This window comes from Dipodomys spectabilis, unplaced genomic scaffold (genome assembly GCF_019054845.1).
Source record: "Dipodomys spectabilis isolate Male_0828 unplaced genomic scaffold, ASM1905484v1 ptg000417l, whole genome shotgun sequence".
In the NCBI taxonomy this organism is placed as follows: domain Eukaryota; kingdom Metazoa; phylum Chordata; class Mammalia; order Rodentia; family Heteromyidae; genus Dipodomys; species Dipodomys spectabilis.
The window spans coordinates 261,459-333,547 of record NW_024871094.1 but is presented as its reverse complement, the minus strand read 5'-3'; positions in this window follow the sequence as shown (position 1 = coordinate 333,547).

The window sequence follows — 72,089 nt, the reverse complement described above, 5'->3', positions numbered from 1 at the left end:
GACTCAGCTCCATCCAGGGAAAAGTCACCCAGCTCAGGCACCAGCCATTGGAGTGGCTTTCCTCACTGGGTAACCAGACCCAGAGGCTGCCCCTCCCTCTAGCAGCCTCCACAATCAATTGAAAAACAGAAACCCTGAGAATGGCTCCAGGGTGGGCTCTGTGAATTGTTCACAAAATAGACCCAGGGAAAAGCTACTGTTTGTTGAAAGGCCTCAACTCTACCAGAACCTAGCTTCATCACCCCTCTTTTGTGATTCTCAAAGCAGATCACCCTCCCATTAAACTAACCTGGGAGGGGGATCTCAAAATCTTGGGTAAAGCAGAGCATTTTTCTGCCTGTTCGAACAAACTGACTTAAGAAACCAATCAAGCCACAGGACCTCAAGCTGACCAGAGACTCCAACAAGAGGCTGGTTACAGACAAAAGGGAGATACAGGATTCTTCCCACCCCTCCCAAAAAAAATTTAAAAAAAAATCAAAGAACGTTTTTTTCTTCTTCTCCTTTTTTTTGGGGGGTACCTTATATATATAAAAATTTTTTTTTCCTTTTCTAAAACTTTTATTAATTTTTTATTTTTGCCTTTTTTGAAAAAATAATTGTTTTCCAGTAAATTTTTTTTCCCTCTTATAATTTTTATTTTAGGAATACGTGAATGTACGTTTTCCTTTCTTTTCTTGTCTTCTCTTTCTTTCTTATCTTTTTGTTTTTGGTCTAGCTCTACTGAACTTCTGATCTTTTTTTTTCTCCCTTTCTTATCCTTTTCACCTTTTCCTTTCATTTGTTCTTCTGTATGTGACTTAACTCTTGTCCTGCACATCCTCAGATAAACCTATAGTTAACTAGTACACCCTATCCCCCATTGTGTACACACTTAATCCACAAATTTATTACTCAATCCAAAACCTCTGAGACTTAAATTCCTTAATAGCAGTACTACCTCTTTATACTTATATAATATTTTAAGCATTTTTTAAGTTTTTCACATCTCCTCTATCTCCCTCCAGTTTTCTCATTATATTCACATTCCTCTCTAAATAGATGGTCTTTCAATCTCCATAACTATATTAATTTTTACGTTTCTATTTTTTTTCTGGTCTCTTTTCATTTCCCTTTCCCTTTCTTCTTTTTCTCTCCCTCTCTACTTGCATCCTACCCAACCTATTTCCTGCATTGAGATTAGGACATAGTTAACTCTCCCTGTGCCTCCCCACACCAATCTATTCCTAATTTTTACCCACATCTCTCCCTAACCCTAAAAATTTCTGGTTTTCCAAATTCTTCTCTGCGGTTCGAAGCCCATTAACATATAGTTGTTTGATGTTGAATAGATGTATCTGTTGAACTAGATTGTATCTGTAGTTTATTGACTGTATAAATGCAAACGTTGGTTGACGGTTGCCTTAAGATAGTGTTCTAGCACAAAACTGGTGCTATTTTCATCTCAAATGGGCAGAGTAAGCCGGAAAAACACAAGAAAAATGGCAAATCCGGGTATCTCAATTCCCAATCTTGATAATCAGGGGACAGAACAGATAATGAACAATCCAGAGGAGAGTTCCCAAATAGCTCTACAAACACTGGTGGCAAACATGATAAATGAGAAGTTTGACAACTTACAAAGGACGCTGTATGAGCGTGATAGGGAGAGAGAGGAGGCATCCCAAAAGTTTATACAGGAATATCATAAGTGCAAGGAAGCTACTCAAAAACTGATACAGGATTTGCATGAACAACTTGAGAATACTCAAAGAGAAAGGAGGAATGGCGTGAGCAGGCTGAGAACACTCAAAGAGAACTGCAGGAATCCCACGAACGGGAGGAAAGAGAAGAGCAGGAATCCCACAAATGGGAAGAAGCTAATCAAAGAGTAATTCAGGAATTGAGAGACCAGGTAGAGAACACACAAAGATCACTAAAGGCATTCATGGAATCCATTAACAAAGAGCTGAAGGAAGTCAGGGAGACCACAAAGGGAATGCTGAATGGAACCCAACAGAAGGAATGGGAGTCCAAAGAAACCATAACCAATCAACTAAGTGATTTGAGAACAAACACTGAATACCAAATTAAGGAAGTAAAGAAATTCATACAAGACCTAAAACAGAGCTTCAACAAAGAACTTGAAGCCATCAAAGCTGACCAATTAGAAGGAAAAGAGATAAAAAACAAAGTAGAGAGTCTTGACAGCAGGTTAGACCATGCAAAAGATCGAATCTCAGGGATTGAAGACAGCCTAGATATTATAGAGAAAGAACATACAACCATCCAAGACAAGTCCAAGAAGTATGATAGATCTATCCAACACCTGGAAGACACCATCAGAAGGCCTAATCTAAGGATAATGGGTGTAGAGGAGCACCTAGAAACAGAAGTTAATGGTCTAGGAAATTTGTTTAACAGGATCCTAGCAGAGAATTTCCCAAACATACAAAAAGATAGGCCTATTCAGATACAAGAAGCTTTTAGAACCCCAAATAGACCAGACCAGAATAGGACAGCCCACCGCCACATTATAATCCACACAGGATCAACTCAGACCAAGGAAAAGATCCTTAAAGCTGTCAAAGAGAAAAGGTTAATCACCTATAAAGGGAAACCAATTAGAATCACCTCAGATTTCTCAGCAGAGACAATCAAAGCAAGAAGAGCCTGGAATGATGTATGCCATGCCCTAAAAACAAACAACTATCAAGCAAGAATACTGTACCCAGCTAAACTCTCCTTCATAACTGAAGGCCAAATAAAAACCTTCCATAGCAAAGAAAAATTGAAACAATACATCTCCACCAAACCAGCCCTACAAAAGATTCTTAAAGATGTCCTACACATAGAAAACCAACAAGACCACAATAAAGGTCAAGAAACTGCACCCAAACTGAGAATCCAAGAACCATAGGAAGAACCCAGTTTTTGCAGCCCCCAAGAAGGTGGATAACATGGCAGGAACTCCCAAATACCTCTCAGTCCTATCTCTTAACGTTAACGGACTGAACTCTCCAATTAAGCGACATAGACTGTCTAGTTGGATTAAAAAACAAGACCCTTCTATCTGCTGCCTGCAGGAGTCACATCTTGCCTGTAAAAACAAACACATTTTCAATGTTAAAGGCTGGAAAAAAATCGACCAAGCAAACGGCCCCAATAAACAGGCGGGAGTTGCAATCTTAATATCAGATAAAATAGACTTCAAATTAAAATTCGTGAGAAGAGATAAAGAAGGTCGTTACATACTAATTAAAGGATCTCTCCTTCAGGAGGATATTACAATTCTAAATATCTATTCGCCAAACAATGGAGCACCCAAATTTATCAAAGAAACACTACTTTCCCTCAAATCCCATATAGATCCAAAGACATTAATTGTTGGGGATTTTAACACACCACTCTCCCCACTAGATAGATCAACTCGGCAAAAACTCAAGAGAAACCGCAGATCTAAACAGCTGCAAAGATCACCTAGACTTAACAGACATCTACCGAACATTTCACCCAGCAGCATCAGAATACACGTTTTTCTCAGCAGCACATGGAAGGTTTTCTAAAATAGACCACATTTTAGGCCACAAAGCAAACTTGTCTAAATTCAGAAACATTGAAGTTATACCTTGCATTCTCTCTGACCACAAGGGAATAAAATTAGAACTCAACACCAAAAGCCACCAAAGAAGGTCCGGTATCACATGGAGGCTGAACAACACACTGCTGAATCAAGAGTGGGTCATGGAAGAGATTAGAAAGGAAATTCAAATGTTCATGCTATTCAACAAAAATGAACACACAAATTACCAGCTCCTCTGGGACACAGCAAAGGCAGTACTCAGAGGCAAGTTTATAGCTCTGAGCTCCTACATCAACAAATTGGAGAGATCTGAAACTAGCAATTTAATGACACATCTAAACCTCCTTGAAAAAGAGCAGCAAGATAAACCCCAATCCAGTAGACGGAAAGAAATAATCAAAATTAAATCAGAATTAAATGAATTAGAATCCAAAAAAACTATAGAAAGAATCAACAAAACAAAGAGTTGGTTCTTCGAAAAACTTAACAAAATTGACAGACCCTTAGCAAATCTTATCAGAAAAAGAAGAGAACACACCCAAATTAATAAACTCAGAGATGAGAATGGAAACATCACCACGGAAACAACCAAGATTCAGAACATTATAAGGAAATACTTCTCAAAACTTTATGCTAATAAGTTTGAGAACTTGACAGAAATGGACCTTTTCCTAGCAAATATTGACATGCCAAACCTAAACCAAGATGAGTTAAACCAGCTTAATAGGCCCATATCAAGCATTGAAATAGAAACAGCAATAAGAGACCTCCCAGCTAAGAAAAGTCCAGGACCAGATGGTTTTACAGCGGAATTTTACAAGACCTTCAAAGCAGAGCTCACACCAATACTCCTCCAACTCTTCAATGAAATTGAAAGAGAAAGCTCACTACCGAACACATTCTATGAAGCCATCATAACCCTCATCCCAAACCAGGCAGGGACTCATCAAAGAAAGAGAACTATAGACCCATTTCTTTGATGAACATTGATGCAAAACTTCTCAACAAAATTTTGGCCAATCGATTTCAACAATTTATCCAAAAAATCATACACCACGATCTAACAGGATTCATTTCAGGGATGCAAAGCTGGTTCAATATATGCAAATCAATTAATATTATTCATCACATCAACAGGAGCAAGAATAAGAACCACATGGTTATCTCAATAGATGCAGAAAAAGCATTCGACAAGATCCAACACCCCTTTATGATGAAGGTTTTGGAAAAATTAGGAATGTATGGAACATTCCTCAATACAATAAAGGCTGTATATGACAAACCTACAGCCAGCATTATACTCAATGGTGAAAAACTAAAGCCATTTCCTCTTAACTCAGGAACAAGACAAGGATGCCCACTCTCTCCACTTCTCTTCAATCTAGTATTAGAATGCCTAGCTACAGCAATAAGACAAGATGCAGACATAAAGGGGATCCAAATAGGGAAAGAAGAAATAAAACTCTCCCTCTTTTCAGATGACATGATCTTGTATGTAAAGAATCCCATAGACTCCACTCCCAAATTACTCAAGCTGATTCAAAACTTTGGCAAAGTAGCAGGTTATAAAATCAACCCCCAAAAATCAATGGCTTTTCTGTATGCCAACAAGGAGAAAAGTGTGGCTGAAATTAGGAAAGCAACTCCATTTGTAATAGCCCCACAAAAAATAAAATACCTAGGAATTAACTTAACCAAAGAAGCGAAGGACCTCTATGATGAAAACTTTAAAATCTTGAGAAAGGAAATCAACACAGAACTTAAAAAATGTCAAAACCTCCCATGCTCCTGGATTGGAAAGATTAACATCGTGAAAATGGCAATACTTCCCAAGGCTATCTACAAATTCAACGCAATACCTAACCAAATTCCAACCTCATTCTTCAAGGAAATAGAAGAGGCAATCCAAAAATTCATATGGAACAATAAAAGACCCCGAATAGCAAAAACGCTCCTGAATGGAAAGAACACTGCTGGAGGAATATCAATACCAAACTTCAAACTCTACTATAAAGCCATAGTAATCAAAACAGCTTGGTATTGGCATAAGAACAGACCTCAGGACCAATGGAATAGAATTGAAAACCCAGAAATGAACCCACAGACCTATAGCCATCTAATCTTCGATAAGGGAGCTAAAACAATAGAATGGAAGAAAGACAACCTCTTCAGTAAATGGTGCTGGCAAAATTGGTTAACTACATGTAGAAAACTAAAGCTAGATCCTTATATATCACCCTGCACCAGAATCAACTCCAAATGGATCAAAGACCTTGAACTCAAAGCAAACACTCTGAAAACATTACAGGATGGAATAGGAGAAACCCTGGGTCTCCTTGGCTCAGGCCGAAATTTTCTGAATAGAGACCCGGAAACACAACAAATCAAAGAAAGGTTGGACAAATGGGATTGCATAAAGTTGCAGAGCTTCTGCAGGGCAAATGACATAGCTAGCAAGATCAATAGAAAGCCCACGGATTGGGAGAAGATCTTTACTAGCCATACAACGGACAAGGGTCTCATATCTAAAATATACTTGGAACTCAAAAAATTAAACCCCCCAACAACAAATCCTCAAAGAAACAACTGCCCAATAAATAAGTGGGCTAAAGACTTAAAGAGAAACTTCTCTGAAGAAGAAAGAAGGATGGCCAATAGACACATGAAGAAATGTTCAACATCCCTAGCCATAAAAGAAATTCAAATCAAACAACATTGAGATATCACCTCACTCCAGTTAGAACAGCAAAAATCAAGAACTCTAACAACAACAGATGCTGGAGGGGATGTGGACAGAAAGGAACCTTACTTCATTGTTGGTGGGAATGTAAACTTGTTCAACCACTTTAGAAAGCAGTATGGAGGTTCCTCAAAAGACTTCACATAGAGCTCCCCTATGACCCAGCAATCCCACTTTTGGGCATTTACCCTAATGTTTACAAACAAGACCACACTAAAGCTACCAGCACAACTATGTTTATTGCAGCATTATTTACCATAGCTAAGATATGGAACCAACCCAGATGCCCCTCAGTAGATGAATGGAACAAGAAAATGTGGTATATATACACAATGGAATTCTATGCCTCCATCAGAAAGAATGACATTGCCCCATTTGTTAGGAAATGGAAAAACTTGGAAAAAATTATATTAAGTGAAGTAAGCCAGGCCCAAAGAAACGTAGGTCCCATGGTTTCCCTTATTTGTAATATCTAGTATATGTATGAGTCAAGCGGAAAAGGTCAGATAATGTGATGTCAGGAAAATGAACCCTTAGATGTGTATTTTAATGTTTTTTTCTTTCATGCATGTGTTTCTAACACATTTATAAGATTATCTCTTTGTTGCTTTGTATGTCCCTCCCCCACAGTATAACCCCTGCTTACACTATATTTGATGTCAGTATAACTTGTGGAGGAGATGGGGATCTGTTGCAACAATGAGAAGTACAAGTTGTCATGTCCAAAACGAGCTTTACAACATTGGTGCGGGGGGGGGGGGGGCGGGGGGAGGAGGAGAAGGATTGGGATTAGGGGGGGAGGGGGGAGGCTGGGAAGGGATGTGAAGGGTAAACAAAGGAGGAGGCTGCAATGCTTGGTAAGAAATGTATGCATTATCCTGCCCATGTAACTGTAACTCCTCTGTACAGTATGTTCACAAATAAAATTAAATTAAATTAAAAAAAAATAAATTGGCTGTCTATTGTTAACTTAAAGATAGCCTGAGGCTCCCGTCAATTGAGGGAAGAAGGTTAATTAGTCATTGTTTGAAGAGGCTGAGGAAAGCCTGACCCTGCTGTAACTCTAACAAATGGTTCAGGTTTCCCCTCATTGCTGGTGTGCCTGGAATGAATGAAGTGAGTTTGCAGCTCACTTCCCTGTTGCATGTGTACAATCTGCCTCCTAATCCTGCAGGTCTTGGTCTCCTCACATAGCCTGCATTTTGAAACTGTTTCCTGTCCTTCAAATACAGTGTTACACTGGAGTTCTTCCTGCTAACAGGGCTAAGGCTCAGATCCTGAGAACTTCATTTGAACCCAGGATGGGTAAATAATGTTCCTTTCCTGCTTCTATAGCTCAAGAACTCTAAGAACATTTAGAGTGCAAGTACCATATCACCAAGGGAAACCCAGGAAGCTCTTGAACATCTGACCTTTCAGCAGTGGAAGTCAGAGTGTCATAGACTTTCCATCCCTGGTTTGATTCACCCTGTGTTTTTCAGGCCTCAGCCTGCTGAGCTAGGGTGACATGCATGAGCTACTGGTGCTCTGCGAAGTTCAGAACTGTAATGACAACACAATTCAAATGCTTATCACCAAGGGCTTGGGGAGCATATTAAGCCTTTCAACATTGGACCTTTCAGAACCCTGTAGGACACAGATTATAATGCTAGAGCCAGAAAGGCTGGACATATGGATGTGCTACACTTGAACCTTGAGCTCTGATTCCAATTCTGGTGTACATTAGCATTCATTTTCCAGGGAATATTCTCCTAACTAGCAAATAGGAAAAGTAGTTCGATTAATCCTCATTTTTTTTCCAGTTGTGTGTCTCGAACTCAAGCCTGGGCATTGTCCCTGAGCCCTTAACTCAAGATGAACACTCTACCACTTGAGCCACAGCACCAGATGGGGTCTTTTGGAGGTTCATTGAAGGTAAGAATCTAACAGGCTTTCTTTGCCTAGGTTGTCTCTGAACTGTGGTCTTCAGATCTCAGCCTGCTGAGAAGCTAGTGTTCCAGTTGTGAGCCACTGTTATCTGGCGTATTGTTTTTGACAGTTTTGGGCTTTAACCTAGAGCCTTTATCTTAGGGCCTTGGTACTGTCTCTGAGCATCTTTTTCTCAAAGCTAGCGCTCCACCACTTGAGCCACTCCACAGCTTCTGGCTTTTTCTAAGTATGTGGCACTGAGGATTCAAACCCTGGCATTCATGCATGCTGAGCAAGTTCTCTATCACTAAGCCAAATTTCTAGCCCCACCCTTACAATTTTATCCCTCAACTTGCCTATCCTCAAGAAAAGGCTTATGAGTATAAATCATTTAAAGAAATCCAAATAGGAAGGTGTCCAAAGATACAGAAGACAAACCTCATACTTGGGAGAGACAGTAAACATGTGAAGACTATGACAAATGCTTCCATTTAATTATGGATCAAGTTTCAATACTTAAAAAGTATTAATGAAAAATGGATCAATGTTCTATATTTTTTTGCTGTTTAATTTATTTTTTATTGTGAAAATAATATAGAGGGGTTACAATTACATGGGCAACATAATGAGTACATTTATTACCAAGCATTGTAGCCTCCTCTTTGTTTCACTTTCCCATCCCTTCCCATCCTCTTCCAGCCTCCTCATCCAATCCTCCTCCCCCCCCCAACCAAAGTTGTAAAGTTCGATTTGGACATATCGACTTGTACATTTCATTGTTGCAATGGGTCCACCTGTATCCCTATTTAAACGATTTTTTTCTCTTCCCTTCCACAAATTATGCCAACATCAAATACACTGAAAGCAGGGGTTATACCGTGGGGGAGGTACATACAAAGCAACAAGGAAATAAACTTATAGATGTGTTAGAAACAATTGCATGAAAGAAAAAATACATTTGAATACATATCTTAGGGATCGTTTACCTAACATCAATTTATCTGACCTTTTCTGTTTGACTCAGATATATACTACTTATGGCAAATAAGGGAAACCATGGGATCTATGTTTCTTTGAGCCTGGCATACTTCACTTAATATAATTTTTCCAAGTCTTTCCATTTCCTAACAAATGGGGCAATGTCATTTTTTCTGATGGAGGCATAGAATTCCATTGTGTATATATACATTTTCTCGATCCATTCAACTACTGAGGGGCATCTGGGTTGGTTCCATATCTTAGCTAGGGTAAATAATGCTGCAATAAACATAGTCGTGCTGGTAGCTTTAGAGTGGTCTTGTTTGTGAACATTTGGGTAAATGACCAAAAGTGGGACTGCTGGGTCATAGGGGAGCTCTATGTGGTGTCTTTTGAGGAACCTCCATACTGCTTTCCAAAGTGTTTGAACAAGTTTACACTTCCACCAAGAATGTAGTAAGGTTCCCTTCTGTCCACCTCCCCTCCAGCGTCTGTTGTATTTAAAGTTCTTGATTTTAGCCATTCTAACTGTGGTGAGGTGTTATCTCAAAGTTGTTTTGATTTGCATTTCTTTTATGGCTAGGAAGGTTGAGTATTTCTTCATGTGTCTATTGGCCATCCTTCTTTCCTCTTCAGAGAAGTTTCTCTTTAAGTCTTTAGCCCAATTTATTAGAAAGTTGTTTCTTTGAAGATTTGTTGTTGGGGGATTTAATTTTTTGAGTTCCAGGTATATTTTAGATATGAGACTACTGTCCATTGTATGGCTAATGAAGATCACCTCCCAATCCGTGGGCTTTCTATTAATCTTGCTAGCTATGTCCTTTGCTATGCAGAAGCTCTGCAATTTCATGCAATCCCATTTGTCTATGGGTTTTTTGGATTCTAATTAATTTAATTCTGATTTATTTATGATTATTTCTTTCCATCTTTGGGATTGTGGTTTATCTTGGTGCTCTTATTCAAGGAGGCTCAGCTGTCTCATTAAATTGTTGGTTTCAGATCTCTCCAATTTGTTGATGTAGGAAATCAGAACTATAAACTTGCACCCTGAATACTACTTTCGCTGTGTCCCAGAGGGCTGGTAGTTTGTGTGTTCATTTTTGTTGACTATCATGAACATTTGAATTTCCTTTCTAGTCTCTTCCTTGACCCACTCGTGATTCAACAGTGTGTTTTTCAACCTCCTTGTGTCATGGGACTTTCTTTTGTGGGTTTTGGTGTTGAGTTCTAATTTTATTCCCTTATGGTCTGAGAGAATGCAAGGTATAACTTGAATATTTCTGAATTTGGACAAGTTTGCTGTGTGGCCTAAAATGTGGTCTATTTTGGAAAATGTTCCACGTGCTGCTGAGAAAAATGTGTATTCTGATGCTGCTAGTTGAAATATTCGGTAGATGTCTGTTAAATCTAGTTGATCTATGCAGTTGTTAAGATCTGCAGTTTCTCTGTTGAGTTTTTGCTGAGTTGATCTATCTAGTGGGGAAAGTGGTGTGTTAAAGTCCCCAAAAATTAATGTCTTTGGATCTATGTGGGATTTGAGGGAAAGTAGTGAGTCTTGGATAAATTTCTATGCTCCGTTGTGTGGCAAGTAGATATTTAGAATTGTAATATCCTCCTGAATGTGAGATCCCTTAATTATTATGTAGCAACCTTCTTTATCTCTTTTCACAAATTTTAATTTGAAGTCTATTTTATCTTATATTAGGATTGTAATTCCTTCCTGTTTATGGGGGCTGTTTGCTTGGTAGATTTTGTTCTAGCCTTTGAAATTTAAAATGTGTTTGTTTATTTGGGGGCAAGATGTGACTCCTGAAGGCAGCAGATAGAAGGATCTTGCTTTTTAATCCAACTAGACAGTCTATATCGCTTAATTGGAGAATTAAGTTCGTTAATCTTGAGAGATAGGACTAAGGTATTAGGGAGTTCCTGCCGTTTTATCCACCTTCTTGGGGGCTGTGGCAACTGGGTTCTTCCTATGGTTCTTGGATTCTCAGTTTGGATGTGGTTTCTTGGGCTTTATTGTGGTCTTGTTCATTTTCTATGTGTAGGACATCTTTAAGAATTTTTGTAGGGCTGGTTTGGTGGAGATATATTTTTTATTTTATTTTAGTTTTGCTATGGAAGGTTTTTATTTAACCTTCCGTTATGAAGGAGATTTTAGCTGGGTACAGAATTCTTGGTTGATAGTTGTTTGTCTTTAGTGCATGGCATACATCATTCCAGGCTCTTCTTGCTTTGATTGTCTCTGCTGAGAAATCTGGGTTGATTCTAATTGGTTTCTCCTCATAGGTGATTGATCTTGTATCCTTGACTGCTTTAAGGATCTTTTCCTTGGTCTGAATTGATCCTGTGCCGATTATAATGTGATGGTAGGATGTCCTGTTCTGGTCTAGTCTATTTGGAGTTCAAATAGCTTCTTGTATCTGTATAGGCCTATCTTTTTGCAGGATTAAGGAGTTTTTTTGCTAGGATCCTGTTAAACAAATTTCCTATACCATTAACTTTTGTCTCTAGGAGCTACTCAACACCCATTATCCTCAGATTAGGCCTTCTGATGGTGTCTTCCAAGTGTTGAATAGATCTATCATATTTCTTGGATTTGTCTTGTATGTTGTATGTTCTTTCTCTATAATATCTAGGCTGTCTTCTATCACAGAGATTCTATCTTTTGCATGGTGTAACCTACTATCAAGACTTTCTACATTTTTTTATTTCTTTTCCTTCTTATTGGTCATATTTGATGGCTTCAAATTCTTTGTTGGAGCTTTGTTTAAGATCTTGTATGAACTTCTTTACTTCCTTAATTTAGTGTTCATTGTTTATTCTCAAATCACTTAGTTGATTGGTTATGGTTTCCTTGGATACCCATTCCTTCTGTTGGGTTCCATTCAGCATTCCCTTTGTGGTCACCCTGACTTCTTTCAGCTCTCTGTTTATGGATTCCATGAATGCCTTTAGCGATCTTTATGTATTCTCATCCTGCTCTCTCAATTCCTGTATTACCCTTGATTAGCTTCCTCATGTTGCCCGCAATTCCTGTAGTTCTCTTTGAGTGTTCTCAGCCTGCTCATGCCAGTCCTAACTTTTTATTTGTCTGTTCTTGGTCAGTTCTCACAATTCCTGTCTATCTCTTTGACTGATCTCAGCATGCTCACTCCATTCCTTTATTTCTCTTTGAGTGTTCTCAAGTTGCTCATGCAATTCCTATATCAATCTTTGAGTAGCTTCCTCACGCTCATGTTATTGCTGTATTGACCTTTGGTTTGCCTCCTCTCTCTCTCTATCATGCTCATACAGAGTTCTTTGCAAGTTTTCAATCTTTTCATTTACCATGTTCACCAGTAGTGTTTGTAGAGCTTTTTGGTTACTCTCCTCTGGATTATTCATTATCGGTTCTGTCCCCTGATTATCATGAGTGGGAGTTGAGATACCCAGACTTGCCATATTTCTAGTGTTTTTTCTGGCTTGCCCTGCCCATTTGGGATGAAAGTAGCACCAGTTTTGTGCTAGAACACTATCTTAAGGCAAGCATCAACCCAAGTCTGTAATTGCACAGTCAAAAGTCTGCAGATCCAATCTAGTACAACAGATATATCTATTCAACATCAAACAACTATGTATTAATGGGTTACAAACCACAAAGTAGAATTTGGCAAACCAGAAATTATTAGGTTTAGGGAGAGATGTGGGTAAAAATAGGAAAAGAGGGATGTGGAAAGGCAGAGGGAGAGTTAACTTAACTAAGTCCTAATCTCAAATCATGAATAGGTTGGTTAGAATGATAGTAAAGAGAGAGAAAAAAGAAAGAGAAAGAGAAAAAAGAGAGAAGAAAAAAATAGAAAAACAAAAATTAAAAATTAAAAAGTGAAACACTTAAAAACTTAAAAATTATGCAAATTTAATAATGTAATATTCAGAGAAGAATGTGGATAGGATAAGATAAGGGTAGGGAAAGAAAGGACACGTGAAAAACTTACAAATACAAATGCTTAAAATATTATATACGTATAAAGAGGTAGTACTGATACTAAGGAATTTAAGTCTAAAAGGTTTTTGAGTAATAAATTTCTGGATTAAGTGTGTACACAATGGGGGATAAGGTCTAATAATCTACTAAGTGTATATCTGTGGATGAGCAGAACAGCAATTAAGTCATGTAAAGAAGAACAATAGAGAAGAAAAGGTGAAAAGAATGAGAAGGAAAGAAAAAAAAGTATCAAAAGGTCAGTAGACGTAAACAAAAAATTTAAAAAAGAAAAAGAAGAAAAAACACATATATACTCCTAAAATAAAAATTTTAAGAGGAAGAAAAAATTTAATAGAAAACAAATTTTTTTTACAGTTAAAAATTAAAAGTATTTAAAAAATTTATAAACGGTACAAAAAAATTTTCTTTAATTTTTTTGGGTAGGATGGCAAGATCTTGTATCTCCCTTGTGTCCATAACCAGTCTCAAGTTGGAGTCTCTGGTCTGCTTGTGGTGTTTGATTTTCATGTGACTTGGTTGGATTCTTAAGTCATATTGTTTGAGCAGGCAGAAAAATGCTCTGCTTTACCCAGGATTTTGTGATCATCCTCCCAGGCTAGTTCAATGGGAGGGAGATCTGCTTGGAGTATCAAAAAAGAGGGAGATGGTTGATTCCTCTAGTTTGGAGATGCTGTGAAGAGGCTAGGTTCTTGGAATAGTTGAGGCCTTTCAGAAAACAGTTGCTTTTCCCTGAGGGTCTAGCTTCTGAGACACTCACAGAGCCCAGCCTGGAGCCATACTCAGGGTTTATTTTTACTGAATTTCCATTGATTGTCAAGGCTGCTGTAGGGAGGGGCAACCTCTGGTTCTGTTTACCCAGTGAAGAAAGCCATTCCTGGGGCTGGCAGCCCAGGCTAGGTGACTTTTCCCTGGGTGGAGCTGAGCCTGGCACGTCAGGATAGGTTCCTGTGAACTGCTTAACAACTCTTCTATTCTTCCAAGGCCTGAGTTTGAGCTAGCTGCTCAGCCAGGCCTTTGTCAGTATCAAAGATGGAGATCTCCGGTAGTGGTGGTGGGGGGGGGGTGGCCTTCCCTCCTCTGCTCCCTGAGAAGGAGTGAGGATGTCAGGCTTCTACTCACGCCGGATTCTTTGTTCCTGGGTCTTCTCTGTTCTGTGAATTGCAGGATGAAAATATCTGCTCCTTGTCAGTTCTGGCTGGTGTTGGGTAAAATCCGTTGGCTTGCTACGTGTGGCGCCTTTGTCCTGCACTCTCTGTGTTGCAGGTATGGCAGCTATGGCCACCGCCGTCACTGTTGCCATTGCTGCTGCCACCGATGCCACCTCAGCTAAGGCTGCTGGCAAGTGCTCAGATCTGTCTCCTTGCCTGGATTTTCCCTCTCTTGCCTAACTCTCTTTACTTTGAGGGCACACTTGGTGTGATTCTCTGGCTTAGCACTGTTGACTGGAGCACTAAAACTGCTTTCTATGAGAGCTTGTTTAGCCTCCAGCTCCTCCTCCACCATCTTCCCAGAACTCAGTCCTATATTATTGTGTATAATTTTATAATAGATGTACAACATATACTACATATTATGTGCATAATAATACTAACACTAAATAGGGGCTGGGAATGTGACTCAGTTGTAGAGCTCTTGCCTTGCTTGTATGAGGTCCTGGGTTCGATTCCTCAACACCACATAAGCAGAAGAAAAGAGTCAGAAGTGGCGCTGTTGCTAAAGTGGTAAACGCTAGCCTTGAGCTGAAGAACTGAGGGACAGCGTCCAGGCCCAGAGTTCAAGCTCACGACCGGATCCCCCCCCAAAAAAAATACGAAATACAATAGACAATAAGTAAATGAATCAAGTAAAAACTAAAAAAAAATGAATGAAGTAAAAAAACTAAAATGAATATAAAATCAATAATAAAAATTACAATATGTTATAAACATACATATGTAAATTTTTATCATACATTACACATACATAGAACTATTTTTCCATTGCAGGGCCTTCATTCAGACCTTGGTAACTCTAACCTGAATTTCTTTTCCTCAAGGACAGTGAGCTTTGCTTTCACCCACGATGCAAAAGAATTACCTAGATGGTGAGATCAAATCCCAGCACCGAAGGAAATACTGTTCCCAGTTCTAAGACACCAACAATTTTTAATGGAAGCAGTTATGTTTATTCAGTTCCATACTGAACATTAAAATAAAAGCAGTGTAGAATTTTGTACATCTATTCAGACGTCTTTCCCTTACCCCCAAAACTGATTCTCTGAGCACTACTTTTTTTTCATTTTTTATTGTAAAAATGTTGTATAGAGGGGTTACAATTAAATGGGCAAGGTAATGAGTATATTTCCTATTGTGCATTGTTGCTTCCTCCTTTGTTTTCCACCTACCATCCCTTCCCACCCATCTCCACATCTACTACTGTTGCCTAGCTCAGTGACTTAATTTTTTATTTTTGGCTTTGCACTGGGTTTAAATTCGGTAAGTGGCAGCTCTGAACTTTCCTGCACACTTCTACAGATTTACAGAGACCCTGAGTTCAAATCCCAGACTAAGAAACAAAACTGGTAGAAAATCCCAACCAGGAAGCTTTATTTCTTTTTTAATTTAGTTAGATTATTAATTTTTAATTTATTCATTTTGCCAATAGGGGGCTTGAATTCAGGTCGTGGCAACTTTGACTCAGCTTCGATTGCAATAGGCTGGAGTATATCCTCTGGAACCACAGCCGATCTTGGGATCCTAGGCCCTAAACTTGCAAGAAGAAAAAAAAAGTAGCATAGAAAAAAAAGTGGCTAGCTGTAGAGGGCTAGGAGTTTTATATTTTTTTCTTTGCACAGTGACCATCCTGGGTCTGAATAACATGGTTGCAAAGTGAACTTGACCAGACAGAGCTAAAGGCTGGTGGGCTATCAGGGAAGCTATAGGCCAAACTGTCAGCCTAGGCCCTGGGTTCAAATCCTGGTCCTGACAGCTACCAATGGCAGGAGATCACAGGAGACATGTTCCTATGCATAGGAATACCAATTGAAAGAGTAGTTCATGCTTCGGTCTAGTCTAAAATTGAATGCAATAATCCTAGGAAGCTGATTGATCCTAATTAATAGTTTATTAAGCATGAAAAGGATAATATTCCTTCAATGATGGTATAATACATGCCTAAGAGTTGGTAGGAACGTAGTAGGTGTCATTTAATCATAGATAGACGGCTCTGGTGCTCTTTACCAATATATATTTATTTGTATATCACCGTCTGCCTATCCATGTATCACTGTTTTGACCAAACCTGGGGCTGGATCTCAGCACCTGGGAACCACCTGACAGCTTCATTGGCTAGAGGCTGCTGTGCTCACACACATCCACTCATGAATTGGTCCTGCTAGTCTCTGAGTTCAGATACCAGCACTGCCATTTAATCTTGGAGTAAGAAGCCAAGTGTGACACATGTTTTCATTTTCTGGGAGAGTCCTGGGTGTCAGGTATGATGGAGAACATATCTACAAACCTGGATGCTATGTGATAGAATATAAACAATGTAATAAATGGTAGAGGTGTCATCAGAGTCTATAAAATAAATGGTAAATAAATACATAAAACAAGAAATAAAATAAATAACCACACCAAACACAAGATGGACTGAATATCTGTATGGAAGTATAAATTCTATCTTTAAAATGGATATAAGGAGTATGTTTTCTAGGCCTGATGCTTGAATTCAGGCCTAGGGAAAAGACCTGACTTTCTTGTCTTCAAGCATGGTCAGATTCCCTTCCCTCACAGTGCTGCATATTTACCTAGGCCTGGCAGAAAAAATGGCACGAATTGGGAACCAGGGAGCTAAATATTTTTTTTTAATTGTGGGCTATTGAGGAAGCCATAGTCCCGCACTGCAACATTGGCCTACAGTTTGAATCCCAGTCATGCCACTTCCGGATGGTGGGAGATCCTAAGAGACTCGTTGCCATCCACAGGAATAACAATAGAATGTCATTAATGTCACAGTTGAATAAGTTGTTCATGAATGATACTCATATAAAATTAGACTTCATGATTTCAGTCGGCTGAATAATTCTATTTAAATATCTTATGAAGCTTTAAAAGAATACTATTTCTCACAAGGACACAATAATTTGAGGACACTGATTTACTTAATAGTTTATTAAGGATAAAATAATAATATTAATTACATGGAGGCAAATAAATACCCAAGAATTGGTAGGAATGGAGTCTCTATAACTGAATAATGGATAGACATCTCTGACACTTTATAAAAATATGGATTTATTAGGATGCTACCATCTGCATGTCAATCTGTTCTTATTTTGTCAACCCCTGGGGCTCTATCTCAGGTCCTGGGAATTGCCGGTCAGCTCAATTTGCCCCAGGATGGTAGGCTCACCCTCACCCATTCACGAATTTGACCCTGTAGGCCATGTTCAGAAGCCAGCACTCCCAAACAATGAATCGTGGAGCAAGAAGCTGATGGTGACACTTGTTTTCCTTTCCTGTGAAAGTCCTGGGTGTCAGGTATAAGTATAATACATATGTAGAACTTTATCCTATGTAATCAATGTAATCACTGTTCCATGTGCAATAATAATCAATAAAATAAACAGTCACTATATGATTAAAACAAAAAATAAAATGAATTACTACAATGAACGCAATATGGTCAACATATGTAAGTAAATATAAATCATACATTTAAAATGTTCATGAATAGGATGTTCTCTACTGCTGGGGTTCGATTACAGATGTAAGGAAGCTCACATGAATTTCTTGACTTTAAAGAGGCCAGCTTCCCCATTCCACACAGTGCAACAGAATTACCCAGACAATCTCAGTCCTGGTGGAAAAAAATGGCACCTTTATACTATGTGACACCCAATTTTTAGGTATTTCACATTTAATGAATGTCATTGTTTAAATGCTTCATAAAATATTGAATAAAATCAATCAGTGTCCTATAATAAAATGGTGTATAATTTTATCCTAGAATCATTCAACAACTGCCCATTCAATCATGACATACATCACATTTCATTGGTATTCATATAGATAAGAATGAGTTTCTAAGGCTCTTTTGCCATTTGGTAGTGGCAGGACCAAGATTCAAACTGTGGGCTCCAGCTCTCACCATTTAAACCCGAGGATAGGGAACTCACTGGTGTTTCCAAGAACAGCAAGATCAATGATTAGGCAGGCACCAGTGGCTCTCAGCAGTCCTCCTTGATATTTACAAAGCTGTGATAGGAAGATCATGGTCAAACTCACCCTAGGCAGGAAAGTTCTTAAGACCCATGTCCAACTTCAGTGCCAAAAGAGCCAGAAGTAGAGCCTTGTGGCTCCAGTGGTAGAGGGCTAGCCTTGAGCAAAAGCAGCTCAAGGACTGTGCCCAGATCCTAAGTTCAAGGTCCAGGACTGGCAACAAACAGACATACACAATAATCTGTGCAGTCATCCAGCTAAAGCAGGTCTTCCTCTTGTCCTCAACTGAATTGGATAGAAATCCCTGAGGAAGGGGCTGGGGGAGCCACTGTCATCTTAACTCTGCCCATTCTGCCAGCATCACAGGATTCTGGCCACACCCCCATTCTTTCATGGTTCTTTCTGTCCAATGGGATACAATTGGAGTGTGGGCCACGCCCACATTCCATGCTGCCCAGCACCAGGATTCCCTATGTTGTTTAACACCACCACCAGCAATTGAGGAAGGTAGAGGTGGTGGCTGAGTGGTGAGCAAGAGACTCCAGGAGACTTTGGAGTAGAGTAAGAAATTGACATGCTAGACAGTTAGTGGGATTTCCCAGAGCCTGGGAATATGGCGAGCCCATCTTTCCCATCCCAGTTCTCAGATGTCTGAAACAAGAAGACTCCATGAGAGAGCTGGGGACAAGAAACTACTGCCAGAACACCGGCAGAAGAATCCTCCCATCAGACCTGCAACATTCAAGAAAACAAAGAACATGAAAAAGGGAGGGATCCTCAAGACAAACACCACTGGATATCATGATTCAACGGAGGGTCTGGCCAAAGGTGATGCTGATCACAGGTCTCCCTTGCCTTTGGACACAATCACAGCCAACAAGGTCCAGAGTGTCAAGGTTCCTGATACCACCAAGGATATAGAGGTATTAGCAACACGTATGCCCACCCACCCTGGACTGCAGCAAAAGAAACAAGGCACTCTGTGCCAAGATCCAACCACTGAAGCAGGAAAAGACAGACCTGCAGGATCGACGGGAGAAAGAGAGGGAGAAGATAGCTCAGGTGCATGAAGCACCAAAAACAGCTAGAGATCCACAAGCCACCCATAGAGAGGTTGGCTTCAGCAGAAAGAGATTTACATTCTGCACCAGCCTAAGTGAAGCAGATGGCCAATGGCAGAGAAATGGAGCAAGATCTCACCAGCCGCCTGCAGGTCACAAATCGGCGCATGGTGGAGCTGGAGATGCCGGCTTCTGTGGTCACTACTGCACAGAAGGAGATAGAAATGTTCTTCAAACAGCTGAAAGATGTGACACTTCAGCTCGAGGAAAAGATACGAAGTTTCGATGACTTGGAGCAAGTGAACACAGAGTTGCAGGAGAAGCTGGAAGTGCTCTGGACACAGAAGAGTAACAGGAAGAACAGAATCTACAAGTTCCAACAAGTACTGTCTGGGCGTGGGTACTGAAGAGACTATTGGACAACCTGAGCTGGATGGTGAGCTCAGCAAATCTATAGAGAGACACCTTCACAGAGGACCTGAACATTGACAGGCTGCATGGAAGGAGGAGGTTCCTTGGCTCACTGAACAGGTGAACCAACTGACAGAGGAGAAGGAGCGAAGGATGAGGCTGGTGCTGGACCTAGAGAATGAGCTGGGGGAACTGAGAAGGAAGCTGGCAGAACCATCTCAGGCCGAGTGGCAGTTGCAGGCCAAGGCCTACCACAGGCAGATTGAGTTGAAAAAACCTGGAGGAACAACTTCACATCCAGGTAAAGGAAAACCAGAGGCTCTTTCTCCAATATGTTGCAGCAAGAGCAACTATGGAGACTGGAGGAGAAGGCCAAGGATGGGCAAGAGATGATCAAAACCCCACAAAGCGTATGTGAGTGCCACCCATAGCCAGAGGAACAGCTGGCTCTGCTGTGGGATGCTCTCCAGAGAGTGAGTGGTGAGAAGGAGTAGCTCACCAGCATCCTGGACTCAGAGCAACAGGTGAAGAAACAGCTGTGGGAACAGCTACACCACTCAGAGGACAAGATGGAGGAATGGAAAGAGGTGGCTGATAGAGCCAAGCGGTTTTGGAGCTGCAGGAGTGGCAGGAGCAGTCCCTACCCTAGCTGCAGGAGCTCAGAACCACCTGTGAGCAGCAAATTGCCTCCAATGAGTGGCTGAATTCTGAGAAGGAGGCCCTGCAAAAGCACCTGCAGAGGCAGACCCAGGTGCTGGAGCAGCAGAAGCAAGTGTAGGACCCGACCAACTGGGGGATCAGGTGGTACCCCGAAAGTGGCAGGACACTCTCAAGTGTCTGGAAGTGACCAGACCACAAGAGGAGTGCCTGCAGGCCAGCGGAGCTTCCTGGCTTTCCCTGGGGAGGGGAAGGTGTGATTCCAGGGAAGCAAAAGGTGAGCAGGTGTCTTCTCCCAACTCAGAGGATGGAGATATGCCCCAGACCTAGAGTGACATGGCTTTGCGAGAACTCTCAGAGGCTGAGATCCACAGGGGGAAACTCCTGCTGCAGGAGTGGTGGCCCCACTGCAGGCGCCCGCCCAATGTAGCTGCTGAGTGCAAGATAGACCTGGAGCTGCAAGCTCCCACCCCATGAGCTGCTACCACAGCAGACATGGGGATGGGAAGTGGGACATGTGGGAGTCCGAGAAGAAAATCTGCTTCATCCACGACCAGCATGATGCAGTGTACTTCCATAATCCAGAAGATGAACTCCATCGATGCAGCCAGATGTCGGCACACATCTGCACCATAGAGGAGTCCCTCGTGGTGTGTAAAGAGAAGATGTTCATCTTGGATGAGCTGTGTTTGGAGAAAGCCAAGCACATGTGCTGGCTCTCCCAGGAGAAGATGGAGAAGAAGAGAGACCTGCGGGAGCTGCTGTTGCTTCTCGCAGGGGAAGGCACTGACAGCATGCTTTAGATGCCTGCACAGGCTGAGCCCTCCACCACCATCGCCGCTTCAAACACCTCAGGCTCCTAAGGGGACAAAGTGAGGGAGGAGCAGAAAGGTTTTGAAGAATTGCAACTTCAAGACAGCTTGGAAACTCCCAAAAGGAGAGGTCGGGGTTCCTGACCACGTAGAGGACTCCCCCATGGAGCAGTCCTGTAGCAGATGCCCCACATCTAGACCTGCCTACAGCTCACCCGCTTGGGCAAGGAGCGCTCCCTCCCTTTCTTCTGTAGACTGATGTAGATAATGACTCTCTATGTGACATCCCGACTCTCAAAAGCCTCCAGAGCCACCAGAAGTATGTGGCCAGGTGACCTTCTCTCAGGCCTCCATCTGCCGGGTGAAGGGAAGGGTAAACTGCAGGGTTGGGTATCCAGAAGCTTACAGGAGGTGGCCCAAATTCAAGGGACATCTAATGGCCCATTGGTGGCCAGGGAAGAGTCCCATATTATGCTTATCACAAAGAATAATTTGGTTTCAAAGGGAATAAAAGCCTCCAACAAACATTTGTTTTTCCAGTACTGGGGCTTGAACTCTGGGCCTGGCCACTGTCACTGAGCTCTTTTTGATCAAGTTTGGTGCTCTACCAGTTGAACTCCACCCTCCTTCCAGCTTTTTCTGTGTGGAAACGAACCCAGGGCTTTAGGCATGCTAGGCAACCACTCTACCCTTGAGACACATTCTCAGCTAGGATGATCCTCCGTCCTCCCAAACCCATATGGCCATTCCTCAGATAAATAAGAAGTAAGGGCTAAGATGACTATGAAGCACAAGTCTGGTTCACACAGAAATTCCACTCCCTCTTCCCACACCCTTAGTTGAAGTGGAGGAATGAGAGAGGGAGAAGGGAGTCCTGAGAGAGGAGTAGCAACAGTGCCCCCCTAAGCCCCCCATCCTTCCCCACACAAGCGGTTCTCCCCATTCTGATCTTACCTTACTTAATGTGGAGTCTACATTGTCTCCACACCCCTGCAAGGCTCAGGATGAAATAAAGGTCAGTCTTGGCCTCAGCCCACACCCAGGGTGGAGGCTCCTAGTCCCAGACCCATTTCCACCTCTTACTGCACCATATTAGCCCAGACCCACCACTCACCACTGTGTTGGCGGTGATGACCTCACAGATGGATTTCAGGAAGATGGTCTATGGCAAAGAGCAGAAGCAGCAGGGTGAGCTGGGTGGAAGGCGGCTGGGTGATTGCTCTGAGATCTTCCTCCTTGAAGCTCTCCGATCTAGTCAGGGCCATACTGACCCGATGCATAGCCAAGGCCAGGAGGTGAGATTAGTTGGAGGAGCATGGGACTAAAGGAGGTACTGCTTTGTCTTGGAGCACTTGAAAATTCCAATTATATTTGGCCCATGCCAATCCCAAAGCCAACATGCAATACCTCTCCTTTATGTTGAGGGCTTTGAAAGCTGTCCCTGAGCTCTTTTTCTCATGGTTGGCACTCATCACTTGAGCGACAGGGCCACTTCTTGTTTTCTGATGGTTCATTGAGGATAAGAGTCTCACACCCTTTCCTGCCCATGCTGGCTTGGAACCATTATGCTCCAGGTCTCAGATTCCTGAGTAGCTAGGATGACAGGAGTAAGCCACCAGTGCCCAGCATGTGATACCTTTTGAAGGCTTCTTGGCAAGTTTGTAAAAGGAGTCCCAAAGGGCCTGGATAGACCAATCAAGGAGCTGGGATGGGGGAAGGTGGACCTTGTAGCCATTCTGTTCCACAAAATTAAAGATGCCAGGTGGTGTTGTATGCTTCAAACACCTAGGCCAACAGCCACCAGGCTTAGTGGGGAAAAGGTAGAAGATATCCAAAGATTACAGTGTAGAAATCTCTGATTTTGCATGCATGTGGTGTGTTTGTGTGTGTGTGTGTGTGTGTGTGTGTGTGTGAACTCAGGTCCTAGGCTCTATCCCTGAGTTTTCTTGCTCAAGCCTAGTGCTCTGCCACTTGAGCCACAGCCCCACTTGCTTTTGGATGGTTAATTATAGGTAAGAGTCTCAAGGACTTTCGTGTCCAGGGTGGCTTTGAAGCATGATAGGGGCCCCAGGGAAGCGAGTAAACACAACTCACAGGTACAATCCCTATTGTGGGAGACTACTGCCCTCTTGTGGCCAGACACAGGACATCAGCCCTTGCCATCGTCCTCTACAGTTCAATTTGGGAAAGTAACCAGGGCCAAGCTGATTTTTGCTCACCCTGAGCGCTGATGCCAGAGCAGGTCTGTTCCACCCTAGGCCAAGAGAGCTCCAGGAGGCCTGGATCCCAGGGCACAGGGAAGGAATAGGTGAGCTTCAGGCCCAGCTAAGAGCCTTTGCCCATGGACACCCCTACTTGGCCATCCTGATCACTGTAAGGCCTGTCAAAGAACAACCCCCCAAAATAAAATTGGAGCTGTGGCTCAAAATGGTAGAACTCTAGCATTGAACCAAGTAGCTCAGGGACAGGGCCCCTTGAGTTCAAGACCCCCAGCTAACCATCCCCCATAAAACAAAGGTTAGTTAAATGTGAACTAGGATTTGTGAATTGTTTCTGAAGAATGGTGATACAGAAGAAATTACCCTAATTCTAATGACAGCTGAACTTTTGACACACAGCTATATGCTGAGTCCTTCACAGGGTGCTGTTTACTGGGTCCTTCCAACATGGGGGTTTTGTGTTGAGTCCTCAAAAAGGTGCTGTTTGCTGAGTCATCACAAAGGGTGCTATGTTCTGAGTCCCTAAGAAGGTTGGGCTGTGCTGGGTTGTTCAAAGGGTAGTGTGTGCTGAGTCAATTACACAATGTACTGTATACTGAGTCCTTCAAAAGGTGTGGTGTGCTAATTCATCCCGAAGGTTGCTATGTGCTGAACCCTTGAGAAGAGAGGGATGAGGTGAGGTTTTTGAGTGCTGTGTGCCGAGTCTTTTACACAGGGTGCTCTGTACTGTCCTTCAAATGGTGCTGTGTGCTGAGAACTTCCACAGTGTAATTGTGCTGAGTCCTTCAAAATTGTTCTATGTGCTGAGTTTTTCAAAGGGTGCTTTGGACTGTTTTACACAGGGTACAACATACTCAGCCCTTCAAAGGGTGCTGTGTGTGGAGCCTTAACACAGGGTGCTATGTAATGAGTACCTGGGAAAGAGTGCTACATGATGAGTTTTTTAAAACATGCCATGCTCTGAGTCCTTTACACTGTGGGCTATGGACTCCCTCCTTCAAAAGGTGCTGTGTGTTAAGTACTCTACACAGGGTATTATCTGCTGAGTCCTTCAAAGGGAACTGTGTGCTGAGTCATTTACACAGGGTGCTTTGTGCTGTTTTTGGAAGTGTGCTGTGTACTGAATCATTCCAAAGGTTGCTATGTAGTGAGTTCTTGAGTGGTAGTTATCCCCAACAATCACACACACACAAACCACACACACAGACACACGCACACACACACACACACACACACACACGAAGGTCACTGTGCACCTGCTTGGTGTGTGGAGTGGAGGGGGATGGAGGAGAGTCTCCTCCAGTGGTGGGGCTGAGGGGAGATTCGTTCCCCAGGGCAGGTCCTGCAGTTGGTGGGGAGTGCTGTGCTGAGGTGAGGCTGCAATTGCCATGTCCTGGAAGCTTTAGGGCCCAGTCAGGGCTGCAATTGCAGCCAGGGGTGGAGGGTGAACCCAGGGGAGGGGTGAGCCCAGGGGGGCTCACTGCAGTGGCAGAAATGGCCAGGGCCTCACGGGGATGGGCGCACATGCACATGCAGGGATGGGGCAGTCCAGGAGAGGAGTGGAGGGCAGAGAGTGATGTCAGAGAGAAGAGCCAGCACACGCAAGAGGGGAAGCAGCTTCAGCGGCTGGCGGCAGCTTGGATCATAGTGTGGGTCCTGGCCAGGAGCACAGAGCACACAGAGCCAAACAGCCCCATGTAGGCAAGGTAGCCATGGCGACCCTGTGTCTGAGATCCCGGCAGGGGGAGCATGGCGGCAGTGGCTGAGGTGCAGCATTGGAGGCAGTGGCTGCCGAGGCTAGGGTGGTGGTGTCAGCAATGGCCGCTGGAGAGGAGGCTGCTGATGGGACAGAGGCTGCTGAGGAATGGGCAGCAGCGGCAGCTGAGGAGGAGGAGCAGATGCAGATCTCAGCCTTGCCAGGCACCCGCAGATGCCCTGGCCGCCTCCCAGCAGTGCCTCTTTTCACACATGGTGCTGCCAGCTCAGATCATTGGTGACTCGCGGGCCTAACCTGCTTGTGACCCTGACCTGGTCCTGGCGCCCGGTCCTCAGACTCCAGGCCCTTGAGCATAAGGAGCCACCGCCTACAGCTTCTCCCAGCAGCACACATAAATGGCTGCCCCTTGGGCCCACACCCAGAGACCCCTGCATCTTGCGAGCCCCCCACACCCCCCAGCAGACCCAGACCCATGCATACCACCTAACCTCTCCTATCTTACCCACACATCCCCCATGCCCCACAGTCCACCCTGGCTCTGCACAAATGTGACCCAGTGTGGGGGTGGGGTGTCGACCCGGGGATCCCACCCCATCCCTAGCGGCCAGTGTCCCCATGAAAAGGGGAGATGCTGGAATGGGTGAGGAGGGGACACCATAGCTCCTGGCCTGAAGCAGTGGGAACCACACGGCCGCATATCTGAACCCTTCTTCTCCCTGGTGGGAACCTGGTGGCTTTCGTCAGAGGTGGATAGCAGCACCTCTCGGGTCTTTTCCTTTTTTCTGGGAGTGGGGGGTGTTGGATGCAGAAGATAGGCCCCCTCATTGCTGAGGGAGCCTTGTCTTCTGTGCTCGGTCACACTTTCACCTGAGGAGGTTCCCAGAAGAGCCCTGTAGGGAGGTGATGGTACTGGTGGTCAGATAGAAGGTGAATATTTGGGAGGAGCACACCTACTCTGACACACATACACCTGTCCTGTCCCCCACCCCACACCACTGTTAACAGTTCTCACAGGGTGATCACATTTCCCAGCTCTGCTAGTGTTCCCGTTCCATCTGGTCTCCTCGTCCTCCCCAAGAATCTACCAAGTCACCCAAAAGCATCTAGGCTGGAAGTAGCGAGTCCATCCATGTATATAGCCTTTAGGACCCCATCAAATTCCCCAACAATGCCCCACCCCAGGTCAGACACCCCTCTGGAGGCACCATGACCCCTTGCTTTGTTTTCTTTCTTGGCTCTGAGGAGACACCTGTCTGGGAATCCTTCACCCAGCATCCTAGCCTAGGGTTTTAGTGAACGGGGAGTCAAGGCTGGTTGTTCCTAAGGGGAAGGGTCTGGCCCTGGAGAAAGGAAGAGGCAGAATGGTTCTGTGTTATTAGGGCAATGTTCCCCTTGGGTGGGATCCCCTGATTCTGACAAGGTAACCGCCATGCTTGAGCTTGTACATTTCCCAGATGAGGAACCAGCTAACTCGGGAGAGACACTGCTGTGAATCTGTATGTGTGTGTGTGTGTGTGTGTGTGTGTGTGTGTGTGTGTGTGTGTGTGTGCCACACCTACTCCAGTGGAGTCTGCTTAGCATGGAAAACCTGCTATCAGATATGAGAATGGGGCTCCACAGAAGCCTACCTCTGAGAGTGGGACTTCAAAGAGGCCTACCTCCTGGAAAGTCTGGCAAGCCCCTGGGAAAGATGTGTTCCTGTTCCTGTTTCTCTTTTCTTCACTGTATAGGAGTGCCCATTAATCTTTTACTGTTCGTGCTGCTTGTTCTACTTACTCATGCTCAACGTTCCCTTATTCAGGGCTCTTTCTTGGAAGAGGTGACAACTCCAATATCCAATGAGTGTCCTGAGAATATGACTAACTCACCAGAGTTAAGTGCTACTCTGAAAGCCCCTCTTATGGAGGCTATTAGATAAGTCATAAGTAAATATAAAAGTATTGGGGGTTTCATGACATGACTTCAGCAGAATGAATTGTTTGTAAGAGATTTACAAGAAGCTGTAGGCATGGCTAGAACAGAAAGAGTGTATGGCTATTGGAGACTTCCCTTTAATCCTGAAGCATATACAATAGACCCATATGGATATCCTGTAGATAAGAAAGATGTAGAAGGATATTTAGACCAAAAGCTAAATAAGATTCCTAAAAGGTTGGTAGATGGAAGGTGGCAATGGCTTATCAGAGGAAAATAGTGGGATCCTCCATTATCTAGAGGACCCCAAAGACTTCCCCCAGGTCCATAGCCTTTTACAGGTGTGTATGATAAGGATGGTAGCCGTTGTGTAAACTACTTAGGAGAAAGAACTTCCTATCACTGTCTTCCATTTACTGAGAGACTTGCTAGATCAAGGCCTCCTTGGTGCTTACTATCAAAAAAAAAAGGAACAAGGAAGATCTTATGAGACAGTTAAGGCCTTTATGGAGAAGAGTAAATGATTATGTGAAAGGGTTACAGAGAAGACACTATGAGCCTGAATTTGATATACGGCCATATTTAACTAAGTATACTGAATATCATGATTTTTAGCCACAAATTTGGGACCATCTAAAGAATGGCACAGAAGCACAATTGCTTAGAAAAGATTTGAAATGCATAAAGTGTAATACTAAGCAAAAGTCACAATAAAGTACTAGAGTTCATGCCTTTCTATCCAGCACCTTGCCCATATGCTCTGGTTAATGGTTAATAGGTGATAAGCATCTCGAAACCAATTGTATTTCTTAAAAATAGAAGTAAAACCTGGAACAAGTGCCTATCGTCATAGCTCGTCATCCAAAAACAAGATCAGGCGACCAGCTGGTGACCACCCAAGAACGAAGCCTTGCAGCAAGATTGTGTAGCCTTTTGCCCTTTCTCATGGAGACCTTTTCTATAAAAGCTTGTCATCCTCTGCAATAAATCGCACTCAGCATACACTCCTCTTGTGTGTGAGTTGTCTGTTTGCCATCTCCCCACCTGTTCCAATTACCTCCACTAGGTGTCCTCCATCGTCCCGACAGGGCAGGTCCGCGGCATGTATGTGTGTTTGGGTGTGTGTGTGTGTGTGTGTGTGTGTGTGAGAGAGAGAGAGAGAGAGAGAGAGAGAGAGAGAGAGAGAGAGATCTTCTTTCTCCTTGTGCAGCCTTACTGGGCTCAGGTGAATGATCAGGTGGTAATTTCCAGGTGCTGCATGAATGAGTCTTCTGTCACCGGTTTGGATTTGTGTGTGCATGTGTGTGTGTGTGTGTGTGTGTGTGTGTGTGTGTGTGTGTGTGTGTTGTTAGAGTAGGGAGATGAGAACAATGAAAATATATTTAAGTCACTGTGTCTAAAAAGAGCAAAAGCATTTTATTTGTGTGTATGTGTGTATTTGTTCTGTACAAGCCCAGCCACAATTTTTGTTTTCTCCTTCAAATGTTTCATGGCTCCTTTGGGGAAGGTTTCAGTAGATTTCCTTTCCACTTCTTTCCACCACCCTCTTCCGCTTTCCTGTAGCCCACTGTAGCGGCTGGGCCTGTGTGGGTCTCTCCTAGGAGGCCTGTGTGAACCACAGACCAGAGTGGACACCTGTCCTTCTGTCTTCAGACAGAAGACTCATGAGGTGAGTGTGACCCCAGCCGCACTCTTCCAGCCAGACACTCTGCTCTCTTTCGTGTGCTAATTCAAGGGTTGGGAATGTGTCTGTCAAACATAATTAGGGAATGAGATGGGGGGAGGAGGGCAGGGGATGTGAAGCTAGGAGGGTCTGGGAATTGGTGAATGGTATGATATGGCAGATGGTTCACTACAACAGAGGATGAGAGGGGAACCTTACCCAGGGCATTGATGGTGTCCATTGGCATCTGGGCAGGAGGCTCCAGGTCCCCACTGGTGGTGTGGATTCTCTTTTGGGTCAGTGCACTTTTGTACAGTCCTATCTGGAGTCCTGCAGACTCCAATCTGTGTCCTACCTGGGCCATTTCCAGTTGGGCAGTGGTAGGCAAGTGCATTCTCGCTACTGGAGCCTGCTCAGTATCAGGACATGGCAGTTAGCTAGCTCTGAATTCCAGTTTCTGTAAACTGCTGTAGGCTGTCTGGAAGGAAAAGGGCCCACTGACTTTGGAACTCTTTAACTTTGATTGGGACAAGTGAAATGCCACCTTTTCCAGGGGTTTTTCTTGAAGTTGGCAGCTTCCACTAACGCCTGGGATTATGGGTCAAATTAGATGGACCATTTCAGCTGCCAAACAATGATGTTCAAAGCAGCACAGTCAGAGTTCCCAAGCCAGATTGTCTCCTTCTATGAACGTCGTGCCCTGACTGCCTTTCTTTGGCAGCTACTGATCAGCCTCCGGCTCTCTCTAGGGTGACCACCACAGTCGAGGATGTCATGGGGAACAGATTGTGACCTTGCCATCCCCAGCCTGCCAGCTGTGAGCAGAGATGATTCCAGCACCTGTACTGGACTCTGCGAGATTCAGAGACCAAGGATCCTTTCTCTGCAATATAAAACATGGGGGCCGGATATGGTGGACCATCCTGTCTGGTCCCAGAAGGTGGAGAGGAGTTCTCTTGAGCCAGGCATTCAGCTCACGGCAACCTTGTTCACACCGAGTGGGGAATTGAGTGCCACAAAGCTGGTCAGCCGCTTGACAGAGATCTTTGAGAAGAAAGGCATCCCAGAGGCCCCAGAATCCATCGAGTACATCGTGGCTCACATCCTTGGAGCCAAAAGAGTTAAGTGCAGTGGCACCAGAAGTGCAGAAAGAGCAAGTAGGGAGAACTGTGGGAGAGCTACATCAGGCTTTGCCCCGCCCAAGATGCTTACCAGAATTGGATGGGACTTTTCTGTAGTATTGTCATAGACAGATGCTCATTTATTTATCCAACAAAGAGTTGCAGTGTGCACCAGGCTCTGGGGGTGGGGGGGGGTCATAGGCAATGAAAGGTACCAGGACTGGTTTCACTGCACATGAAGAAACCTTGGTTTGAGCTGGATGCTGGTGCTTTATACCTGTCATCCTAGGCTGAGATCGGAGGATCGAGGCTTAAGTTCTGGGCAAAAAAGCCTGTAAGACTCTTATCTCCAAATATCTACCAAAAAGAAAACGCCAGAAGTGGATGTGTGGCTTAAACCATAGTCTGTTGGCCTTGAGCAAAAAGACTCAGGGGCAGCACTCAGGCTCCGAGTCCAAGGACCAGGAGTCAGAGAAAGAAAGGAAAGGGAGAGAGAAGAGGGAAGGACGGCATGAGAAAAAGAAGAAAGGAAGGAAGAAGGGAACATGTGAGCCTAGGTTTGGAGTCCCTGGATCAAGGGAGTCAACCATTCACAATCTCTGTGGGGACAATTTCAGAGCCTAAATCCAGTATGTAGGACCAAGCCACTGACCCCTCAGCAACTTCATGACATCCAGGAACTTTGTAGTCACCGACTGCCGAGGGAAGCAGCCTCGGGTAAACCTCATGAACCCGATCTGGGAATGAACAGAAGAAGCAATTCCCAGGTGGCTAGGAACATAATCTTTAGGAAAACCGCAGGCAGGGAGGTCCTAGAGTAATTGGTGCCCCAGGTCTTAGCATCCCCAGCCCCAACAAGTTTATTTTCTGGTCCAAGAGCTAGGGAGGTTTTGGGGAGAGGGAGTGTCAAGGTGGTGGGGGCAAGGGATAAGCAGGAAGATGAAGAGGGAGCACGATCCCAGGTCAGGTGTGTCAGGACATTGGAGCCATGACCTTGCCTGACAACCCAGACCATCAGTGATAGAGCCTTCGACCCAGCCACATGGCTATTAAAAGTCCTGGCACCTTGGGTTCACCATTGACCACTTGGCTGTCATCTGCCACAGGATGTCTGAGCAGTACATCCTTGGGGACTTAGACTTTCCTGGGCTCAATCGGAAGATGACAGAGAAGCCTGAGGCCTGGGTGACTCCATCTTAAGCTAGCAAGCATCTTCTGAGGTATGAGTTATGCAGCTGACCATGAACGCGACCTGGGATTGAACAGAAGAAGCAATTCCCAGGTGGCTAGGAACATAATCCTTAGGAAAACTGCAGGCAAGGAGGTCCTGGAGGACTTGGTGACCCAGCAGTCAGACCACAGGTGGTGTTTGTTTAAGAAAGGAACTCTGCAGTTTAGCATTGTGTGTGTGTGTGTGTGTGTGTGTGTGTGTGTGTGTGTGTGTGCACGTGCGCGTGCGTGCATGTGTGTGTGTGATTGTGTGTGCCAGTCCTAAATTCATGGCCTGGGTGCTATTCTATCCCTGAGTTTTTTCTTCAAGGCTAGCTCTCTACTACTTGAACCATAGGTCTAGTTCTGGCTTTTTGGGTATGTAATTGGAGAAAATTGTCTCATATAAACTTTCCTGCTTGTACTTGTCATCCTCAGATCTCAGCCTCCTAAGTAGCTAAGATTACAGGGGTGAGCCACCAGCACCTGCCCTCTATCCTACCTCTTACCTATAACCTCGGCTCTCCTCTGAGTCCCAGAACAATGTATCTCATCAGGCTGACTTATTTTTTGCCAGCCTTGGGACTTGAACTCAGGGTGGGCATGTTCCTGAGCTTCTTTTGTTCAATGCTAGCACTCTACCGTTTAAGCCCCAGTGCCACTTTTGGCCTTTTCTGTTTCTGTGGTACTGAGGAATCAAACCCAAGGCTTCATGCATGTGTTCTAGGTAAGCACTATACCACTAAGCCACATTCACAGTCCAAGGCTCACTTCTAACGGGAGTTATGAGGGTGAGATTTATTAGCTTACCCCTTTCGTTGTAGAAATAGCTGACTATTTCATATATTTGTCAAGATTTGGGACCAGCCTGTGACTTGGCAATGAGGAATGATAAATGAGTGATAGCCACTAGGCTCCAGAGGTCTAGGCTCACATCCTACAGAGGGATAGAGAATATGGAGCCAGAACCTTGGACAATTCCTATAGCTTAGAACTGTGGACTCCCTGGAGGCAGTGGCTGGCTTCTAGGGGTCCCGATGGGACACCTCAGCCAGAACATATGGTTTCAGTTCTTTAAATGACAGAGAAGGATGCTTTGTTCAAGCTGTCGGCTCAGACTTAGTATTCTCTGAGGGCTTGTCCCAGCTTATCCAAGTTGGGGGTCTGGGCATGGGCAACCTGCTGAATGCCCATTATCCATACACAGATACAAGGAGTTATTGCCTTCTATTTTTGGCAGGTCTGTGTTTGTACTACGAGCCTAGGCACTGTCCGTGAGCTCCTTTTGCTCAAGGGTAGCACTCTGCCCTTGAGCCACAGACCCATGCATCGTTTTTCTTTTTCATGTGATCTCTTAGAAAGAAGGGTGTCATGGACTTTCCCGCCCCAGCTGAATTCAAATTGGCATTCTCTATATCTCAGCCTCCTAAGGAGGTAGGATTACAGGCATTAGCCACTGGCACCTTGCTTTCTTTTCTTCTTGTTCTTTTTTTTAAATCGTAACAATTTGAAATCTTCATGGTGTCATTCCAATAGTTTGTATTCACATTAACTACCCAGGCTAGGAGTTCGAATGCTAGGACTGCCACCCACAAATGGAGGGAGATCCTGACAAACTCATTCCTGTTCATGTGAATGCTAATGGAATGTTATAAAAGTAATAATTAAATGTGCAGTTGATTCATGATTCTATTTTAGAATGCCACACAATAATTTTTAGATTTATATCTTCCATTGGAGCACCATGGTATGATTAAGGATATTGAATAATTTTTAATTAATGCTTTTATAAGTATTCAACCAGGATACTTCATTAAATGGAGGCATAATTTAATGACTGATAATTGGTAATAATATAAATATAATTTAATATCCTCACAATCCCTTCATCTCTATATATGTATATATACATATATGTATATCAATCTACACATCTATCAACATATATATTGGGGACTAGTGTGGCTTGATCATAGGTCCTCAGAACTTCCTGGCAGCTCAAGCTGGTGTGTTAAGTCTGTGACGCCATTTATGGATTGGGCATTATAGGCAATAAGTTGAAATCCCAGGATGGCCAAAAATTTATTCTTGTATTAAGAATGCAACTTTGACACATTATTTTCCTTCTCTGCAAAAATCCTTGGTCTCAGTATGATGTATAAAATATATCCTATGTGATATGATATAATAAAAGAAATGTTATATGTGTAATAATACTAAATAAATAAGGGTAATAAATGTCAATGCAGTAAACCCATGTATGTAAATAGATCTCATATATGAATATTATTTTCTCTAGTGCTGGGGCTTCAATTCAGGCCCTAGAAACTGGTCTGAATTTCTTGTCTTCAAGAACAGTGAGCCATTTCCCTTCACCCACAGTGTCACAGTGTTACCCAGACCCTGAGTTCAAATCCCATGCCTGAAGGAAAATGGTGCAAATCCAAGTCAGGGACTTATTATTATTATTATTATTGACAAGTACGGGGCTTGAACTCAGGTCTTGGCATCTCTGCTACTGACAGCCCTGGAATCCTAGGATCTGAGTTCAAATCTTGTGGCAGGCAAAAAATATAAAAAATAAAAAGGAGAAAAATAATACAGAGAAGTTCAAGAAGGTAGTTTTAGCTTTTTTTTTTTTTTTTCCTTTTTATTGTAACTGTCCTGGGTCTAAATGACAAGGATCAGAAAGTGTACATGATCTTGCATTGCTGATGTTTGGTGGCTATTAAGGAAGCCATTGCCGAAACCGGCAAATTAGGCCTGGAGGTTGAATCCCAGGACTGCCACTAATGAATGGCGGAGATTCTAAGAAACCCATTCCCATATACACCAATAAGAATGGAATATTATAAAAGTAACAATTAAATTAGTAGTTAGTGTACGATTATATTATACAATTATACACAACAATTATACTACATTGACTAATTTTCAATTAATACTTTATTATTTATTCAATCATGATACTTAAAAAAGAAGGAATAATTTAATTGCCAGTAATTGGTAGTAATATTCTATCTGCTGTTATATGGTATACAGACAACTCTTTCTTGTTTTATACATATACATCCATTTATCTGTCTACAAATCTACACATTTATCTGTTCATACACTTGTGACTCTTGGGGCTCAGTGGTAGAGTGCTTGCCTAGTACGTTTAAAGCCCTGGGTTCAATTCCTCACTATCACATGCACAGAAAAATCTGGAAGTCATGCTGTCGCTCAAGCAGTTAAGCACTAGCTTTGAGGATAAAAGCTTAGGGACCTTACTCAAGAACCAGGACTGGCACCAAAAAAAAAAAAAAAGAAAGAAAGAAAATAGAATGTTCTAACTGCAATGATATAAGGATAGGACTGCAAATACCTCATCATAGAGCAAACCGGGAGTCTGGTACTGACAGCTGACATCTAACCTGACTTAGCCAGAAGTAAACCACTGCAACCCAGCTCCATGGAACCAAATGCTGCTGGCTCACTCAACCCTGACAGCTAAGATACTCGGGGGCTGAGATCTGACACTGGTGTGTTTAAAACCCAGCCCTAGCAGGAAGTCTGCAAAACTCTGAGCTGTGGCTCAAAGTGGTAAAGCTCTAGCCTTGAGCAAAAGATCTTAGAAGACTACCCCCAAACTTCCAGTTCATTCCCTGTTGCTGACACCCAGCCCCCCAATAAAACACCCACCCCTCTAAATCATTAGATGTGAACTTTGTCTGGTTTGTGACGTGTTTCTGAAAGAATGGTGATTCCGGTGAAAGTACCCTAATTCTAATGACAGCGTGTGAGATACAGCTATGTGATGAGTCCTTCATGAGGTGTTGTGTGCTGAGTCCTTCACGGGGTTCATTCTTTCATCTGGTCCTTGTAATAGCTCGACAAGTAAGATGATAGTGCAGATGAGAAACTTGAGGCTCAGATTTGTCCTCATGTCAGGGCCAAAATGATGTATGTACTCAAATCTAGTGAGTTGCCTCCTGCAGACAATTGTTTATTTTTCTCGATCGTGAACCTTGAACTCAGGGCATAGGCACTGACCCCTTCCCTGTTGGCTCATGGCTTATGCCCTACCACGTGGAGCCAAGGACCCTCTTGCAACAGAGTGTTATGATCTAGGTGTGAGTAGCTGAGGTCTGTCACCTCGCCTACTCAAGAAGCTGAGATCTGAGGATCTGGGTTCCAAACTACCCCAGACACAAAGGGTCTCATGAGAATATTGTCTCCTATACACCACTTAGAAAGTTGAAGTGGAAGCTGGGCACCATTTACTTACACCTGTCATCCTAGCTACTCAGGAGCCTGAGAGTTGAGGATCATGGTCCTAAACAGCCTGGGCAGGAAATTTTTGAGATGGACGCTACTCTCCAGCAACCCAACAAAAACCTGAAGAAGTGCTGTAACTCAAATGGTAGAGCACTTGGCTTTGGCTGAAGAGCTCAAGGACAGTGCCCAGGCCTATACTTCAACTACTCCAACATACAAGAAAAGAAAGAAAGAAACCTGAAGAGGAGGGGTTAGAGTGCTTTGCATGTATGAATCCTTGGGTTTTGATTCCTCAGTAACACATCACTAAAAAGAAGCCTGAAATGGCCCTGTGGCTCAAGTGGTAGAGTGCTATCCTTGTACAGGAGAAACTCAGGTACAGTACTCAGGTCCTGAATTCAAGTTCCAGGACAACTGTGAGTGTGCACGCGCACACACACACACACACACACACACACATACAAAGATACCAGAAGTGAAGCAGTGACACTAAATTGTGGTAAAGCACTGAGCTTCTGTTCTGAGCTCATGGACAGCACCCAGGCCCTGTGTTCAACCCCCAAACCTAGCCATCCAGGGCTCAACTAGGAGAGGTCGAATGTTTCAAAACCTGATGAACTTCACCAGCCCTAGATGATAGGAAGCATTGTGATATTACCCATGTGCTTAGATTTAGCAAGCTTCTGGAAACCTAGGGATGCACCTTTGCCAATTAGGAATCTTTTAATTCGGTTCAGTTCTCTAGTTGTCTGCCAGAAGGATCGTTGGATTAATTGTAGCATGTTATTTCAACACTGGAACATAGTCCTACAAAGACAGGATAAGTGATGGGAATTTCGCTTGCCACAAGAGGTGGCACAAATGAAGGCTTCCTGTCCAAACAGAGCACTGGGGAAAGAGATAGTTTTGGATACAAAGAGGCCTTTTTCTCCTGGACTCCAGGGCCTGCCCACACCCATCCTCACTAATTGGCCCAAATGGAGTTGTTTGTTATACAGGAGTGAGGCCTTTTGTCTGCCTGTTCCAACAATGAGCAGACTTCCTCTAGTAGCCTGGGGTGCTCAGAAACCCTCAGGCTACAGTGGGAACAGTGAGGATAACCCTGGAACTTGCACAGTCTTGAAAGCACTCTCTGTGCTATGAAGTCGTTCTATTCAAAGCAAATTTCCTAGCTGAGTGCCTTTCAACATAGGGACTCTGGATCTTCAGCCATAGAAATACATGCATATATACGTGGGTAGACATGGAGTTACTGTTTTTTGTTTTTGTTTTTTTCAAGTCTGTGGGTTATAATATGAGCCTAGGCACTGTCCCCCGAGCTCCTTTTGCTCAAGAGTAGTGCTCTGCTCTTGAGCCACAGCCCCAGAGTCATGCTATTTTTGTAATTCCTGTGATCCCTTACAAATAAGAGTGTACTGGACTTGCCTGTACCTACTGAATTCAAATTGGCATTCTCTACCTCTCAGCCTCCTGAAGAGCTAGGATTACAGACAGGAGCCTCTGACACCCGGCTTTCTTTTCTTCTTGTTGTTCTATTTTTCCTTGTGACAATCTGAATGAAATCTTCACAGTATCATTCTAATGGTTTGCATTTTAATGTAAACTACCCAAGCATGGAGATCGAATGCCAGGACTGCCACCTACAAATGGAAGATCTTGAGAAATCATTCCTATCCATGGGAATGCTTAATGGAATTTATAAAATAACAATTAAATTGACAGTTCATGATTCTCATAGAATGCCACACAAACATTATTGGATTATGTCTTCCATTCTAACATTCTGGTTTGATTCTCCTAATTAAAGAATACTGACTTCTTTTACATTAATACTTTAATAAGTATTCAACCATGATACTTCACTAAATGGAGACCTAATTTAATAACTAGTAATTTATAATATATATAATTTAATTTCCTCACATTGTCTCTCTCTCTCATACATATAGCAAAATACACATCTATCTATCTATCTATCTATCTATTTATCTATCTATCTATCTATCTATCTATCTATCTATCTATCTATCTATCTATCTATTTATCTATCTATCTATCTATCTATCTATCTATCTATCTATCTATCTATCTATCTATCTATCTATCTATCTATCTATCCATCTATCTATCTATCCATCTATCCATCTATCCATCTATCTATCTATCTATCTATCTATCTATCTATCTATCTATCTATCTATCTATCTATCTATCTATCTATCTATCTATCTATCTATCTATCTATCTATCTATCTATCTATCTATCTATCTATCTATCTATCTATCTATCTATCTATCTATCTATCTATCTATCTATCTACCTACCTACCTACCTACCTATCTATCTATCTATCTATCTATCTATCTATCTATCTATCTATCTATCTATCTATCATCTATCTATCTATCTATCTATCTATCTATCTATCTATCTATCTATCTATCTATCTATCTATCTACCTACCTACCTATCTATCTATCTATCCATCTAAATCTTTCTATATCTATATCTGTCTATATCTATCAATCAATCTATTTTATATATATATAGCCCAATACTATGGCTTAATCACAGGTCCTCAGAACTGGCTGGCAGCTCAGTTTGCCAAAGGCTTTTGTTGTACAACTGAGCATTCATGAATTGGGCATTGTGGGCTGTGAGTTCAAATCCCAGAATTGCCAAAAGTTTATATGCGGAGTAAGAAGCCAGTTTGACACATTTTTTTCCTTCTCTGTAAAAGTCCTGTGTCTCAGTATAATGTATAATCCATATACAAATATATCCATGTGATAAGATATAGTAAATGTAAAAATGTTTATATATGTAATACTGCTAAATAAAATAATCAATAAATGAAGAAGGGTAATAAATGTCATATGGAGTAAACACATGTATGTAAAAAGATCTCATTTATGAATATTATTTTTCCAATGATGGGGCTTGAATTCAGGCCCTTGAAACTGGTCTGAAATTCTTATCTTCAAAGACTGTGAGCTTCCCCTACCCCACAGTACCACAGAGTTACTCAGACCCTGAGTTCAAATCCCAGGCCTGCCAAAAAATGGTGCAAATTCCAAGCCAGGGCCTTGAATTTTTTTGGCCAGGCCCGGGTCTTGTACGCAGCTCGTGGCAACTCTGTCTCAGCCTTGATCACCCTAGGCTGGGGTACAGCCTCTGGCCCCACAGCTCATCCTGAGATCCTAAGACCTGAGTTCAAATCTTGGAAATGGCAAAAAAAAGATGAAGGGTTGGGAAGGTGGTTCAATAGTAGAGTGCTTACCTTGCATGCATAAGGCCCTGTGTTCGATACCTCAGCACCACATAAGCAGAAAAAAGCCAGAAGTGCTGCTATGGCTCAAGTGGTAGAACGATTGCCTTGAGATGAAGAGTTGAGGGGAGAGCACACAGACACAGACTTCTGCTCCACAACTGACAAAAAAAAAAAAAAACACACACACAGAGGGATGGGAAAGGAGAAAGATAAAACTTGGATATTCCAGAAGGTGGTTTTATATTGTTTTTTTTCCTTTGCATTGTGACCATCCTGGATCTAAATGACAGGACCCGGAAAGTGTTTGTAACTTTGCACTGCTAAAGTTTGGTGGGCTATCAGGGAATCCATAGCCAAAACCAGCAACCTAGGTCCGGGGTTCAAATTCCCGCCATGTACAAATGTCAGGAGACCCTAAGAAATGCATTCCGATAGACATCCATATGAATGGAATGTTGTAAAAGTAACAACTTCATTAGTAGTTAGCATATGATTATATTATAAACTTATACACAATAATCATAGTACACTGACTAATTTTCAATTAATACTTTATTGTGAATTCAAACATGATACCTAAATAAAGGAAGAAATAATTATTGATATTTGGTAAAAAAAATAGTATATATAACTTAATAATATGCAGACATCTTTCTCTTGTTTTATACATTATATGTATATATATGTATATATATAAAACAAACCATATCTATTTCTACACTTGTCACTCCTGGGGCTTAGTGGTAGAGTGCTTGCCTAGTATATATGAAGCCCTAGGTTCATTTCCACACTATCACATGCAAAGAAAAAGCTGGAAGTGATGCAGTCACTGAAGCACCAAAAACAAGTTAGAAAGTTATGACTGCAACTATAGAATGCCAGGACTTCAAATACCTCATGACAGAGCAAGCTGGGAGAATGAAGCTGATGGCTGCCATCTAAACTGACTTAGCCAGAGGTCAACTGCTGCAAACCAACTCCATGGAACCAGTCGCTGCTGGCCCACCCCTAGCTGCTCATGGATGAGATTTGACACTGGTGGTTTAAATACTCAGTCCTGGCCAGAAGTCTGCAAGACTCTGAGCTGTGGCTCAATGTGGTAAAGCTCTAGCCTTGAGGAAAAGGTCTTAGGACAGTACCCCCAACCTATGAGTTCAATCTCCGAGGCTGAAGACCCTCCTCTCCTTTAACCACTCCTCTAAACAATTAGATGTGAACTTTTGTTGTTTGTGGTGTTTTTCTGAAAGAATGGTGATACTGATGAAAGCACCCTAATTCTAATGACAGCTTGTGGGATACAGATATGTGATGAGTCCTTCCTGGGTTGCTGGGTGCTGAGTCCTTCACAGGGTACTGGTTCTTTCATGGGGTGCTGTGGCTGTGTGCATTGTCCTTCACAGGGTGTATGCGCTGAGTCCTTCACGGGGTGTATTCTTTCATCTAGTTCTTGTTAGAGCTCCACAAGTAAGATGACTGTGCAGATGAGAAAGTTGAGGCTCAGATATGTCCTCAAGGGAGGGCCAAATTTATGTATGTGCTGAACACTAGTGACTTGTCTTCTGCTGTCAATTGTTTTGGTTTAGTTTTCTCCATCATGAACCATCAACCCAGAGCCTAGGCACTGGCATTCCTCTTGGGCTCATGGCTAGCACTCTACCACGCGGAGCCAAAGACCACCTTGCAGCAAAGTGTCACAGCTTAGGTGTTTTTAGCTGAAGTCTATCATCCTGCCTGCTCAGGAAGCTAAGAATCTAGGTTCCAAACTATCCCAGAAAAAAAGATCCCATGAGACTATTATCTCCTCTTCACCACTTAGAAACTTAAAGTGGAAGCTGGGCACCAGTGACTCTCACCTCTCATCCTAGCTACTCAGGAGCCTGAGAGCTGAGGATCTCAGTACAAATCCAGCCTGGGCAGGAGATTCCTTGAAGTGGTTATCTCCAATGAAACACCAGAAAGCCTGAAGGGGCACTGTAGCTCAAGTGGTAGAGTGCTAGACTTGAGCTGAAGAGCTCAGAGACAGCACCCAGGCCCAGACTTCAACTCCTCCAACTTACAAGAAAAGAAAGAAACCTGAAGTGGAGTGCTGGGAATGTGTCTTAGGGGTAGAGTGCTTTGCATGTATGAAAACCTGTGTTTAATCCTCAGTACCACATCCCTAGGGAAAAAAAAAGCATGAAGTTACTCTGTGGCTCAAGTTGTAGTGTGCTGTCCTTGTATAGGAGAAACTCAGGTACAGTGCTCAGGTCCTGAGTTCAAGCTCCAGGGCTGGTGTATGCACAAGGACACACACACACACACACACACACACAGACGCACACACACACAGACGCACACACACACACAGATACCAGAAATGAAGCTGTGACACCAAATGGTAAAGCAAAGAGCCTCTCCTCTGAGGTCGTGGTCAGCACCCTGGCCCTGTGTTCAACCTGAAATCTAACCACCCATGGCCCAACTTGGCGAGGACAAAGGTTTCAATACCTGATGAGCTTCACCAGCCCTAGATGATAGGAAGCGTTGTGATTTTGCACAAGTGCTTAGATTTAACAAGCTCCGGGAAACCTAGGGAGGCATCTTTGCCAGTTAGGAATCTTTTCATAAGTTTCAGCTCCCTAGTTGTCTCCCAGAAGGTCTTTTGAATTAATTGTAGCAGTTTGTTTCATCACTGAAACATAGTCTAACTAAGACAGGATGAGTGCAGGGAACTTGGCCGGCCACGGGAGGTGGCACAAATGAAGGCTTCCTGTCCAAACAGAGCACTGGGAGAGAGAGAGTTTGGGGTACAATGAATCCTTTTTCTCCTGGCCTTCAGAGCCTGCCCACACTCATCCTCACTAATTGCTCAGCATGCATTGTTTGTTACACAGCTGTACAGGAGTGAGGCTTTTTTCTGCCTGTTCCAACAATGAGGCAGACTTCCTCCAGCAGCCTGGGGTGTGCAGAAACCCACAGGCTACACTGGAAAGAGTGAAGGGAGCCCCTGAACATGCAATGTCTTGAAAGCACCCTCTGTGCTATGAAATCATTCTATTCAAAGCAAATTTCCTAGCTAGGTTCCTTTCTTCATAGCGACTCTGGATGTTCACCTATAGAAATACATACATACATACACAGACACACGGTCTTAATGGCTGCTTTTTGTGTGGCAGCTCCTGAAGCTTGAACTGTGAGCCTAGACATTATCCCTGAGCTCCTTTTGCTAAAGGAACCATTTTATTGTGTCTTAAAACATGATTACACTTGGCTGGGGTGCAGCATTTACACCTACAGATGATCCAGGGATCCTAGCACCTGAGTTTAACTCCCAGCACTGGCAAAAAACTAAACAAACAAAAAAAAACATCAAACCAACAAAAATGGAGGAGGAAAAAAATAGGAAGTTTTACACAGTTTACCTTTGTTTCCTTGGCACTGTGACCATCCTGGGTCTCAATGACTCAGCTTGAAAATTGTACATGGCTTTTCATGGCCGAAGTTTGGAGGCTGTCAGTGAAGCCTGAGCCCAACCCAGACACCAAGGCCCTGAGTTCAATCCTGGGACTGCTACCTACCATGACTGAAGATCCTAGGAAATTCATTCCTATTTAAAGGAAGACTAATAGAATATTTGGCATGTACTAATTGAATTACTAATTAGCTAGTCAATGTAGTATAAGATTGTACACAATAAATATAGGTCATTGATTAATTGAATTAATATTGTATTAAGTCTTCTACCGTGATTAATTAATGGAGGCATAATTTTAGACCAAATAATTGGTAGTAATAAAATATATAAAAATAAGATATAGACATCACTATATACAGAGTTATGCACTAGAATTTACATAAATGTCTATCTCTTTCGGTATACATTTATTTATAGATGAATATACATATGTAAATACACACACACACACTGCAATCTAAACATCTATCTGTTTATATATTGGCCACTCCTAGGGCTTGATCTCAGGTCCTCAAATTTGCCTTCCAACTTCACTTACATTAGACTAGTGTGTTAAAATTGACCCATTCAATAAGTGGGTCTTCTAGGCCCGGAGTTCAAATCCCAGAACTGCCAAAAACTTAATCCTGGTGAAAGAAGCTAATTGTCCCACTTGTTTTCATAATCAGTGAAAGTCCTGGGTGTCAAGAATGATGGATAATACATAGGCAAATCTATGTCTTATGTAATAGGATGTAAAATATATTATAAGTGTAATCATATACACTAAAACACATAAGAAATAAGTAAAACACAAAATAAAATCAGTAACTACATGAACCGAAATATGCAGTAAACCTGTGTATGTAAATATAAATCATGTATTTAAAATGTATACGAATATTATTTTTTCCAAGTTCTAGGACTTGAATTCAGGCCATGGGAATAGGCCTGACTTTCTTGTCTTCCAGCACAGTGAGCTTCTCCTTCCCCCACATTGCTGCACATTTACCCAGACCCTGAGTTCAAACCACAGGCCTCGCAGAAAAAATGGTGTGAATTCCAAGCTAAGGAGCCTCATATTTTTAAAATATTTTTAATATATTTATTTATTTATATTTTGTCAAGCACAGGGCTTGTACTCAGATCATGGCAACTCTGCCTCAGCTTCGCTCACTCCAGGCTGGGTTGAAGCCACTGGACCCACAGCCAAATCTGGGTTCCTGGGCCCCAAAGACTGACAGGAATAAAAATAAATAAAATGACACAAATAAGGTTTCCCTTATTTGCAATAACTAGTATATGTCTAAGTCACGCAGAAAAGATCAGATAAGTTGATGTTAGGGAAATGAACCCCAAGATAAGTATTCAATTTTTTTTTTATTTCATTCAATTGTCTCTAACATATTCTATGTTGCATTGTATGTTCCTCCCCCACGGTATAATCCGTGCTCTCACTGTATTTGATAGTGGTATAATTTGTGGAGGGGAAAGGAAAAAACAAATAGGGATTTAAATAGGGATACAGGTAGACCCATTCAACAATGAGATGTACAAGTCATTATGTCAAAAATGAAGTTTACAACTTTGGTGGGGTGGGGGAGGATCAGGTAGGGGGGGGTATGGGAAGAGATGGGAAGGGGAACAAAGAAGGAGACAACAATGCTTGATAAGAAATGTACTCGTTATCTTGCCCATGTCATTGTAACCCCTCTGTTGTTATCTTTACAAAAACAAAACAAAACAAAAACAAATCGGGCAACTTGCAAATGGCTGTCGGTTTTACATTTGTTTTCTTTGCAAGGTGACCATACTGGGTCTGAATGACATGGCTGAAAAGTGTTTGTAACCTGTCATTGCTGAAGGCTGGCAGGATACCAGGGAAGCCATAGGTCAACAAGACCACATAGGCCCTGTGTTTGAAGCCCGGTCCTGACCTCTACCAAAGGAAGGAGATCCTAAGAGTCTGGTTCATATTCATAGAAATACTGATGCAAGGTTATGAATGTCAAGGTTGAATTAGTTGTTCCTGAATGATACTACTATAAAATTAAACAGAGTGATTTTAGGAGGCCGATGGATTTTAATGAATATTTTTTGACACATTAAAAGAATACTATTAATTACATGGTCGCAGTATTTTTGGGATTGTGGTTGATTTAATTAATATTTCATTAAGGATGAAAACAATAACATTAATTATATGGAGGCATAATAAATACCCCAAAATTGGTAGGAATGTAGTTGATATATATGAAAAATGTATAGACATCTCTGGCACTCTTTAAAGATCTATATTTTTTGTGTACTACCATCTGTATGTCAATCTGTTCTTGTTTTGTCAACCCCTGGGGCTCAATCTCAGGTGCTAGGAACTGCTTATCACCTGTACATGTCCCAGGCTGGTGTGCTGACACTCATCCATTCATGAATTAGGCCTTGTAGGCTGTGAGTTCATATGCCAGCACTCACAAAAATTGAATGATGGAGTAAGAAGCCTATGGTGACATATAGTTTCCTTTTCTGTGAAAGGCCTGTGTGTCAGGTGTGAAGTTTCATATATAGCAAAATCAATATCCTATGTAATAAATGTAGTAAATATTTCATGTGTAATAACAGTCAATAAAATAAATGGTTAAGAAATGAATAAAACAAAAAATAAAATGTATAACTACACTAAGCGCAATATGGAGTCAACATACAGGGCTCGATCTCAGGGTCTCGGAACTGGGCTGTTGGCTGAATTGTCTAGAGGCCGCTGTGCTTGCAGTCACCCATTCATGAACTGAACCTTCTAGGCTCTGAGTTTAGCTCCGAGCACTGCCAAAAATGTAATCTTGGAGTGAGAAGCCGAGCGTGATATGTGTTCTTTTTCTTTGAAAGTGCTCAGTGAGGTAGGATGTATAAATTGTATGAAAATCTATATGCTATGTAATAGGTTGTCATAAAGGTAATAAATGTCATAGGTGGAATAATTGTCACCACAATAAGTGAAAAACAGATTGAATTAGTAGTGAATCATTCTGGGATAAAATTAGACGCAATAATTATAGGACTTGGATTAAGTTTAATTAATATTTTATTGAGCATTAACAGAATAAATATTACATGGAGACATAATTAAATACCTAATAATTGGTAGTAATACATGATGCAAAATTTAATTTGTCTCATTCTATAAAATATATACTTATATGTATGGATGTATGTACATATATGATAAACAATAACAGGGTATTGAGTAATTATTCATTAATGCTTTATTAATTGTTCAATTGGGACACATCATTAAATGGAGACATAGTTGAATACCTAATAATTGGTAGTGATGTTATCGATAATTCAATAACATACAGACATCTCTCTTTTTGTGTATATAATATTTATATAAGGAAGCTCTCTTTATACCTCCTTCACTCCTGGGGCTCAGTGGTTGAGTGCTGTCCTAATAAGCACGAAGCCCTGGGTTGGATTCCTCAGTGCCACATAAACAGAAAATCCAGAAGTTCTGATGTTTTTCAATCAATTGAGTGCTAGCCTGGAGCACCAACGCTTAGGGACATTTTCTAAGCCCTTACTCAAGCCCCAGGACTGCCACCAAAACAAGGTAGAATGTTCTAACGGCAATGATATAAGGAGAGGACTTCAAATACATCATCACAGAGCAAGCTAGGAGTCTGGTGCTGACAGCTGCCACCTAACCTGACTTAGCCAGATGTAAACCGCTGCAACCCAGCTGCACCGAACCAGACGCTGCTGGTTTACCCCCATCATCCTGGCTGCTTGGGGTCTTTAAAACCCAGCCCTGGCAGGAAGTCTGTGAGATTCTTGGAAATGTGGCTCAAAGTAGTAGATCTCTAGCCTTGAGCAAATGTTATTAGTACAGTGTCCCCCTGCATTGAGTTCAATCCCCATGGGTAACCCCCCCAAACAAAAAACACCCCACTAAACCATTAGATGTGAACTTGTGTGATTTGTGAAACGTTCCTCAAAGAATGGTGATACTGATGAAACCACCCTAATTCTAATGAAAATTTGTGGAATAGAGCTATGTGCTGAGCCCTTCATAGGGTGTTCTGTGCTGAGTCTTGCATAGGGAGCTATGTTCTGAGTCTTTCACAGTGTGCAGTGTGTTGAGTCCTGCATTGAGTGCTGTGTGCTGAGTCTTTCACAGGATGCTGTGTGCTGAGTCATGTGAAGAGTGTCATGTGCTGTGTCCTTCTCACGATGTGCTGAGTCCTTTACAGGGTTCAGTGTGCTGATTACTGCATTCGGTGCTGTGTGCTGAGTCATGCAAAGAGTGTCATGTGCTATGTCCTTCACATTGTACATTCATTCATCTGGTCCTTGTAAGAGCTCCACATTTGAGATGATTTTGCAGACAAAAAATGTGACACACACACACACACACACACACACACACACACACATATATATGAATTCTATGCCTCCATAAGAAAAAATGACATTGCCCCATTTGTTAAGAAATGGAAAGACTTGGAAAAATTATATTAAGTGAAGTAAGACAGGCCCAAAGAAACATAGGTCCCATGGTTTCCCTTATTTGCAATCACTAGTATATGCCTGAGACAAGCAGAAAATGTCAGATACATTGTTGTTAGGCGAAATGAACCCCAACATAAGGATTCAAATGTGTTTTCTTTAATGGGATTGTTTCTAACATATTTATAAGATGATTTTTTTGTTGCTTTGTAGATCCCTCCCCCACAGTATAATCCCTGTTTTCACTGTTTTTGATTTTGGTATAATTTGTGGAGGGGAAGGGAAAAAGCAAATCTCTTAAATAAGGATACAGGTGGACCCATTTCCACAATAAGATGTACAATTCATTATGTCTAAAAATGAACTTTACAACTTTGGTGGGGGGGGTGGGAGGGGAACGGGATGGAAGGGAAAAAAAGGAGGAGGCAACAATGTTTGATAAGCAATGTACTCAAAACTTTGCCAATGTAATTGTAGCCCCTCTGTATGGTATTTTCACAATAAAGAAAAAAAAAAGAAGTTTGATTACAAAAAGAATACGTAGGTTCAGATGTGTCCCCATGACAGAGACAAAATTATGTATTACTGAAGACTGATGAGTTGTTTCATGGAGACAATTGTTTTGTTCTGTTTTATTCTCAGTCATGAACCATGAACTCGGGACCTAGGTGCTGACCCTTACCTCTGGGCTCACAGATAGCCCACCACCACGTGGAGTCAGGGATCCCCTTGCAGCAGAGTGTCACAGCATAGGGGTCTATAGCTGAGGGTCTGTCATCCTGCCAACTCAGGAAGCTGAGATCTGAAGATCTGGGTTCAAAACTATCCCAGACACAAGAGGTCCCATGAGACTATTATCTCCAATTGACCACTAAGAAACCTTAAGTGGAAGCTTGGTGCTTGTGTCTCATGCCTGTCACCCTAGCTACTCAGGATGATGAGATCTGAGGATCGTGGTTCAAAGCTAGTCTGGGCAGGAAAGTCCTTGAGACACTTAACTCCAATGAACCACCAGGAAACCAGAAGTGGCGCTGTGGCTAAAGTGGTAGAGCACAAGACTAGAGCTGAAGAGCTCAGGGACAACACCCAGGTCCAGACTTTAACTTCTACAACAGACAACAACAACAACAACAAGAAAAAGACAGAAACAAACTAACAAACCTGAAGTAGAGGGCTGGGAATGTGCCTTAGGGGCAGAGTGCTTTGCATGTATGAAACCCTGGCCTTGATTTCTCAGTACCACATCACTAGAAAAAAGCATGAAGTGGCTTTGTGGCACAAGTGGGCAACAGATATCCTTTCACAAAAGAAACTAGGTATACTGCTCAGGTCCTGAGTTCAATCTCCAAGACTGGTGTATGCACACATGCACACGGACACACACACACGCATGCACACACACACACACACACACACACAGACCAGAAGTGAAGCTATGACACCAAATGGTAAAGCACTGGACCCATGGCCCAACTAGGAGAGGTCAAAGGTTTCAAAACCTGATGAGCTTCACCAGCCCTAGATGACAGGAAGCTTTGTGATATCTGACATGTGTTTGGATTTCCCAAGCTTCGAGAAACCTAGGAGAGGCATCATAGGCCCATTAGGTTCAGTGCCCTAGTTGTCTGCCAGAAGGACTCCTGAATTAGACTGAGTGGTGTATCTGAACACCGGAATATAGTCTCACAAAGGCAGGATAAAGGCAGGGAACTTGGTCTGCCAAGGGAGGTGGCACAAATGAAGGCTTCCTGTCAAAACGGAGCACTGGGGAGAGAGAGAGCTTGGGGTACAAAGAGGCCTTTTTCTCCTGACCTTCAGAGCCTGCCCACACTCATCCTCACTAGTTGGCCCAGATGGAGTTGCTTATTACACAGCTGTACAGGAGAGTGGCCTTTAATCTGCCTGTCCAGACAATGAGAGAGACTTCTTCCAACAGTCCTAGGATGCAGACAAACCCTCAGGCTACATTGGGAACAATGAGGGGAGCCCTGGAACATGCAATGCCTTGAAAGCCCTCTCTGTGCTATGAAATCATTGTATTGAATACAAATTTCCTAGCTTGGTGCCATTCATAATAGCTACTCTAGAGATTCACCTATAGGAATACATCCATCCATACACAAAGACATGGAGCAACACGGTCTCATGTTTTTTTTGGGGGGTGCAGGTCCTGGGGTTGGACGTTTACCCTAGCCATTGTCCCTGAGCTCCTTTTGCTCAGAGGTAGCGCATTAAAACTGGGTCACAGCCCCATTTCTGGGTTTTTCTCTGACCTCATAAATATAACAGTGTCATGAACTTTCCTACACTGGCTGGATTGAAACTAAGATTCTCTCCATCTTAGCCTCTTGAGGCACTGCAATTACAGTCAGCAGCCACTGGCACCTGCCTTTCTTTTCTTCTTCATTTTTTACTCTGGACAATCTGACTTCTTAACAGGGTCATTCCAATGGTTTGAATTTATAAGTAAACTATCCAATGTTCTTTATAGCAGCTTTCTCTGAGAATGATTTTCTCTCTTCATTTTCCCCTCTGGTCACAGGTTTGAAGACAAATGTGAGAAATGAGTGTCACAGGATTTGGGAGCAATTGTCCACAGGACATGCAAGTTCTGTCACTTAGCATTGAGCTGCAGTGAATTTTACTGTCTCAGGATGAGAGGACTGAAAGCTGGGGAGATCTTCATACTGTCTGCATTGCTCCTTTTGTCTATAAAATGACCTAATATTTATTAATGTTTTTTGTCTACAACGTTAAGTATAGAACACACTAGAAGCATCTTCTTGTTTCTGTTTTTCTCTAGTACCTCTCGAGATTTAGACTAAAGGTTTGTGTGGAGCGACTCCGTGGCGAATCCCTAAGGAAAGCCACTTAAATCCTCCTCAGGAGATCGCCGTTCAAAGCCAGCATGAGCAGGAAAGTCTGTGAGCCTCTCATCTCCAATAAACCACCAGGAAACCAGAAGCGGAGCAGTGGCCAAGAGGGTAAAGCTCCAGCTCTGAGAGAGAAAGCCGAGCAGGAGATACAGGTCAGAACTTTCAGGAAAGCCTGGGAGGTGCTTATGTCCAATTATCGACCAGATGTCTGGAAGTGGAGCTTTGGCGGTGGTAGAGCCTCAGCCTTGAGCAAAACAGCTGAAGAATGCATTGGGCCCTGTGTTTAAGCCCTGGGATGCTCAAAAAAATTCAAAAAGAGAAGGCCAAGTTATGTATCAGTGCCCTACCTACTCATGTGTGTATATTACTTCCCTGAGTGCAAACAGACCATATGCAATGCTTCTGCTTTTACTTACTGATTTATTTTTCAGATATGGTCATTGAGCACACTTCATCATTCTCCTCATTTCTGGCCCATCGCTTTTCTCTTCCTGGGTTTCAGTCCTGCATCCTTAAATGATGCACACTTAAGCTCTCAGCAGCCTTTATTTATATTTTATTATGAGGCCAATGCAGGAACAGTCACAAATCAGGCAGGGGAAGAGAAGGTCAGGGTTCATAGTTATAACATGTATTCAGAAAAATAAACTTGGGGACGAAAAATGGTAGCCTACTTATGTAAAATCTACCATTAAGAAAAAGATTAGGGGGCTGGGAATATGGATTAGTGAGAGAGTGTTTGCCTAGCATGCAAGAAGCCCTGGGTTTGATTCCTCAGTAGCACATACACAGAAAAAGCCAGAATTGGTGCTGTGATTAAGTAACAGACTGCTAGAGACAGTGCCCAGGCCTTGAGTTCAGCTGAAGAACTGGCAAAGAGAAACCAGGTAGCTAGGTAAGAAGAAAGAAAGAAAGAAAGAAAGAAAGAAAGAAAGAAAGAAAGAAAGAAAGAAAGAAAGAAAGAAAGAAAGAAAGAAAGAAAGAAAGAAAGAAAGAAAGAAAGAAAGAAAGAAAGAAAGAAAGGAGAGGAAGGAAAGAAGGAAGGAAGGAAGAAAGAAAGAAAGAGAGAGAGAGAAAGAAAGAAAGAAAAGAAAGAAAGAAAGAAAGAAAGAAAGAAAGAAAGAAAGAAAGAAAGAAAGAAAGAAAGAAAGAAAGAAAGAAAGAAAGAAAGAAAGAAAGAAAGAAAGAAAGAAAGAAAGAAAGAAAGAAAGATGAATCTGGTCTTCGATGTCAGTAGGAAAGAAGGGAACACGTCCCAGTCATGAGGCCTTCTGCAGTGTGCCAGTCCACCAGCATCGCCTTCACATAACCACAGAGCAGGAAGACTGTCTCTGTCCCACTTCTCAGGCAGTGGAGGGCCCCAGAGTCAAGAAGGCAGAGCCTGGTTCTAACTAAGGTGCTTAGAGGCAGAAGAGAAAGGGCCCTGCCTCTCCTTGGACTAGGGATTGACATTAATGATGTGGAGAATGAAGGAAGGAGAATGGACTAGCAGAGGTAGAAGAATGGCCTTCTAATCTGACAGATGGAGTGTAAAAAACCAGGTCCCTAAGACCAGATAGCAGGCTTTTTCTATTCTGTTCCTCCCCTCTCCCCAAGGAGAATGGACTGGCAGAGGTAGAAGAATGGCCTTCAAATCTGACAGATGGAGTGTAAAGAACCCAGTCCCTAAGACCAGAGAGCAGGCTTTTTCTATTCTGTTCCTCCCCTCTCCCCAACTAAACTGGCTCTCTATTGGTAACCTTAAGATAGCCTGAGGCTCCCTTCACCTGAGGGAGGAAGGTTAATTAGTCATTGTTTGTAGAGGCTGAGAAAAGCCTGACCCTGTTGTAACTCTAACAAATGTTTCAGGTTTCCCCCAATTGCTGGTTGTGCCTGGAATTAATGAAGTGATTTTGCAACTCACTTCCTTGTTTAGTGTTTACATTCTGCCTCCTAATCCTGCAGGCCTAGGTCTCTGCACCTAGCTTGGTTTTTTTAATCAGTTTTCAAATGCAGAGTTACATTGGAGTTCTTCCTGCTAACAGGGCTAGGTCTTGGATCCTGAGAACTTCATTTATACCCAATATGGGTCAATTATGTTTCTTTCCTGCTTCTATAGCTTGAGAAGAACATTTAGAGTGCAAGTAACTTCTCAACACCAAGCGAAACCCAGGAAGTTCTTGAACATGTGGCCTTTCAGAAGTCCACTGGAGGACAAAAGATGATTACAATCTTCACGTGAGTGGCTAGGCAGATGGATCTGCTACACTTGAACCTTGAACTCGGCCTGCTCTCCTAGTCCATGTTCTTCTTTGGTGCTTGTCCTGCTAGCTGCTCAGGAGCTTCCAAGATAGAAATAGATTGATCAAACCCAAAGGGAGTTGCTGGATTTTTCCTTCTTTTTTTCTCCTTTGCTTTAAATGTTTTGCAGGTCTTTGGGCTTGAATTGTGGATCTAGGCTCTGTCCCTGGGCTCCTTTGGCTCAAGGCTAACACTCTGCCACGAGTCCCTTTCTGCTTTGTCTGTGGTGAAGTGAAGTGTCATAGACTTTCCTGCCCTGGCTGGCTTCACCCTGAGATCCTCAGACCTCAGCCTCCTAAGCTAGGGTGACAAGCGTGAGCTTCTGGTGCTCTGCTAGGTTCAGAACTGTAATGACATGAAAAGACAAGTCAACTCCTCATCACAAAGGGCTTGGGGAGCATATTAAGCCTTTCAACATAGGACCTTTCAGAATGCTGTAGCACACAAGGTTATGCTAGAGTCAGGCTGGTCTCATGGATCTGTACTAGAACATTGAGCTCTGACTTCAATTCTGGTGTACACCAGCATTCATTTTCCAGAAAATGTTCTCATAATTAACAAATAGGAAAAGTACTTTGATTAACCCTCACTTTTTTTCCAGTTGTGTGTCTAGAACTCAAGCCTGGACACTATCCCTAATCCCTTCAGCTCAAGGTGAACACTCTACCACTTGAGCCACAACACCACGTGGGGTCTTTTGGTGGTTCATTGGAGATAAGAGTCTAACAGGCTTTCCTTGCCTAGGCTTTCTTTGAACTGTGGTCTTGAGATCTCAGCCTCGTGAGAAGCTAGGGTTCTATGTGTGAGCCACAGGCATCTGGCCTATTGCTTTTGCCAGTGCTGGGGCTTGAATGTAGGGCCTGTGTACTGTCTCTGAGCTTCTTTTTCTCAAGGCTAGCACTCCACCCCTTGAGCCATTCCACAGCTTCTGGCTTTTTCTGAGTATGTGGCACTGAGGATTCAAACCCTGGCATTCATGCATGCTGATCAAGCTCTCTACCTCTAAGCCACATTCCCAGCTTCACTCTTACTATTTTATCCCTCAACTTGCCTATCCTCAAAAGAAGGCCTCTGAGCATAAATAATCTAAAGCAATCCCTATAGGAAGTTTTCCAAAGATGAATAAGGCAAAGCTCATAGTTGGGACAGACTCTAAACATGTGATGACTGTGACAAATGCCTCGGTTTAATTATGTATCATGTTTTAACACTTAATAAATTATTAATGAAAAATGATTCAATGTCCTAAATTTTGTGTATAATTTTATAATAGATGTACAAAACATAATACATATTATGTATATAATAATACTAAATATATTAAACAATGAATAATGAATAAAATAAAAAATAAAATATATTAAAAAATCAATGACACTAATCATAATATGTAGTAAACATACATATGTAAGCATATATCATATATTACATATGTATATAAATATTTTTCCATTGTAGGGTCTTACTGCAGGCCCTGGGAACTCTAGCCTGAATCTCTTTTCCTCAAGGACAGTGAACTTTGCCTTCACCGTGGTGCAAAAGAGTTACCAGAGGCTGGGAAGGGATGTGAAGGGTAAGCAAAGGAGGAGGCTGCAATGCTTGATAAGAAATGTACTCATTATCTTGCCCATGTAATTGTAACCCCTCTGTACAGTATGTTCACAAAAAAATAAAAATTAAAATAAAAAAAAGAGTTACCAGAAATGTGAGATCAGATCCCAGCAATAGCAGAAATATTGGCCCCATTTCCAAGACAGAGACTTACTTTTTTTTAATGAAAGTAGTAATGTTTATTCAGTTCCATACTGAACTATTTTTTTTTTTAAAAGCAGTGTAGAATTTTGTACAGCTATTCAAAAATCTTTCCCTTACCCCCAAAGTGCTTCTCTGAGAACCACATTGTTTATTTTTGTATGATGTTTATTGTAAAAAATGATGTACAGGGGGTTTCAGTTACATGAGCAAAGTAATGAGTACATTTCCCATTGAGCATTGTTTCCTCCTCCTTTGTTTTCCCCCTACTAACCCTTTCTTCCCATCTCCACAACTACCTCCCCCTGCCAAGATCAGTGACTTAATGTTTTAGTTTTGGCTTGGAACAGGGATTGAACTCACGTAGTGGTGACTCTGCACCTTCCCTCACATTGGTATGGATTTACCAAGACCCTGAGTTCAAATCCCAGGTTAGGAAATAAAACTGGCAGAAACTCCAAACCAGGGAGCTTTATTTCTTTAATTTAGTTAAATTATTTATTTATTTATTCTTTTTCCAACCACAGGACTTGAACTCAGATCATGGCAACACTGCCTAAGCTTTGATATCCCTAGGCTGGGCTGCAGCCTCTGGACCCATAGCTAATCCTGGGATCCCAGGTCAAGAGGGCTTGCAGGAAGAAAAAAAAAGTGGGACTGTGCAAAAAGTAGTGAATTGCAGAGGGCTGGGGGTGGTTATAATTTTTTTCTTTCCAGGGTTATCATCCTGGTTCTGAATGACACAGATGAAAAGTGGACCTGACCTTCCATTGCTGAAGGCTGGCAGGCTATCAGGGCATCCAGGTGTCCACCCGTCAACATAGGCCCCAGATTTAAATCCCTGTCCTGACACCTACTAGTTGGGGAGATCCCAAGAAACTCGTTTTATGCATAGGAATAATGATTGAAAGAGTAATTCGTGCATTGGTTTAGTCTAAAATTGGACTCAATAATCCTAGGATGCTGATTGATCTTAACTAATAGTTTATTAAGTATGAAAAGAATAATATTCCTTCAATGGAAGTATAATAAACATCTAAGAGTTGGTAGGAACGTAGTAGATGCCATTCATTAATAGATAGTCGGCTCTGGCATTTTTTCCAATATGCATTTATTTGTATATCACCATTTGCCTATCCATGTATCACTGTTTTGGCCAAACATAGGGCTCGATCTCAGCACCTGGGAACCACCTAACAGATTCATTGGTGAGAGGCTGCCTGGTTCACATTCACCAATTCATGAATTGGGCCTGGTAGGCCCTGAGTTCAGATCTAGCACTTCCAAAAGTTTAATCTTGGATTAAAAAGCTGAGTGTGACCCATGTTTTTCTTTTCTGGGAGAGTCCTGCATTTCAGGCATGATGGAGAACACATTAAAAAATCTAGATGCTATGTGATAGGATATAAAGAATATAATAAATGTTATAGGTGTCATCAGAGTCAATATAATAAACGGTAAGTAAATGAATAAAACAAGAAATAAAATGAATAACCATACAAAACATGGTATGGACTGAATATCTATATGGAAGTATAAACCCTACCACACCAAACATGATATGGACTGAACATCTGTATGGAAGTATAAATGCTATCTTTAAAATGTCTATAAGGAGTATGTTTTCCAGGCCTGAGGCTTGAATTCAGCCACCATACTAAGACGGTATGGAGGGAGATCCTGAGACACTAGTTTCTGGACCTAGGAAGAGTCATGGAATGCGATTGATGTCATCCTTGAATCAGTAGTTCATGCATGATGGGAGTAGGAAAAGATAGGCAAGAATCATGGGGTATTGCTTTTTTGCAATGAAGATTTGATGAAGCATGACAATAATCATCAGTCATGAAATGGAGGCATCAGGAAAGATCCAAGAATCGGTAGTCACACAGTAGATTCAATTCCATCACAGGTGGCCATCTCTCCTACTGTATACAAATATGTACTTATTAGCACTTCCCTCCAACCCCCCCCCACCTGAGGGCTGGATCTCAGTTCCTGGGAACAGGCTAGATCCTTAGTGGCTCACAGGCTGTTGTGCTCACGTGGACCCATTCACCTATTGGGCCTGCTAGACCCTGAGTTCAGACCCCAGCACTGCCAAAAGATTCATCCGGATATCAGAAGCCAATCGCTGCACCTGTTTTCCTTTTTGTGCAAGTTTTGGGTATCAGCTAGGATGGAGAATGCATGGGCAACCCTGTGGCCATGGGAATTGGTTGTCATCCATGTCAGCCCAATGGTGCCTGTCATCATATACTCAAGAAAATACCCACAACATCCATGAATAGCATACAAAATAGAGAATAGCTACACTAAATGATTGATGCAGTCCACACACAGATGTGAATATACATCCCATATTTCAATGATGCATTGATGTCTATTGTGGCCTCCCTGGGTCTCGATCTCAGTTCCTGGGAACAGCCCAGTTCCTTTGTGGCTCACAGGCTGGTGTGCTCAAGTGGAACCATTAACCAGTTTGGCCTCCTAGGCCCCAAGTTCAAATCCCAGCACTGCCAACAATTCACCCTGGTGTGAGAAGCCAGTCTTTGCACCTTTTTTTCTGTGCTGTGCATGTTCTGGGTCTCAGCTAGAATGGAGAATGCATAGGCAACTCTCTACTTATGGGAATAGGTTGTCAACCCGGTCAACACAGTTATATTTGGCATCCTATACTCAAGAAAATACACAACACATCAATGAATAAGGGAAAATAATGAGAATGACTACACAGAACGCAACGTGCATGCCCACCCATGTATGGAAATAGACGTCTTCTGTTTAAATTGGGAATTTATGACTATATTGCCCCCCACCCTCTGGGGCTCGATCTCAGGTCCTGGGAATGGTCAAGCTCCTTATTGGCTCACAGGCTGGTGGGCTCACCATGTCCCATTCACAAATTGGGCCTGCTAGGCCTTGAGTTCAAATCCCAGCACTGCCAAAAGATTCACCCTGATGTCAGAAGCCAATTGATCCATCTGTTTTCCTGTCCTGTGAAAGTCCTGGGTCTCAGCACAGATGGAGACTACTATATTGACAACCCTATAGCCATGGGAGTAGATTGTGATCCATGTCAGCACAGTTATATCTGTCATCATACTCAATAAAATACACAATACATCCATGAATAAGACAGAAAATAAAAAGAATAACTACACTGAGCGCAAAGTTGCATACCACACCTGTAGGTAAAGAGAGATCCTATGTTTAAAATAGGTGGGCTTGTTATTTTGTCCAATGCTGGGGCTTCATATCAGGCCCGGGAACAGGCCTGACATTCTAGTGTTCAAGGATGGTGAGCTTCCCTTTCAACCACAGTTCAACATAGCTACCCAGACCTGAATTCACATTCCAGCACTGACAAAAGTTTCATCCTGATGTCACAAGCCAGTCGTTGCAAATGTTTTCCTCTCCTGTGAAAGTCCTGGGTCTCAACTAGGATGGAGAATGAATGCATAGGCAACCCTATAACCATGGGAACAGGTTGTCTTCCATGTCAACATGCCTGTCACCAATAAAATACGTAATACCTCTATGAATTAGGAACAAAATAAGGAGAAGAAGTGCACGGAATGCAAGAGGCTGCCCACACATGTATGTAAATATAGATGCTATGTTTAAATTATGAATTTATGACTATCTGGCCCTACCTGGGACTCGATGTAAGGTCCTGGGTATGCCCTATCTCCATTGCTCACAGACCTGTGTCATCACCTTGGCTCTTTCCTCAATTGGGCATGCTAGGCTCTGAGTTCAAATCCCAACACAGCCAAAACATGAATCCTGAGGTGAGAAGCCAATAGATTCACCTATTTTCCTGTCTTGCAAATGTCCTGGGTCTCAGCTAGGATGGAGAATGCATAGGAAACCCTATAGACATGGCAATAGGTTGTCATCCATGTAAATACTGTTATATCTGCCACCATACTCAGTAAAATGCACAATACCTCCATGGATAAGACACAAAATTAGAAGTAGACCAAACACGAGATGCTGTCCACACATATATGTAAATATAGATCCTATGTTTAAATAATGAATTTATAACTATCGTGGCCCACCCTGGGGATCAATGTCATATCTTGGGAATGGCCTACCTCCTTAGTTGCTCACAGGATGGTGTGTTCACATTGACCTATTTGCCAATTAGTCTTGTTAGACCCTCAGTTCAGCTTCCAGCACTACCCACAATTGGATCATGGAGTAAGAAGCTGAGTGTGAAACTTGTTTTCCTTTTCTCAGAGTGCTGGGTGTCAGGCATGATGGAGAACACGTCTACAAATCTAGATGCAATGTGAGAGCATGTCATCAATGTAATAAACGGAATGGGTGTCATCATAGTCAGTAAAATCAATAGTAAATAAATGAATACAACAATAAATACAAGGAACAACCACACCAAACATGTATGCACTGAACACCTATAGTTAAGTACAAATCCTATCTTTATAATCTATATAAATAGTACCTTTTCCAAGGCTGGCGCTTGAATTCAGGCCTAGTGAACAGGCCTGAAGTTCTTATCTTAAATTATGGTTAGCTTCCCCTTCATCCACAGGGCTGGGGATTTACCCAGATCCTGAGTTCAAATCCAAAGCCTGGCAGAATAAATGGTGGGAATTGCAAGCCAGGGAGCTAATTTTTTTATTTTCCCCAGAGTGGGGCTTGAACTCAGGTCGTGGCAACTCTGCCTCAGCCTCCATCACCCTACGCTGAGGTGCAGCCACTGGACCCACAGCTGATCCTGGGATCCTAGATCCCTAGGCCTTGCAGGGAAAAAAATTCACAGGAAAAATGTAGCAAGATGGCCTTTTTATGTTTTCTTCCTTTGTGAGGTGACCCTCCTGGGTCCGAATGACACTGTTGCATAGGGTATTTTACCTTGCATTGCTGAAAGCTGGTGGACTATCTGGGAAGCCATAGGACCATGTGGCAACATAGGCCTTGATTTCAAATCCTCGTCCTGACATGTACCAATGGCAGTAGATACTAAGAGACTCGCTCCCATCCATAGGAATGTTATCAATGTCAGGGTTGAATGACTTGATCATGAATGATGCTCCTATAAAATTAGACAGAATGAATTCAGGAGGCTGATTGATTTAATTTAATATTTATAAAGCATTAAAAGAATACTATTACAGGAGCACAATAATTTCAGGACACTGATTTCATTAATAGTTTATTAAGGATGAAAACCATAACACTAATTAAATGGAGACATAATAAATACCCAAGAATTGGTAGGAATGTAGTCTATATAACTGAATAATGTATAGACATCTCTGGCACTCTATAAACATATATATTTATTAGTGTACTGCCATCTACATGTCAATCTGTTCATATTTTGTCAACCCCTGGGGCTCAATCTCAGGTCCTAGGAACTGCCTGTCAGCCCCAGGATGGAATGTTGACACTCAAACATTCAGGCATTTGGCCTTGTAGGCCACGAGTTCAGATGCCAGCATTGACAAACAATGAATCATGGAGTAAAAAGCGGATGGTGACACGTTTTCCTTTTCTGTGAAAGTCCTGGGTGTCAGGTATGAAGTGGAATACATATTCAGACCTATAACCTATGTAATCAATGTTCTATGTGTCATAATAGTCAATAAAATAAATGGTCAATTCAAGAAAACAAAAAAAGAATAACTATACTGAGTGTAATATGGAGTGAACATATGTATATGAATATAAATCATATATTTAAAATGTACATGTATAGGATGCTTTTTAGTGCTGGGTATCCAATTCAGATCTAAGGAACAGACTTGAATTTCTTGACTTCAAGGAGGTGAGCTTCCCCTTCTCACACAGTGCTATAGAGTTACTCAATGAGTTCAAATCCCAATTCTGGCAGAAAAAATTGCACCTTTATACTATGTGAGGTCTAATTCTTAGGTATTTCATTCTGCCTTCATTTAATGAATGTGATTGTTTAAATGCTTAATGAAGTATTAACTAAAATCGATCAGGATATAATGGTGTATAATTTGATCCTAGAATCATTCAAGAACTACTTATTCAATCTTGACATTGATCACATTCCATTGGTAATCATATGGATAAGAATGAGTTTCTTAGGTTCTCCTGCCATTTTGAAGTGGCAGGACTAGGATTCCAACTGTGGGCTTCAGCTCCCACCACTTCAACCCGAGGATAGGGAACTCACCGGTCTGTGCCAGAACATCAGCAAGACCAATGATTAGGCAGTCACCAGTGGCTCTCAGCATTCCTACTTGATACAAGGCTGTGATAGAAGGATCATGGTCAAAGTTACCCTAGGCAGGAAAGTCCTTGAGACCTCTGTCCAACTCCAGTGGCAACAATGTCAGAAGTAGAGCTGTGTGGCTCCAGTGGTAGATGGCTAGTCTTGAGCAAAAGCAGCTCACAGACTGGGTCAGATCCTGAGTTTAAGGTCCGGGACTGGCAACAAAAACAATCTGTGCAGCCATCTGGCTAAAGCAGATCACCCTCTTGTCCCCAACTGAATTGGACAGAGTTCCCTGGGAAAAGGGCTGGGGGAGCCACTGTCATCTTGACTCTGCCCATTCTGCCTGCATCACAGGATTCCAGCCACACCCCCATTTTTTCATGGTTCTTTCTCACCAATGGAATATAAGAATGGTGGTCACGCCCAAATTTCATGATGCCTGGTAGCACTGGGATTCCCTCTGATGGTTGACACCACTACCAAGAGTTGAGGAAGGTAGAGGTGGCTGAATGGTAAGCAAGAGATTCAAGGCTTAGGAGGAGAGGCCTTGCTCAGCCCTGCCACGCACCTGCCCACGCCACGGTCCACTTCTGCATTTCGCACAGTGCTCTATTTCAAACTTGGACCCATGGCACCTCTTGGAGTCCTCAGGCGATGACACACTACAGTCAGGCTTGTGACCCCGACCTGTTTCAGGCCCCCCTGCCCTCTGTCCCAGGACCAAGTATTTGCCATGCTATTGCCTTAGCTACTCGAAGCCACCCAAAGCTGCTGCCAACAGCTTCTCCCAGCAGCACATGTGAGTGGACTCCTCCTGGGCCCATACCCTGTGACCCCCTCACCATACGATCCCCCCCACTCCCGACGAGACCCTGCCTTCCCCGTGCCCTACAGTGTGGCCAGGGCTCTGCCACAAATGTGTCCCAGGGGTGGGGGTGGGAGTGGGTGTTGACCCTGGGATCCCACCCCCATTCCTAGCCACCAGTGTCCCAGGAAACAGGGAGATGCAGGGATGGGTGAGGAGAGGGCTCCACAGAACCCCTGGCCTGGAACAGTGGGAGCCACACAGCCATGCATCTGCACCCTTCCTCTCCCTGGTGGGAACCTGGTGGCTTTATTCAGAGGTGGGGAGCAGCACCTCCACGCTTGCCTTCTCGGGTCTTTTCCTTTTTTCTAGGAGTTGAGCATGTTGGATGCAGAAGATAGGTCTCTCTTGCTGTGTGAGCCCTTGTCCTCTGTGCTCGGTCACCCTTTCACCTGAAGAGAGGGTCCCAGAAGAGCCCAGTAGGGAAGTGAGGGTACTGGGGGTCAGAGCAGAATGTGAATATCTGGGAGGAACCTCCACACACACATACACATACTCCCAGCCTTTTCCCGCCCTCACCTGTCAACAGTTCTCACAGAGTAATCACATTTCCCAGCTCTGCCAGCTTCTGTTGGTGCTCCCAGTCCATCTAGTCTCCTTGTCCTTCCCAAGAATGCGCCATGTGGCCCTGAAGCATGTAGGCTGGAAGTAGGGAGTAAGTCCATGTATGTAGCCTTTAGGACCCCATCCATATCCGCAACACCGCCCCCACCTCGGGTCAGACACACCTCTGGGGTCAGCATTACCCCCTGCTTGTTTCCTCTCCTGGCTCTGAGGAGCCACTTGTCTCAGGACACTTCACCCAGCATCCTGGCTTAGGGTTTTGGTGAATGGGGAGTCAAGGGTCTGGCCCTGGAGAACGGGATAGGCAGGGTGGTGCTGTATCATTAGAGTGGTGCTCCCCTTGGGTGGGAGCCCCTGATACCTCCAAGGGAACCCCCGTGCTCCAGCTTGTACATTGTTCCAGATGAGGAACCAACAAACTCTGGAGAGGCACTACTTAGAATCTGTATGTGTGTGTGTGTGTGTGTGTGTGTGTGTGTGTGTTTGTGTGTGTGCATGAGAGAGGGAGAGAGAGAGAGAGAGAGATCATCTTCCTCTTTGTACAGCCTGACTGTGCTCAGGTGAGTGATCATTTGGAAAATTGCAGGTGCTAGGTGGACGAGTCTTCTGTCGCTAGTCTGGATTTGTGTGTGTGTGTGGTGTGTGTGTGTGTGTGTGTGTGTGTGTGTGTGTGTGTGTGTGTGTGTGTGCATGCACGTAGAAGTGGGTTGTAATAAGGAGGCTGAGTCCTTGGGTAACTTCTGCCTGCTATATTTGGGGGATGCATGGGCTTTGTGGCTGAGGTCTGGTGGCCTGGAAGTGTGAGACACTTGAAGGGGACTCAGCAACATTAAATTACAAGACCAAGGGACCTGTGTGCCCTGGAGCCCTCTACTCCTTTGGGCCTGGTTGGTGGCAGTGGGAGCATGGGAGGACTTGGGGGTGGGGCTTGCAGAGGTTGGCTTCCCAGCGGGACAGAGATCATGGCCAGCACTTAGTAAGGATGTGAGCCCTGCTAGTATGGAGTGCACCAGCATAAGTCAGACTCCGGGTTTTCTCATCATGGCGTCTGATGGGTGAAGCCAAACCTATTTTAAATCTTGTGCTGTGATCTCCATATCTCAGCTTCCTGAGGAGCTAAGATTATACACATGAGCCTCTGGCACCGGAACTCTGGTTCTTTTTGGTGTATTAAGGTTTGAACGCAAGGCCTTCGGCTTGCCAGTCAGGTCTCCGACCATGCAAGCCAAGCATTTCTGTCTTGGGCATTTCCAAGATAGAGACTCAATATGTGCTCAGGCTGGGCTGGATCGTGGTCCTCGTATCTGTGACAGGCATGAGCCACCAGGCCCGGTTCTCCTAAGTTAGGATGGTATACATATAGCGCCATGCTCAGTCATTGGTTTAGATGATTGTCCCAAACTCTTATTCTACAGCAGCTGTAGAGCTCTGGGTTGGGCCTCCACCATTGTACCTCAGTCTCCTCCCAAGACAGTTGTGAGGAAACAAGGGATCAATACAGGGGGATTTCTAGAGCAGGGCCAGGCACAGAGGGAGCTGCTGTCAGATACGGTTCTTGGCAATTCTGTGGGCATATGACAGGAAGATAACCCGGAGAGGGCTCAGATAGGGTCTTTTATTAGTCGTGTGACATATATGGGATTATGAAACAAAATATGGTTCTCTTTCATCCTTACCCTATTCCCACGAGGAAGGAGATCCTTCACTGTGTTCAGTTTTGTAGCTGGGGAAAGTGAGGGACAGAGAAGCCAGGTGACCAACTCATGACCTCCAGTTGTCAGGAAGCTCAGCCTGACTTCTCTGCCATGGTCCCTAGGAGAATGTGTGATATTCAGTCCACTTCTTGTGGTGGGAAGTCCACTTCTTGTCAGTCGTGGGGCTTGAACTCTGGGTCTGGGTGCTGTCCCCCAGCTCCTCACCTCAAGACTAGCACTCTACCACTTGAGCCACAGTGCCACTTCCAGTTTTCTGGTGGTTCTTTGCAGATAAGAGTCTCATGGACGTTCTTGCCTGGGCTGGCTATGAACCACGTTCATCATATCTCAGCCTCTTGTTTTAGTTAGGATTATAATCCTGAGCCACCAGCAACCAGCTTAAGTGTAATTCTCTCTCTCTCTCTCTCTCTCTCTCTCTCTCTCTCTCTCTCTCTCTCTCTCTCTCTCTCCCTCTCTCTCACAGGAACTGGTTGAATGGGTGCTGGAAGAGGTGGCCCATTGTCCCCATTAGGCTGGAACCCAAGGTGGCCCTCTCATTCTGGAGGTGGGCTGTGGGTCAGGAACTGTCTTGCTCAGCCTGTTGAACCAGCCCCATGAGGTAATCCCATCTGTGCCCTGGCTAGACCGTGACAGTTATTCATTGTTTATCCAATCTTATTGGACTTAGTATTGTTTTCTATGTTCTTTTCTAGCAACTGGCCAAAATTATGATACATAGTTACAGAATGAAAATGGAATGCCATCTTAAGAAAGTCATTTAGAGCTCTGGGAATGTGGCTTTATGGTATGGTGATTGCCTACCATGCATGGAAACCTGGGTTCAATTCCTCAGTACCATATAAACAGAAAAAGAAACACTGGAAATGGTGCTGTGTCTCAAGTGGTAGAGTGCTAGCCATGAGAGAAAAAAAAGCTCAGGAATAATTCCCTAGCTCTGAGTTTAAGACCCAGGACTATAGAACTGGCAAAAAACAACCTGAAAAAACAACAAAAAATATTTAGTTAGTAAATGAAAAGTAAATAATCCATACTTGGAATATATAATTGCTCCTTCCATACTAATACCTGACAATACTCCCTAATTCATGTACTTTACCTATATTAGAATGCTGTGTTGAAAAAAAAAGTTTTGTTCATTAGGTCACAGCAACTAATGCCAGGAAGATTAATTCTGGAAATTCAAAGATTCCAGGCTTTGAGTGGTCACTGCTAATCACAATGAGAACAGTAGTCTAAGCGAGATTTGGAAATCTTTTTGGTCAGTCATGGCACCAAAAAGGCACAGGAAAATTTTCAGTTGGGACAAGAGAAGGAATCACTCCAGATGGAAGGAACAACTGATAGTAACTAACGTACCAGAAACCATTCTAGGGAACAATTTTTGGTTATTGAAGAACTAGTTATCAACTAGGCTTATTCCTCATTGTCTTTAGCATTCTAAATCTCTTAGGCTAGTTCTTAATCTCTGTGTGATAAATGTATCACCTCCTATGCTGTTCATTCATACCTGATCTGTTTTGCTTTCTAAAAATCTGTCTTTCCTGATAGTAAATACACCTACACAGATGGCAGAGGATGCTAATGTAAGGATGCCATAGCTCATGAGTCATTAAGGTAACAAAATGGAATAGGAGAACTTATTGCTACCTCAATTTTTCTGAAAAGCTGTAATGTCATCATTAGATTCAAACTCCCATTCTAGTGTCATTAAGTGCAATAAATGGAATATGAGCTGGGTGCTGGTGGATTAAGCCTGTAATCCTAGCTACTCAGGAGGTTGAGACCACAGGATTGGTGTTCAAAGCCAGCCTGCTCAGGAAAGTCCATGAGACTCTTATATTCAATTAACCACCAAAACCCAAGAAGTGGTGCTGTAGCTAAAATGGTAGCACGCTGAGCTCGAGCTGAATACCTGAGGGACAGAGCCCAGGATCAGAGTTCAAGCCCCACGACCAACAAAAAGTGCAAATATGATTTAAGTTTCCCCAAAAGGAAGGACAAGGTCAATGGTAATCTCCCAAAGCAAAAAAAAAACAATTCCAAAATGCTTCAGTGCACCTACTTTTGCTGAGTTATTTAAGTTATGGCATCTGGGCTGGACATATTCTTTTCTTTTAAAAATTGTCAAATATTAGTTTTATAATAAACTTCATCTACTATTTCTTGGTTCAAAACTGAAGTCTTGATATAGTTGATGTCACTTGGCTTTATTTTTTGCCAGTCATGGTGCCTGAACTCTTGGCCTGTGCACTGTCCTTAAGCTCTTCAACTCAAGGCAAGTGCTCTACCACTTGAGCCACAGCACCATTTCCATCTTTTTCTGCTTATGTAGTGCTTAGGAATCGAACCCAGGACCTCATGCATGCATGGCAAGCACTCTACTACTGAGCCACCTTCCCAGCCCATCACTTGGCTTTCTTACTATCTCAGTTCAAAGCAAACCCAGGCAGGAGAGTCTGTCAACCTCTTATGTCTAATTAACGACCAAAAAGGCCAGAAGTGGGATTTTGGCTCAAGCGGTAGGGTACTAACTCTGGGGGCAGGTGGGCAGGAAGACATCTATTCAAGGACACAGTTCAGCCTCTGGGATCAAGCCCCAGAACCAGCACAAACTGAATAAATAAGCAAACAAAAAAAAACCCAGGTATTTCTTTGGGACCCTTCTTAAAGGAGTACTAGTCTGAGAAGAGCCTGATATTGCTGATTATACTCACTGGATCCTGCTTTTTTGGAATATTTATTGCTATGGAGAACTCAGGACCAGACTAAAGGAATGGATAACTGAATCCTACAACAAGAGAATCATTCAGGAGTGAAATATCCATCCATAAAGCACTTTAAAATCTCCATGTTTTTTTTTTCTTTGCAGTAGAACACTTAAAACAACATTATTTCTTTTTGTTCTATGCTGGCCTTCAAATGGCATATTATTTCCTTTTGTAGTTCTCTCAACCAGTACTTTACAGACAAGTTTTATATGAGTAAAAAACACACTCGAAAAGTCAGGGACAGAGTTTCCTTCAAGCCTTGGATCCTTTTCTTGTACAGTAAAAAGGAAAGCCCACGTTAACTTGAACTTTGTCACACCTCTAGGTTCAATTCCTCTCCTGGGATCAGTTTCCACATGCAGTAATCATTACTTCCAGTAACAATCTATGGTGCTGCTTGAGGTATAATGAATGTTTGCTGACTTCATTGAAATAGAACAAGGATACCTTTGGACATCATGTAACAGTGTTTCAGAGACAACTTAGTAAAGAGAAAATATGAAATTTAAATTACTTATAAATTATCCATGAGTACATTGAGTTCAATGTTCATAAGTGCTCTGTAAATTAAGGTGAATTTTAAATGGGAACAGGATTCTCAGATCATTTTTCTGTGAGTATATGTGCTGTGCATTATTTTCCAAAAGTACAAGAGTTAACAGTAAGAGAAACAAAAGCAATAATAGGAGAATGAGGAGTTCTGTGATTAAGGGTTCAATACAATATAGAAGATTATAAAAATAAGACAACATTGAAACAATAATGCTAAGTCCAGTATGTAGATTTATAGAAGTGATATAGAGAAAGCATTTCTTCTAAGTGGAACATGAAGTATGAGGCCACTCCCTTTCTAAATCACACTTTCTAATCATGCAAATTTGTAAAAAGTAGAATAGAAGAATGATTCTGGTTCCATGCTAGGCAGATATAAGAGAATGGACATAACTAGAAAAAAAAGTCCATCTTGAGAGAACAGGATTATACTAGCAATGAACCTGGTGGAAAAGATCATATTTCTTTTTATTTCCTTTTCATATATATATATATATATATATATATATGTATATATATATATATATATATATATATATATATACACACACATATATATTGTTGTTGGTCATGGCACTTGAACCCTGGGCACTGTCCCTCTGCTCTTCAGCTCCAGGCTAGTGCTTTACCACTTGAGCCACAGTGGCTACTTCCAGTTTTCTGGTAGTTAATTGGAGAAAAGTCTCCGGGACTTTCCTACCCGGGCTGGCTTTGAATCTCAATCCTCAGATCTCACCGCCAACCAGCTTAAGATCACATTTCTAACAGTGTACACTCAGTATATGTAATGTGTATGTTCATCTATCTTTATATGAATTCTTGAGTTAAAAATCTAGGCTAGAGATTAGACTTCACACTCACAAAAATGTTTGTAGTTTAAAAGCTGATACTTCTGGAAAAATAAAACCTAAGAATGTAAAGAAGTCTGAGAAGTTCAGTTTGTATCCAGCCTGGGCAAAACAGTGTTTGAGACACTATCTATAATTAACCAGCCAAAGCTGCATTGGGAGAACGGTTCAAGTGATGGAATACCAGTCATGAGCAAGATTGTTGAATAAGAGCTTGCGGCTTTTGCATACATACATACAAACAAACACATACACACAGAGGCACTTATATGTGCACACACAACTACACAAATGAAACAATTCTCAGAATATGTAGAAAAGTTAGAAAACAATATAAAATATGTCCGGAGTAAGACTAGAATCAAGAGATAAATTTTAATATTAAAAAGTCCTCAAGTGAACTTTCTTCAAAAAAGTTTGACACTATTACATAGGTAGGGACCAGAGATAGTAAGAAAGTCAAGTAATCATTATTAAAGGGATCAGATCCATGGAGGAATGAATCAGAGACCCCTGCAGGTACATCTGGAAATGTTCATATTCTGTGTCAAATGTTAGAACATCTTTGAAAATAGTATATAAACAGTCTGAGCAGTCAATTGATAAGATCATCAGAGAAGTTCAGAATTGCTTGTGTGTTTCTAGATTAAATAAACCAACAAACTATGGCAGGGCAATATGATACAAGCCTGGAAATCTAGCACTCAGACTAAGACAGGAGATTAGAGAGTGGAATTACATAGTGAAACATTCCCTGGACCAGGTAGTATAATTTTGTCTCAGTAAAACAAACCAAATTACAAGAAAGGAATACACAGTTGGAAGTTTGGTCTAATTTTGTCTTGTTTTGAGAAGTCGTTTTCTATTGAAATGCAACTCATATATAATCCTCAATTGTGTTTTAATTGCTCTCTTCATTACAGAACATTCCTAGACGCAAAATAGCTCATGATTCCCATCCAAATTTTGAAAAATAAGTAAGCGTCATTCTGTTGGATGCCAAAGAAATGATGAACGTTTACAAATGTTAAGCCTGGAGAAATAGCAAACTTCGTCTAATGTAGAACTTTGTGGACCTTGATAAATGAGAATTTAGATTCAAAATAAATAGTTTTTTTTTTGTTTGTAATTCCATATTCTATAGGATACTACAAAATTCTTTTTAAGTAGAGGTTTTAATTGACAAATTCACAAAAGATTCTGTCATTCTATTTGCATAGAATATTCTTTCAAGAGAGTTACAATTAGAACTTAATTTATAGATAATTCCAACAGTTCATGTATAAAATAATAATGTGAATAATCTAGACAGAGTTGCCCACAAATGGATGACATCAATTTATGAATTTAGAAAAAGAGCATTTTTTGAGGGTTTGGTATAGCATGGTATGAAGAGAATAATTGTCTGACATCTTCTTTCTTCTACTTATATGTAACACAGGAAGCAATTTCCTTAGTTAGGGCCTCTGTATACAACGAGAAAAAATGCTAGGTTTGGGTTGATTTTTATTTTTGTTTTTGTTTTATTGGTTTGTCCTAGAGCTTGTACTCTGGGACTGGACACTGTCTCTGAGCTCAAGGCTCCTGCCCTACCTCTGAAACCTCAGTGCCACTTGTGTCTGGATTTTTCTGAGAAGTGTATTGGAGATAAGTATCTAAGGAACCTTCCTGCCTGGATGGGCTTTGAACCATAATCATCTGATCTTAGTATCCTGAATATCTATGATAGTTAAAAAAGTATAAATATAAATAATATTTGCAAGTGTTCTGATCTCAAGAATACCACTGGGGGAAAACTGATGCAACAGAGTTTATTGTGGTGTTCTTTGAAGAAAGAGGAGGGCATCACAATACCAAAGGTGTAATATTTTTTCACAGTAGAGAAAAGCTATTCATGACGTAAATAATGAGAATTTTAAAGTGCAACTTACAAGTTGGAAACTGTTGGGCTAGGATGACTTTATGGCATAAAGCTTGAGATTGCTTATTTTAGGAGAATTATTACGATACTTCATAGTTTTATCCTCTACCAGAATGTGGCTATTTTTCTGTTGACTTCTAAATCTGTAATACCCCATTGGAAACTGTATCTATTGCAGAATTACATAACATTAAAACAAGTACTGTTTTGAATCTCTCAGGTATGGAATGTTCAGAATTTGAAAATGAGTTGTTACTAGTCATAGGAATTTTGAAGAACACATATATTCTGTCCTAACAACTTATTTAATTTTAAAAGTTATAGGTTTCCATAGAATTAAACTGTTTTCGGTTTTCTGTGTGTGAAAGTATTAAATTTATTTTTATCAAGATAAGCAAGTATATTGTGAAAATATTGTCCAGTTGGATAACATTCAAGTTGATGACCTTCTGATAAAGAAAGGGTAATTAAATCAAATTAGATGCCAAATAGTATTGATTTAAAAAATTATTATATAAAGAATATTAACTATAGCAATAGAGTGAAATTTTATTTTATGCAGCTTATTTTTTCATTTAATTCTATTGTCAAAGTAATGTTCAGTCGTGTTACAGTAATTGTAAGGTAGTGAAAACATAACTTTTCAATCTTGTTAAACCCTCCCTCATTTTTCTCAGTTTTCCTTCACCTCAGTACCCCTTACAAGTTGTAGTGTATATTTCCAACATATTGTCTTGTGAGTATTGCTATTGTATTGGTTTGCTCTTTGTCATTTGTGTCACCATTGTGATGTTCCTCTTCCCTTCCCTAATGAAGGTAAATGTATACACAACACAGGGTACCAAAATCAAATACAGCAAGTGATAAACCATAGGGGAAACATCTAAAGAAAATAGAAGTCACATAATACATTAAAAACAACAACTGCACATAAAAATCTCTGAGTCCATATCTTGGAGTTCATTTTTATTATGTGGTCATATATATATATATATATATATATATATATATATATGCATAACAAAGCCACTGGAAAATAATAGTTGCATGGTCACTATATCGTGAAAACAACATGTTAACTGTTTTTGATGGTAAAGGTGGAAATAAGATTGGTGAATTCGCGGTTCTGCTAAAGGAATTTCAAAAATGTTTTAAAATTATGACAGGTAAATTTTAATTGTTCAAACTTTTTAACAACGTGGCCTATTATGAAAATTAAAAATTACCTGGGAAATTAGGCTTTCATGCAAAGAAATGCATGGAGACTTAATGGAGAGGGAGCAATGTGAGTGAAGATGGTTCATTTTCACACTAAACAAACAAACCTCAGAAACCTTTCTATAAATCCTGTAGGTTCCCTTGAGAATTGTTCTTACCCAGGAAATCTACTCTTACTGTGTGAAACAAGGTTGGAGTGGAATTTAAATTCAAAGTTCTTAAAAAAAAGACATCAAAATTTGTGAATTGACTTTAATTACCAAACAGTAATTCTCGGAAAAAGATAATTTGGGTCCAAATATTTAGAGAGAAAGTGCCCTCAACAATGAAAGAAGGTATTGGGTTTACACTTTTCTGTTTGTAGTACTTTCCACAATGTCTTTGCACTTGAAGCACTGAACCACAGAAAAAAATCTGATTGGATACTTGAAACCAATGATTTCACATTTCTTAGTAGCTCACAAAATATAATATCCTTATTAACATGAGATAGTGAAGACTTCACTTATTAAATAAGCCAAAAAGTTTTGGGTTCAGAAAAGAAATGAGCAAATGGAAAAGGCAAAAAAAAAAAAAAAACAGTGTTGTGGGCTGGAAAGGTGGCTCAGTGGTATAGCGCTTGCCTTGAGCTGAAGAGCTGAGGGACAGCGTCCAGGCCCAGAGTTCTGGCCCCGTGACTGTAACTCCCCCCCCCCCCAAATAAAAAGAAAGAAAAGAAAACAGTGTTTTTAGAACACTGGGTTTCATTCCTCAGCACCACATAAGCAAAAAGAAAAATGCTGGAAGTGGCACTGTGGCTCAAGTGTACAGCGCTAGCCTTGAGCTGAAGAGCTGAGGAACAGCACCCAGGCCCATAGTTCCAGCCCTGCAAACGTACCACTCCCCTCAAAAAAAAGAAAGAAAAGAAAACAGTGTTCTTAGAAACACTAGCTAAGCAAATTGGCTCCAGCAGTGGAGGGAGGCCAAAACTTTTTGATATAGATTGTCTTAATATTTTTGCTACCTAAAGTGATTTTACAGAGCCTATTTGGCTCACTACAATGCAGAATAGATTGAATGAAAACATGAAAATAAATTCCACATCCAAATGAGGCAACTTAAAAGAGTTTTAAAGGAGAAACCATGAAGATGTAGCAGTGGAGGAGGCCTTATAGTCCTTCAACTTCACTAGACTTGAAGCCAAGAACCTGTGATTAATTGGAAATCAGACAAGAGCTAAGAGGAGGACATAGAAGTAGGACATAGAAGCATTGTCCTTTTTATCAGACACTGTCATCCAAGCTTTGGGTGATTTAATTCTATTCTTCTCCATACACCTTGTTGAGCAAAAGCAAGATGAAGAGAAAAAAATAATCTATTGAAATAATTTTGCAAAGAATAATTTCACTGTTCCTGATATGGTATCTAAAGAGAGTCTTAAGAGATAAGATAAAAGTGGAGGATTCTTTGGTTTCCTCTAAGTATCTTGTTAGCAAAATATATCTTTGAGGTTAGAAGTGATTGAATCAAAAACTGGTGGAGGACTTTTTTTGTGGGCACTTTAGACACAAGAAGACTTTCAAGGTAAAAGAAAAAAGAAAAAAAAGGATATAAAAATATTTGTGATCACAGTTTCTTGGACTTGTTTTTATGGAGACAAAGTTTTACATTGGAGCTTGTCCTGATTAACATCAAAGTTGGATTTTCATGGCAACCAAATGCAGAGGTGAAGTTTAATGGACTCGCTTGAACAAGTAAACAGCATGATAAAAAAAAATGACAAATAATATTTGGTGAATTACTTTCATCATTTACTTTTCCAGAACAAAGAAGGAAATATATAACTCAAAATCAATTGACTTAAAAGTATGAAGAAAGAATAGTGAAGGGAGATGAAAG